At 38.2% G+C, this 72,089-nt stretch overlaps 4 protein-coding genes and 1 long non-coding RNA gene across 8 annotated transcripts in view; all 5 read right to left on the bottom strand.

Moving 5' to 3' along the window:
- LOC115436145 (trafficking kinesin-binding protein 1-like) overlaps positions 1-15,819 on the bottom strand; it is a 23,678-nt gene extending 7,859 nt beyond the window's left edge. The window contains exons 1-9 of one of the 2 annotated variants that reach the window (XM_030158909.1): positions 15,631-15,819; positions 11,856-12,044; positions 3,732-3,808; positions 2,847-2,963; positions 2,322-2,422; positions 1,489-1,597; positions 749-827; positions 212-342; positions 44-118 (exon numbers count right to left, since the gene is read on the bottom strand). In XM_030158909.1, the coding sequence (XP_030014769.1) occupies positions 44-118; positions 212-342; positions 749-827; positions 1,489-1,597; positions 2,322-2,422; positions 2,847-2,963; positions 3,732-3,808; positions 11,856-12,044; positions 15,631-15,634 (882 nt within the window). In that variant the 5' untranslated portion in view covers positions 15,635-15,819. Of the gene's footprint in view, positions 1-43; positions 119-211; positions 343-748; positions 828-1,488; positions 1,598-2,321; positions 2,423-2,846; positions 2,964-3,731; positions 3,809-7,061; positions 7,457-11,855; positions 12,045-15,630 lie in introns of those variants that run through there. The other variant, XM_030158910.1, reaches the window with a different exon arrangement.
- Positions 15,820-19,362: 3,543 nt separating this feature from the next.
- Positions 19,363-30,715, bottom strand: LOC115436149 (riboflavin transporter 2-like). Of its 3 annotated transcripts, none has more exons than XM_030158916.1 (4): positions 30,694-30,715; positions 21,981-23,038; positions 21,657-21,780; positions 19,930-20,142 (listed from the first exon to the last, which is right to left on the bottom strand). In XM_030158916.1, the coding sequence occupies exons 2-4, from the start codon at positions 22,994-22,996 to the stop codon at positions 19,930-19,932; spliced, it is 1,353 nt and encodes a 450-aa protein (XP_030014776.1). In that variant the 5' UTR covers positions 22,997-23,038; positions 30,694-30,715. The 3 variants fall into 3 exon arrangements, with proteins under 3 accessions (XP_030014777.1, XP_030014776.1, XP_030014775.1); XM_030158915.1 differs by lacking the exon at positions 30,694-30,715 and adding an exon at positions 26,349-26,499; XM_030158917.1 differs by lacking the exon at positions 30,694-30,715 and having other exon boundaries at positions 19,363-20,142; positions 21,981-22,996.
- A 6,233-nt stretch (positions 30,716-36,948) lies between these two features.
- On the bottom strand, positions 36,949-40,138 carry LOC115436176 (uncharacterized). The gene is made up of 2 exons (XR_003937788.1): positions 38,787-40,138; positions 36,949-37,333 (listed from the first exon to the last, which is right to left on the bottom strand). It is a non-coding gene; the product is annotated as an uncharacterized LOC115436176 (long non-coding RNA).
- A 1,208-nt stretch (positions 40,139-41,346) lies between these two features.
- Positions 41,347-64,390, bottom strand: LOC115436148 (microtubule-actin cross-linking factor 1-like). Its single transcript, XM_030158914.1, has 16 exons — positions 64,376-64,390; positions 62,553-62,722; positions 61,802-61,961; positions 60,166-60,360; positions 59,177-59,302; positions 56,889-57,032; positions 56,573-56,761; positions 55,190-55,304; positions 53,472-53,638; positions 51,442-51,604; positions 49,955-50,109; positions 49,800-49,874; positions 48,111-48,228; positions 46,769-46,914; positions 45,317-45,437; positions 41,347-41,880 (listed from the first exon to the last, which is right to left on the bottom strand). Exons 2-16 carry the CDS (start codon positions 62,687-62,689, stop codon positions 41,855-41,857), a joined length of 2,037 nt encoding a protein of 678 aa, XP_030014774.1. The 5' UTR covers positions 62,690-62,722; positions 64,376-64,390; the 3' UTR covers positions 41,347-41,854.
- A 7-nt stretch (positions 64,391-64,397) lies between these two features.
- On the bottom strand, positions 64,398-69,744 carry LOC115435287 (microtubule-actin cross-linking factor 1-like). Its single transcript, XM_030157592.1, has 7 exons — positions 69,673-69,744; positions 69,343-69,540; positions 66,964-67,092; positions 66,257-66,427; positions 66,024-66,179; positions 64,573-64,779; positions 64,398-64,496 (listed from the first exon to the last, which is right to left on the bottom strand). The coding sequence occupies exons 2-7, from the start codon at positions 69,520-69,522 to the stop codon at positions 64,398-64,400; spliced, it is 942 nt and encodes a 313-aa protein (XP_030013452.1). The 5' UTR covers positions 69,523-69,540; positions 69,673-69,744.
- Between the last annotated feature and the right edge of the window lie 2,345 nt (positions 69,745-72,089).

Here is a 72,089-nt window from a genome sequence, read left to right as displayed (position 1 = left end):
TATTGTATATATCAGGCTGCTGTGAATGCTGTCCTGGTCCCACCTCGGCCGTCAGCTGGCGCTGGGCGTCTTTAGCTGCTCCCAGATGCTGCGTCAGCTCCTCGTTCTCTACAGCGTACTGAAAAACACAAACACATATCAACTGAAAACCAGCGGAACCTGCAGCTGAGGTTCTTGACAGAACATGGATCAATGAAGCACAGCGTCCTACCAGCTTGGCCTTCTTCTGCAAGTCTACAATCTGTGACAGCAGGTGGGTGATCTCCTCCTGCTGCCGCGACGCGTCTTCAGTTTTTCTGTTCAGTTCATCAGCAAGAGATGAAATCTGCAGGTTGGCATCACCTGGGAGGACATTAGAGACGAGGTGAGAGACGAGTCTGGAGACAAATCTAGAGAGACAAGGTGAGAGACGAGTCTAGAGAGACGAGTCTAGAGACGAGGTGAGAGATGAGTCTAGAGATGAGTCTGGAGACGAGTCTGGAGACAAGTCTAGAGAGACGAGGTGAGAGATGAGTCTAGAGACGTGATGAGAGACAAGTTTAGACACAAGTCTAGAGCCGAGTTTAGAGAGACAAGGTGAGAGACGAGTCTACAGACGAGTCTAGAGACAAGTCTGGAGACAAGTCTAGAGACAAGTTTAGAGAGACGAGGTGAGAGAGACGAGGTGAGAGACGAGTCTAGAGATGAGTTCAGAGACAAGTTCAGAGACGAGGCCGATGGTATTGATGGGACTGTGGTTGATACTCACGTAACTCCTTGACGCAGTCGTTGACCAGCTGCTGCTCCTTCTCCTCATACGACATGGTTTCTGTCTCCAGATGACTAGCCTGGAAAATGGAAAAAACATCCAACACAAGGGTAAAAAACAACTAAGAACTAACCCACTAACCTGAACTAACCCACTAACCTAAACTAACCCCTAAACTAACCCACTAACCTGAACTAACCCTAAACTAACCCACTAACCTGAACTAACCCTAAACTAACCCACTAACCTGAACTAACCCACTAACCTGAACTAACCCTAAACTAACCCACTGACCTGAACTAACCCTAAACTAACCCACTAACCTGAATTAACCCTAAACTAACCCACTAACCTGAACTAACCCTAAACTAACCCACTAACCTGAACTAACCCCTAAACTAATCCACTAACCTGAACTAACCCTAAACTAACCCACTGATCTGAACTAACCCTAAACTAACCCACTGACCTGAACTAACCCTAAACTAACCCACTAACCTGAACTAACTCTAAACTAACCCACTAACCTGAACTAACCCTAAACTAACCCCCGAACCTGAACTAACTCTAAACTAACCCACTAACCTGAACTAACCCACTAACCTGAACTAACTCTAAACTAACCCACTAACCAGAACTAACCCTAAACTAACCCACTAACCTGGACAGTGCAGTTAAAACCACATAATTCACACTAATTAACCAAAGTAAAAACCTGACTATGACCAGAATGGTTTTACCTCGGATCGCAGGGATTTGTTTTCCTCCTCCAGATCTTTGAGTTTCTTTTGCAAAGAATCCAGAGGGAAAAACGTTGGAGCGGAGACATTTGGTTCAGTTGGTCGAACGCTGCAAACGACCATGAAGAAAAGCTTCAGTGAATGAAACCACAGCAACTTTATTTTATTTATCAACTTCACTGCGTGCTTTCATTTATTCAACATTATGTTTTCATCTGTCTGTGTCTGTCTGTACACACACACACAGACACACACACACACTGACACACAAACACACACACAGAGTTGGATTTGGTCAGTAAGCCCAGAACTAATTCACTACAAAAGTGGGTTTTATTCAGGTCCATGACACCAAAAAGGCTGAAGGACTCACCTCATTTACATGGAGTTAAAACAACACTAAACTCTAGGGTCAACCATATGTGACAGTTGGACTAACTGGATGTATTAACTGTAAATACCAGTTAACACATCCAATTAGTTTTTACTGCGTTTATTTTGACTGTATTTATTTTTACTCAATTTAATTTTACTGTATTTATTTTTATTGTATTTAATTTTACTGCATTTATTTTTACTGTATTTATTTTTGCTGTAATTTTACTGCATTTATTTTTACTGTATTTATTTTTTTACTGTATTTATTGTCAATGATGGATCAGTTTTTGATGTTTTTTTAACTGGGACCAAGGAAGACTAGAAACCACGATGGTGGACGCTAATGGGGATCCCCAATAAACAATAAACACACTCGACACATTCCACTACTGACAACAAGTGTGTTTGATCTAGAAGGGGGTCTCGACGTTATGAAAGTGGAGGAAGAGACTCACGGTGTGGGCGTGGCCGACTCCCCCTCGCTTTCCTCAGCGGCGTTGGTGTAAAACTGCAGCAGCTCATCCTTCATTGACAGGTCATGACGCAGCTGAGACACCTGAGGATGGAGGACAAGAGGACGATAAAGATGGAGGACAGGAGGACGATGACGAGAAAGGACAGGAGGACGATACGGCTAGAGGACAGGAGGACAATGACAAGAAAGGACAGGTGGACAGTACAGCTGGAGGACAGGTGGACAATGACAAGAAAGGACAGGAGGACGATGAAGAAAAGGGACAGGGGGATGATACAGCTGGAGGACAGGAGGACAATGAAGAAAAAGGACAGGAGAACAATACGGCTGGAGGACAGGAGGACAATACAGCTGGAGGACAGGAGGACGATGAAGAGAAAGGACAGAAGGACGATAAAGACGAAGGACTAAAGGATGATGAACAGTGGACCATTCACAGTGAATAGTCCACAGCGGACAGTGGACAGGCTACTGTCCACGGTGGATGTAGTGTCCCTCCACTCACCTCCTCACGGACATGCTCCACCTGCTCCTCCAGAAGCTCGTTCCTGTCGCTCAGGGCTTTGTTCTTCTTCAGCAGCGATTGGCCAATGCGAGCCGCCAACTCCAGGTCTCGCTCTTTCTGCACAGAGAAAAGTCTTTGAAAATCATTACAGAGGTTTAAGTGGAGCAGGACTGGAACTAAAGACCAACCAACACTGAACTGGAACTAAAGACCAACCAACACTGAACTGGAACTAAAGACCAACCAACGCTGAACTGGAACTAAAGACCAACCGACGCCGAACTGGAACTAAAGACTAACCAACGCTAAACTGGAACTAAAGACCAACCAACACTGAACTGGAACTAAAGACCAACCGACGCCGAACTGAAACTAAAGACCAACCAACGCCGAACTGGAACTAAAGATCAACCAATGCTGAACTGGAACTGAAGACCAACCAACGCTAAACTGGAACTAAAGACCAATCAACGCTAAACTGGAACTAAAGGCCAACCAAAGCTGAACTGGAACTGAAGACCGATCAACGCTGAACTGGAACTAAAGACTGACCAACGCTGAACTAGAACTACAGACCAACCAACGCTGAACTGGAGCCAAAGATCAACCAACGCCAAACTGGAACTGAAGACCAACCAACGCTGAACTGGAACTAAGGACCGACCAACGCAGAACTAGAACTAAAGCCCGACCAACGCCGAACTGGAACTGAAGACCAACCAATGCTGAACTGGAACTCTTGTGAATATACATTTGTCTGAGCTCCAGGTTCTGGGAATAAAGCTGATCTTGTGTTATTAACATCTTAGCTGATGATGGATGAGGCAGATCTGAACATGAGACACTGGAAACAGGAAAAACAGGTGAAAGTGGGTGTGGTCGTACCTCCTCCAGCAGTCGAGTGACGGCGTCAATGTCGTTGTAGGTCTTGGTCATCTGTCCGACTCTGTCTGCACACAGCACTGGAAAAGAAACAAACCATGAGGGTTTGGGTATAAAACAGGGTCAGGGTTAGGAACAGGGTCAGGGTAAGGAACAGGGTTAAGGTTTGGAACAGGGTTAGGTTTAGGGACAGGGACATGGGGTTAGGGTTTTAGATGGAGCTCCTGTCCTGAAAGGGGGTTAGGGTTAGGGTTTTAGATGGAGCTCCTGTCCTAAAAGGGGATTAGGGTTGGGTTCAGGGGTTAGGGTTAGGGGTTTCGATGGAGTTGTGACAGTGACAGCCACTGTATCTGTGGAGTCATGTGACACCTCTGAAACCACAGTGTTTTCACTACACGCTGCTGAAACCTGAAGGAACAGGACCGTGGATCTGAGGATTATCCAACTAGAAGAACCTCTTTGTTTCTGACCCACATAATCTGAGCTGGAGGTCACCGTCAATGAGCCGTGATTGACACATAAATAAGACCCTCCTCCGTACTATCTGGTTTCGTTTCCACCTTTATGTTCCTCCAACATTCACACCCACAGACTTTTCAACCACATCCTCAGTGATGCAGAAAAGACCCCACCCCCAGACCACTGTGACCCCAGGCAGGTGAAGGAGAACACCTGAGCTTCTACAAAACATTCCAGCCAGTTGGATCACAAACACCAGTCAAACACAGACACAGTCCTTTATGTCCTCGTCCACGTCCACTCAGGGTCAAAATGCAAAAGTGTCGGTCTATGCAAAGTGCACATTTTCATAGATGAACAGACAAACTGACTGTTTGACTGCAGACGCTTCACTAATGACGCTGCTCCGGTAAAGGGGGTTGTTAAGGGACACACTGTTACCATGGAAACCAACAGTGTCAGGTTCAACAGGACGCATTCATGTGGACATGAACAGTGGAAACATCCATGTACAGCTCATCGTTCTGATAAGAGGAGGAGCCTGTTGACCTGAACATGATGAGCGCCAAATCTAAACCCAAACCCGGACCTGAACATGATGAGCGCCAAATGTCTTCTGTTTTGTCCCTCTGTCCTGTCCCGTCCTGTCTCTGTCCACCTCTGTTTCTATAACCCCTCCCTCTATGTATATGTAAATAAACTAGGAATGGATGAACATGTGAATATGAAGTTGGAGATTGTTACTTAAACAGGAGCTATAACTAAAAATAAAGTTGTCCTCTGAAGGTGTGTGTGGGGGGGGGGGGTTGGAAAAAGAATAAAAGAAATACCAAGTATTGTCTTTGGTCCACGACACAGTCGAGCTAAAAATCCTACTCAACCAAACCAGATAAAAAGGTAAAGGTTTAGGGTGTTAGTGTCAGAAACACACTGTCATGAACAGATTCAGATTGGTGTTAAAATGAGTACAAGTATCACTGATGTTAAATGTTCTACCTATCTAACATCTGCTGTTCTACCTATTTAACACCTACTGTTCTACCTATCTAACATCTGCTGTTCTACCTATTTAACACCTACTGTTCTACCTATCTAACACCTGATGTTCTACCTATTTAACACCTAATGTTCTACCTATCTAACACCTGATGTTCTGTGTTGTGTCTGTAGATTATTGTTCAATTATTTGGGTTTCTGCACCAAAGTCTGAACTTATAGTTACAAAAGTTCCAAATAGTTCAGTTCTACATTCTCTGGTTGGTTCTACTGTTCAACTGTGGACTGAATATGTTCTAGTCTCAGATGACTGAAGGTTATTCACAGGTTTTCCCCCAGTTTGTTATTATTTATTCACAACATTATTTACACCCAGTATCTACAGCTGTCACTAATTCAACTGGATCTAATTCTGATGTTCATCACTTCGGTACCAGAACCTCAGCTCTAGGTCCAGTCACATGAGCACACCCAAAAACTAATTCAATGAAAAGTACTGTTGGATTTAGACTGATTTCTGTACGGAACACTGTTCCTTTAAATATTAGAACCATTTCAAGGAAGAAAACATTCAAAAAACATTTCAAGTCACTATTGAGGTTCAAAAGTTACTAATATTTTTATGTTCCTAATTTGGGAATAGTTTTTTATTTCTTTCTCCTTCTCCTTTTTTACTGGAACTGGATCTGTGGATTGTGATTTTGTATCCAGAACTTTTTTTCTTTTCCTCTTCTTTTTTTTCGGCCAATGAGGATCCTCTTTAAAGAATAAACACAAACATTAAACCAGTTCACAAACAGGGATTTTTCTACAACCTGTTATTGTAATTAACAATATGGAACCAACCCAGTTTTATTTTTCAGATGATGTTTTACACCCAAAGCCAATTTAAATGTAAAGATCAAACTTATTTAGACACAGAGGATCAGAGTTCCTCATTTGTTGAAATCCAACCATAGCAGGTGTTTTCCTCCATATTAGTCACTGATAAAACTACAGTTCCGTGTTCAGGATCTGATCCTGCCCTCATGGAACGAATCATTTCAGCTGATAAAAGGTGTTAAACACCAAAGTTTGAGACACAGGTAGAATGGCTGGAACCGCACCTACGTCAAAGAACACGTAACTGGAGATCGGAAACTGATCGGAGGCTTTTGATGCTGTTTTATACTGAGCAAGTCATTTAAGACGACCAGGAAGAAAACAGGACAGAACCGGTCATTAGAACAACAGGTTCTGACAGTAGAACAACAGGTTCTGACTCTAGAACAATAGGTTCTGACTCTAGAACAACATGTTATGACAGTAGAACAACAGGTTCTGACTCTAGAAATATAGGTTCTGACTCTAGAACAACAGGTTCTGATAGTAGAACAACAGGTTTTGACTCTAGAACAATAGGTTCTGACTCTAAAACAACAGGTTCTGACTCTAGAACAACAGGTTCCGACTCTAGAACAACAGGTTCTGACAGTAGAACAGGCTCTGATTCTAGAACAGTGGGTTCTGACTGTAGAACAACAGGTTCTGATGGTAGAACAAGAGGTTCTGGTGGGTTTTGCTTTATTAACTGGGTCTTTTCATCCACACTGACAGCAGAACCAATAACCAAAGCCCAACAGAACCAGTATTCACATCCACATCCGAATGGACAAAACAGTTAATGTTCCGCCCTGAATACCGGGTCATCTGTTTACAGTCGGACAGAACCAACCAAGGTCCAAACATCATCTGCTGAGGTTTTAGGAACCAAACCTTGACAACATCTGATTCACATCAACACTAACTGGATCTTCTATAGTCCCATCCAGACCTGGACCCAGACCCTACAGGACTGGGACCAGGACCGGGACCAGGTGACATATAATGGACCTCTACCTTCCAGTAGAACCTGCTCCTCCTCCTTGTCTTCGTCTTCGGTGTCTCCATGACTTGGTAGACGTACATATTCTTCTTCCTCCTCCTCCTCATTTCCAGGACTGCTGAACCGGGTCAGTTCCCCGTCCTCCTCTGATTGGTTGCAGACCCGGTCCTCCACTGTGGGCAGCGCCATCCTTCGCCCTGACACTAAGGCCTGAGGTGCAGGTGCAACGCCGTGGCTCCTACCTGGACTGTGTGCATTAGTGGGTGTGGCCAGGTCTCACCTGTCAATCCACACCTCCTTTCTGTGTAAAGACCATGTCCAAACAGGACCAGGCCTCCAGAACCCGTCCATGTGTACGTCTCATTGGTCCAGTCGTCTGCTGTGTCAGTGAGAATCATTTGTCCCCGTATCAGTTGCACACCTGACTCCGCCCCCTCTCTTCTGACTGCTCCGTCAATGGCCTAGTCCACTTCAAAGGGGTGAACACACACATATCACCGACCAATGACAGGAGGCTCTTTAAGGTCAAAGGTCAAACACAGTACAAACAGACTAAATGCAACAGATGAGAGTGTTTGTAATAATCTGTGATATTTACATTCATCCTGATGATGGCCCCACGCCCCACACAACCCCCCCCCATGGCAGAGTCAGATGGTACAGTCCAGACCAACACAAACACTAACACACCTGCACTTGTTTCCAGGGCGGGGCCAGTGAAAGCCTCATAGGTGGAGACAACGTAGATACGAAGAAAGAAACAACAAACAGAGGAAACACATTCCCTCTGAAAGACGAGTTTTGGACCAAGACGAAAACAGTCACAAACCCACATGTTCAGAAAGTGCATGTGCTGAAAACGGCTCCAGTCTCAGGAATACACCCTAACCCCCTACCCCTAACCCCCTAACCCCCTAACCTTAACCCCCTAACCCCTTAAACCCCTAACCCCCTAGCCTAAACCCCTAACGCTAACCCTACCCCCTAACACTAATCCCCTACCCCTAACCCCCTAGCCCCTAACACTAACCCTAACCCCTAACACTAACCCCCTACCCCTAACCCCTTAGCCCTAACCCCCTAACCATAACCCCCTAGCCCTAACCCTAACCCCTAACACTAACTGCCTAACCCTAAATTCCTAACCCTCACCCCCTAGTTGAGGTGGGGTAGGATAGGATTAGGATGGGTAACTACATCACTTTCTTCTGACACAGGTATGAAAACACATCATTAACTGGTCTTTAACTCTGGTCAGTGGTCTTTAACCCTGGTCAGTGGTCTTTAACTCTGGTCAGTGGTCTGTAACTCTGGTCAGGGGTCCTTAATTCTGGTCAGTGGTCCTTAACTCTGGTCAGTGGTCTTTAACCCAGGTCAGTGGTCTTTAACTCTGGTCAGTGGTCTTTAACTCTGGTCAGTGGTCTGTAACTCTGGTCAGTGGTCTTTAACTCTGGTCAGTGGTCCTTAACTCTGGTCAGTGGTCTTTAACCCAGGTCTGTGGTCCTTAACTCTGGTCAGTGGTCTTTAACTCTGGTCAGTGGTCTTTAACTCTGGTCAGGGGTCCTTAATTCTGGTCAGTGGTCCTTAACCCTGGTCAGTGGTCTTTAACTTTGGCCAGTGGTCTTTAACTTTGGTCAGTAGTCTTTAACTTTGGTCAGTGGTCTTTAACTCTGGTCAGTGGTCCTGAACTCTGGTCTGTGGCCCTTAACTCTGGTCAGTGGTCCTTAACCCTGGTCAGTGGTCCTTAACCCTGGTCAGTGGTCCTTAACTCTGGTCACTGGTCTTTAACTCTGGTCAGTGGTCCTTAACTTTGGTCAGTGGTCCTTAACCCTGGTCAGTGGTTTTTAACTCTGGTCAGTGGTCTTTAACCCTGGTCACTGTTCTTTAACTCTGGTCAGTGGTCGTTAACTCTGGTCTGTGGCCCTTAACTCTGGTCAGTGGTCGTTAACTCTGGTCAGTGGTCCTTAACCCTGGCTAATGGTCCTTAACTCTGGTCAGTGGTCCTTAACCCTGGTCAGTGGTTTTTAACTCTGGTCAGTGGTCCTTAACCCTGGTCACTGGTCTTTAACTCTGGTCAGTGGTCTTAAACTTTGGTCAGTGGTCCTTAACTTTGGTCAGTGGTCCTTAACCCTGGTCAGTGGTTTTTAACTCTGGTCAGTGGTCTTTAACCCTGGTCACTGGTCTTTAACTCTGGTCAGTGGTCTTTAACTTTGGTCAGTGGTCCTTAATTCTGGTCAGTGGTCCTGAACTCTGGTCAGTGGTACTTAACTCTGGTCAGTGGTCTTTAGCTTTGGTCATTGGTCCTTAACTCTGGCCAATGGTCTTTAACTTTGGTCAGTGGTCCTTAAACCTGGTCAGTGGTCTTTAACTCTGGTCAGTGGTCCTTAACTCTGGTCAGTGGTCCTTAACTCTGGTCAGTGGTTTTTAACTCTGGTCAGTGGTCCTTAATTCTGGTCAGTGGTCTTTAACTCTGGTCAGTGGTCTTTAACTCTGGTCAGTGGTCTTTAACTCTGGTCAGTGGTGGATCCACAGTTACCGTGTGTCTGCTCATGCTCATGCTCAGTGGTGTTAGTGTCAGTGTTGTTGGTCTTCTTCCCCTCCGTACATCCTGCACATGCTCAGTGTTGTCATTGTCAGTGTTGTTGGTCTTCTTCCCCTCCGTACATTCTGCACATGCTCAGTGTTGTCAGTGTCAGTGTTGTTGGTCTTCTTCCCCTCCGTACATTCTGCACATGCTCAGTGTTGTCAGTGTCAGTGTTGTTGGTCTTCTTACCGTCCGTACATTCTTCGTAGTACCAGTCCAGTTCGTAGTAGTCGGCCTTCACAAACCTCTGGCCTCGTCTCTTCATCCTCAGCCACTCAGACACTCAGCTGCACCATCTACAACTTCCCAGCATCCTCAGCTGCAGCATGTCCCAGTACATCCCAGTACGTTCCTGTTTGGTGAAGTCCACCGTCTGCCTCTGTTAGTGTTTGTTATGAAGTCAATCAGTCACCGTCTGCTCCTCGTATCCCAGCATGCTTAGCAGTTCCCGTCTGTCCTCCGGTGTCTTCAGACGTTCTCACAGTGCTGTTAATTGCGTCATGATCTGTGTGGTTCTTATTGAGTCCTTTCATCCATCTCTGCCCACCCCCAACTGCCCCCCTCAGTGAATGTGTCCTTATTCAGTCACTCCACCGGCCCTACTGTGTCCTCATGTCCAGTGTCTCTTCAGTTCCTCCTTTGCTCATAAAATGTCATCATCCGTCATTGTAGCATCCTGTCAGATCACCGTCCTGTCCTGCTGTGGGTCTGTCTGTCCTCCATCTGTCTGTCTTCTGCCTGTCTTCCGCCTGTCTGTCCTCTGTCTCTCCTGTCTGTCCTCTGTCTGTCCTCTGTCTGTCCTCCGTCGTCGTCCGTCTTTTATCGGTGTGTTCTCGTCCTCTTCTGTAACAGCTCAGTGATGCCGTTCACTCCACACATGCAGGCGGCGGTGCTCAGAGCAGCAGTCACGGGTTTTGCAGCAGAAATGATGACAGTCATGACACACTGGGTGGGCGGGGCTAGATGAAGCCAATAAAAGGAGGCAGTGGTCAGGCCCCGCCCTCCTCTGAGCGTTCAGCATCTCTCCTCTCCTCCTCCTCCTCTCCTCTCCTCTCCTCTCCTCTTCTCTTCTCATCCCTCTCAGTGGTTGCTATGGTAACAGACTCAGCCTTGAGATTGAAGCTGAGGATGACGACAGAGATGAGACACCAGAAATATGGAGCGAAAGAGGGATGGAGGCGGACTTTATTCTAGAGAAGGATGATACTCAGAAAACCCAACCAATGCAAGGTTCACAACAGAACCTGTTTAGGCCACACACCCCGAAATCACTCTACGTCAGACCACTGAACTGATCTGGGATCAGTAACTACAGCTGTCAATCAGAGTCACCCCTCCTACATGCTTGAAAAGGTCTGTGATTGGACAAACACATTCATCACATGGTAAATACTGGACGGTGTGAGGCAGCAGAGGAAGCTCAGCTCCTCAGTTTGGGATCAATAACAGACGTCTCTGTCTCCATCTGTCTCTTAGTTATGTCTGTTTTCTTGCTTATTTTTCTCTTTTCCGTTTTTTTTTCTTGATAATTTTGTATCTTCACACATTTTGATGCTTAAGTTTGTCCATTTTTTCCCTTATTTCTATTAATTTTCTAGCTGTCTATCTGTCTGTCTGTGTATGAAGCAGAGGGAAAACCTGAGACTATCTTTATTGGACGCTGTTCTATCCAAACAAACAAACCCATGAATATTGAAGAACCAAACAAACCCATGAATACTGAAGAACCCCCCAAAAAAACATGAATACTGAAGAACCAAACAAACCCATGAATACTGAAGAACCAAACAAACCCATGAATACTGAAGAACCAAACAAACCCATGAATATTGAAGAACCAAACAAACCCATGAATACTGCAGAACCCTCTGCTGTTGATTCCACCATTCAGATGAAGACCGGCCTTCATCATCACACCAGCGGCCTCTTAGGTCATGTGACCGTTTCATTGGCTGTCCGTTCATAAAAGTCAAGGTGAACATGTGACACGAGGGGGCGGGGTTTCTGACTACAGACTATTTACAGACACTTCAACTATTTTTTGACACACTTTACACTGAGTCACCATTGAACCCACGTCACCTCAGTTCTTGACTCCTGTTTCAATGGATGTGCATGAGCAGCATGTGCACGTTTATGGGACTCTGGTTTTATTTCAATGTAACACCAGTGCAGACACAAACAGCCAATCAGCTGGTCATAACAGTGGTGGGCGGGGACTTACAGAAGTACTTGAGGGTCTCCTCTATCTGTTCGGCAGTCAGGTCAAGGGCGGAGTCTGGCTGAAGGACAGGCGTGTGCAGCCAATCATCTTGCTCGTAGCCAAAGATGGTGTCCGCCCTCAGCCGGTAGACGGGCAGCTGCTCGTCCAATGAACTGATGATCTCCAGCTGATCAGGACCGTTACACACATCTGAGGAGTCAAACACACACTGACTGTTTCCAACCCTGTCAATCAATTATATGGGGGTGGGACCATGGGAAATACTGCATTCTGTTTGGACAAAAAGCTGAAATACAATCATAACAACAAACCTCTGTGTAACGCAAGACCTTCTTTACTGTTGGAAAAGCAGGTGCATGCCGCCCTCTAGTGTCTACTTTCAGACATAACCCTCATGCAGCAGCTTTAAACTGGTTTAACATCAGTGGGCTATGAATAAAACACTATAATAACAGTAATACACCTGCAGTATTTGAACTGGTTTAATATCAGTGGACTATGAATAAAAACACTATAATAACAGTAATAAACCTGCATTATTTGAACTGGTTTAATATCAGTGGACTATGAATAAAAACACTATAATAACAGCAATAAACCTGCAGTATTTAAACTGGTTTAACAGACATACAGACACACACCCAAACCGTAGAACCACAGAAGTGTAAAAGCGTAGAACCACAAAACCATAGAACTGTACAACCATACAACCACCGAAGTGTAAAACTGTAGAACCGTAGAACCATAGAACTGCAGAAGTGTAAAACCGTAGAATCGTAGAACCATAGAACCATATAACTGCAGAAGTGTAAAACCCTAGAACCACAGAACCATAGAACCATAAAACCACAGAAGTGTAAAACCGTAGAGCCATAGAACCATATAACTGCAAAAGTGTAAAACCGTAGAACCACAGAACCATAGAACCATACAACCACAGAAGTATAAAACCGTAGAACCATAGAACCATACAACTGCAGAAGTGTAAAACTGTAGAACCACAGAACCATAGAACCATACAACCACAGAAGTGTAAAATCGTAGAACCATAAAACCATACAACCACAGAAGTGTAAAACTGTAGAACCATAGAACTGTACAACTGTACAGTTCTACAGATGGAAATTAGCTTGTCTGCTAAATCTGGTGCATGCATCTTATTCTTTGTAACCAATGCCATTACACACTGTTCTGTAACTAAATAAATAAATAAAAAAAATAGAACCATAAAACTGCAAAAGTGGAAAACTGTAGACCTGGAGAACCACAGAACCATATGACCACAGAAGTGTAAAACCATAGAACTGCAGAACTGTAGAGCCATAAAACCATACAACTGCAGAAGTTTAAAACCATAAAACCATACAACCTCAGAAGTGTAAAACTGTAGAGCCATAGACCCATAGAACCGTAGAACCATACAACCGCATAAGTGTAAAACTGTAGAACCATAGACCCATAGACCCACACAACCGCAGAAGTGTAAAACCATAGAACTATAGAACCTCAGAAGTGTAAAACTGTAGAACCATAGAACCTCAGAAGTGTAAAACTGCAGAACAATAGAACCATAGAATGGTAGAACCATACAACATACAACCGCAGAAGTTGTAAAACTGTAGAACTGTAGAAACATACAACTCCAGAAGTGTAAAACTGTAGAACCACAGAACCGTAGAACCATAGACCCATAGAACCGTAGAACTGTAGAACCATAGAACTGTACAACTGTAGAATCATACAACCATAGAAGTATAAATCCGTAGAACCATAGAACCATAAACCCATACAACTGGAGAACCATACAACCATACAACCACAGAAGTGTAAAACCACAGAACCGCAGAAGTGTAAAACTTAAAACGACAGAACCATAGAACCATACAACCACACAACTGTAGAAATGTTGAACCGTAGAACTGTAAAACCATAGAACCGTAGAACCACAGAATTGTTGAACTGTAGAACCACAGACCCATAGATCCATAGAACTGTAGAGCCATTGAACTGTAGAACCGTAGAACCACAGAATCACAGAACTGTAGAACCGTAGAACCACAGACCCACAGAACTGTAGAACCATAGAATTGTAGAACCATAGAACCATACAACCACAGAACTGTAGAACTGTAGAACCATAGAACTGCAGAACCCTATCGAGAACACAGACCTGCCAACTCCAAAATATGATCAAACCCAAAACCAACCAAAAATGATGACATGTGGTTTGTTCCTCATATGTTCCTGCTTTTCAGTCACGGCCTCATTCCTTTTACTGTTGCTGTGGGAACCAAGGTCCATTTAGTCGGACGTGTTCCGTATCCGCGTACATCTCAACCTGATTTCAGGAGATTCTATTACACTGTTCCTGTGAAAGGAACCGCAGTTAGACTATCCTTCCAAAGATGCATCTCAAACCAAGAACCCTGAGATGAACCTAGTTCAACTGCCTGTATGGATCTGCTGACAGTTCTAAGCCCAACCCTTCCACCACATTTCAGGAACAACCGTGCAGAGGTTCTGGTACCATTAATCCCATGAAGTCCACGGTGGAAGGGGACACTCATCCCTTTAGATCCGCTAAATCAATCAACTGGAGAACACAGATAAACATCGACTATCTGACGCTTCAGTAGAACGTGCGGAACATTCTTTTGAACATAAATAAGAACCAAACTAAAATGACATTCAGGAGACCAGAATGACATGAGTCCTTCTGTGTTGAGTTCTGATTAAAGGTCATTGAAGACACTGAGTGTGTAGACATGGACCGTTGTCCTCCAGTTCAGAACATGTTCTACCAGTGTGTGGTTCTGTGGGAGCAGGTTCTACATTCATTCTGCTGATCATGTTTGTTGACACTGAACAGGGTTAGGGTTTCTCTGCTACTGTTCTATGACTTCACATCAACAGGGACATGAACCAATCAGACGCTAACGTCAGACCCATGAGCCACCGGCACTATGACCATGAGGATGTTCCCCAGGAACGTCTCAAATGTAAATATAGACTGAAAGCATGAGGAGCAGAGTCCAGTCAAGAAGGCTGACGATGATGTCAGAACAGTCCAACGTCCCACTGTGGACATGGGCAGTGAACGCACCAACAGCATAACGACAGGATGTTCCCATTAAACTCAGAGTATGTGGTTAAAGTGTGAACGTGGTGCAGTATCTGCCCTCCGACTGAAAAGGAAGTCACACATGTGTAAACCATCCCACAGACTGGACTGGGTCCGACCCCACAGAGCATTAGTGTCAGTTCCACAGATTGGACTGGGTCCGACCCCACAGAGTATTAGTGTCAGTCCCACAGACTGGACTGGGTCCGACCCCACAGAGCATTAGTGTCAGTCCCACAGACTGGACTGGGTCCGACCCCACAGGGCATTAGTGCCAGTCCCACAGACTAGACTGGGTCCGACCCCACAGAGTATTAGTGTCAGTCCCACAGACTGGACTGGGTCCGACCCCACAGAGTATTTGTGTCAGTGGGATCATGAGGAACTGACTTAAAGAAACAGAACCAGCTAAAACCCACCATGACTCCATCCGGCGAACACAACACAGAACTGAAACTGTCCAACACTAAGGAGTGAAATTTATTCTGTAACGTTAAAACTAAACCAATGCGTGGAATGACATCAGTGAATGCTCCAAACTAAAGAAAAGGGAGGAAACAGCTGACGGAGGCACCGACTAAAAAACACAAACAGTGACACAAAGTCAATCAGGACATTCACGCGTTAGCAGAAGCAGAAGCAGAGTTTACTCACTCATGGTGTCTGAAGCCGACAGAGAACACTCCTGCTCCCCCCACCCCACCCCAGTCACATTTTCCACTGGTCGAGGACAGAAGGAGGGCAGAAGAAAAGAGACGGACACAAGAGGGACAGAGGAGAGGAGGAGACAGAGGAGGAGACAAAGACAGAGGAGAGGAGGAGACAGAGGAGGAGACAAGGACAGAGGAGAGGAAGAGACAGAGGAGGAGACAAGGACAGAGGAGAGGAGGAGAAAGAGGAGGAGACAAGGACAGAGGACTGGAGGAAACAAGGACAGGAGGAAACAGAAGAGGAAACAAGGAGGAGAAGAGGAGACAGAGGAGGAAACAGAGGACAGGGAGAGGAGGAACAAGAGGAAGAGGAAAAACTCCACTCAAAGTTTGTGAGGACAGAATGAGAAGGAGACTGGGGGGGGGGGGGGGTTCTGGTTCACCATGCCTCACATACCAATGACTCTATCCACAGGGTCCGCCTACTCTAAACCCTCCCCCTCCTCCACTCTCCCTGACAACCAACAAACCCAGCAGGATTCCTCCAACAGAGAAGCCCCCCACCCCCAATTGCATTGAAATAGAACTTTTTTAGGTGGTGCTTGAATTGCTAAACATACTGTGCCCTTCTTTGCAGTTGAAGTTTCAAGATTATTTATGCCCTCGAACACCAGGGGAAGGTGAACAAAATGTACAACTACTAGCAGTACTAGCACTGTGTCATATACACATTTTGTTGCCTTGCCAATAAAGAATCTACGATGGTTCCTCAACAGGTGGAAAAGGACAGTATCCAAAGAGCAGGGTTGGGTGAAAACCAAATTTACTTTAAAGGTATATTGTTTGATTGTTATGTCATCACTGTTGAAAGACTTCAGGTTTAATTGTCTAGTTTTCCTAAGTTCAAATATACATATCAGTTCACAGAATAGACTGTTCTTTTTCTAGTGGATCTTTATTCTCTCAAGTGTAAAAGTGAGGGGTACGTGACTTTTGGGTGAAATCTGTTAAATGTAAAAAAGTTGCCAAAACAGTGATGTTATATCATGACAGGACATTTTAGTAGAAACATGCAGTCTTAATTCCTTCATCTCAAACAGCTAACAATTGTGGTGGGTAAATCACTACTAAACAAGTCAGTGTAACTTGTCATGTGTCCCAGAGCATCAGTTATAGCTTGACAACAATGTCCCTGTTGTCCACAAGACTTACTGTCACTGAACCAGAACATTTAGTGGTGGATTTGTGGGTCAGACACTGGTTGGGATGTTTAAGATTCATCACTTTGTCAGAGAACAACATATTATGGAATACGTACAAGTAACATTGAACAGGTGGACATGTGTATTCAAAAGTTCAGAGACAGAATAAGTTCACTTGGAAGGGTTATAAAGACTTTTTGGTGAATTCAAAAATGTCATCCCGAATTCCACTATACCTAACCTCAGTCAGTAATGTATATTTTTATCTTAGTGATCACTGTAATGACTTTTTTTTTTTTTTTTTAATAAACTAAAACTCTTTCTCAGGTGACTTAAATGGCCCAGGAGACCTCACAGAGACAGTAATTTCAAATTTCCCCAGGTTACGGGATGCAGGGGGATTTGAGTTTTTGAAGGCCACAGGCAACACAAGGAGTCAGCAGCTGGCAGTTCTCCCTTCTCACACAGTGAACTACCTGAAAGAACCCAGGCTGTTAATAGCTCATTCTACCATTTATATTTGACACCTTAAAATTACTCTGTGCATGGATCTGGTAACTCCTTATTTCTGAAATAATTCAGTCATATTAGTATTTTTAGATGCTAGTGACCCTTTGCACCAACGTCACAGTTATCACGTGACTAGAGGTGCAGTTCCATTGTGGACGGTAAAAGCAACACAACAAACAAACGAATGAGAGACAGATTATGTCTACCAGCACTGAAAATAAAGTTTTGGAGTTGTCCTGCGAAGTAACTCACCTTACTAAAATACAAAGAATGCTATTTGGAGAAGCTAGCGATAGCAGGGCTAGCTACCGACCCATACCTTATCCCTCCTGATGTGTTTATGGATCTATCAAAGTCCTCCAGTCTACCGGAGTTTAATGCACATGGTCTGTCCCATTCTGTTCTAAATGGAGTATCCCCACACACAGGTGCTGATCTAAAAGCAGACTAAAGTCTGGATGATACCAGTTCTTAGCCTCAGGTTAGATTACCCCGTCGCTGTACTGTGGTCTCGGCAGAGGAATGGATCTCGTAATGGTAAAGGAAAGATACAGCTAACATTAGCTAGCTAGCTGTGTATGTTTTTAACATGTTTCCCCCAGCATGCCATCCAAACTCAAATAGACTGTAACCAAAAGCAGCTCTAATTAATTAACACTGTGTAATAATGTTAGTGTCTGTCATCAGTGTCCTACAGTATTAGCTCTGTTGTTGAAGTGTCTGCCTTTCTACTATCTACACACGGTAATATGTACAGTTCCACCACTAGAACATATGGAACAGCATCATGACAACAATACTTCATATAACATAGTGTAGCTGGTTTAAAAAAAAAAAAAAAAAAAAAAAAAAAGGCAACCACTACAACACAGCTAACATTGTAGGCTACTTATGACAGCCACTGGAACAGAGTGGCTTATAGTAGTTAACCCACTCTACCACCTAGCTAGCATTTGGTGGAGCTAATATGCTATGGACACAAACAGAGCCTGTTCTATCTGTAATATCAGGTCCATCATATCCAGGCTCTGTCTGGAACCCAGCTGAAACCATGGATGGAACTGGTGTGTGCGACTGCTGGACGTGTAAAGCAGGGTTAAAAAATGAACAAAAACAAGAACGTTCAGGTCAAATTCTATATTAGACGGTTTGCCGTCCAGTGTGCAGTCCGGTACTTCCGCCGTCCATCATGGCGCTCGTTTGCGGCGCGAACAGAGCGTGACGTATCATGCAAAGGGTCAAAATATTAGCTACATGCTAACAGGTTCAGCTCACCTGGTTCCACCTGGTCCTGGTCCCACCGGGCTTCTGGTCCTGGCCCGGGTCTGAGGGCGGGGCTGGTGAACAGATGTTCTGGTTTTCCTGGGTGCTGGTCCGGTTCTCAGTTAAACTCAGTCAAGTTTACTGATTCCTCTTTCTTCGGACTGGTTTCTGTCAGCATTAGCCGAACTTTAGCCGAATTTTGGATAAATTAAAACTCCAGGTAAAGTCCATATATTTTATTTTATTATTTTTAAGTTCATTTTCTCTGCTTCCTTGTACTTCTTCCATTTGTCCCTGTTCTTCTCTGCTGCTCCACCGTTTATTCCAGTGTATTTTACTGGTAACTTTAACGTCCTTTCTGTAAAGGTTTAACATCAAACAAATCTCCCTCCACTCTGCTTACGTCCTGTTCGTTGTTTCGTCAGTCATGCGTAATGAGGACGCAAAAGGATGCAAAATTAAGTAAATAAAATAATAAATAAACAAGAATAAAACAAAACGAAAAAAGGATGCGATTTTTTTTGTGATTGAAAACAATAAAATAAAAGGAAAGTGTAAGATGCTGAAAGTAGTTTGTGTTAAAATGTATGAAGTAAAAAGGAAAAGTCAGCAAAATAAAATTACATGGGTCAAGTAGTGCAAGATACAAAAATCAGACATTAAACTTAAGAATAAATTGTCTTCATATTAAAAACATGATGGATCATGTCACCTTGTGCTTCTGCTTCTTACACATTATGGGCATATTTCATAGAATTTGTTTTTAAGGCAGCAAAAACACATTTTATTTAGTGCTGAACAGTTTTTCCACTGTAGTAACAGTTACAGAGCAGTTTAATGTTAACATGTTGACCACAAAAAGCACAAATCTTTCACACAAAGGCACCTGTAAAAGCCAAAAGTACCATGTATTCTTTAAAAAAAAAAAAAAAAAAAAAAAAGCAAACTAAATTTAACTTCCAGTAAAAACAGTTCAAGTAAAACGTGTTTCACATCTGAATTGAGAATGGAATTAACAATAGTTATAATCTCAGCAACAAAATGGATGTACTGATGATTGTGACAGGTCAAACTTCAGCACAGTTTAACTGGACTGTAGAAGTTAAGAAAACCAGATACATTTATTAAAACAGAAATATACATCTGACATGATCAAAACTGTAAAACATCACAGAGTAACAGATAAACGATGGGCACTTTGGTCTATTGAAACAAGTACTGTAGGAATATGTAAAGCTCCAGTTCAGTTAAATTCAGTGTTACTAAACAAGTGCAATTTATCTTTGACTTTCTGACAGCAGTGTGTTACAGTTAGAGGTATTCTGTCACTAAAGTGGACACTTAGTGTTACAAGCGTCACCTGATCTAAAGAGTCCATAGACACTGACCAGAGGGAACATGGATATGGCACCAACCATAGAACCCAGCTGTACCACTGCGCCACACCACACGAGGGCACTGTGACCCTCGTCTCGCAGAATGACTCCAATGATGACCTTTACGTAGGACAACGACAGGACGAACAGGATCCAGGCCAGAACCTGCACCAGAGAATAAGGGGGTGGATTAAAACCAAAATCAGCAAGGTCCAGATCTGTCCACAGTCTGTTAGGGACAATTTCACCCCAAACAGTCACTTTAAATGATTATTTCCATTTTTAGTTAACATCACTAGATGCAATGATTCACAAACAAGAATTTTAACCAAAACTGTTCTTTATGCATGTTTATGGTTTTTACTGTAATAAACAATATCTTTTTTAAATTGTGATTTAATCATTTTTATGTATTTTGGGCTCAATATGTGAATAAAGTAGGTTAAAGTAAAAAAAAATAATAATAATCAGTTCATACAGGTGAAGGTTTGCTGACAAACATAGTTATGATTAACACAAAACTAGTCAAAAATGGCAAAAATAGGCTCAAACGGTTAATGGGCAAAATATCATAGAAAACAGTTGAACTACAATGAAAACTCCACTGCCACATTTCTTTATATCTTATTTCTATATTTACCTAAATTCTTTGCTCTTTATTTTCTGTTATACTTCACCTTTCATTGTCATTCACTATTCTAATCTCTAAGACTTTGCTTCACATTAATTTTTTGCAAACTGTTTGTTGCCAAGAACTTATCCAGTCCCATTTGGCCAAGACAAGTTAATTATGTAAAATAAATGACTGATTGTGTCCTGTGTGAGATCTAATTTAAGAGTACGCAAAGTTAAGTGTTTACAGCTTGACCCTGGAAAGTACAAGTTTTGGCTTTTTTTTTTTTTCTTAAACAGTTGCCTACATTAGAAACATCAACAGTTTTTTCAGATGCATTTTTTAAACATTTTTATTGATGTCTTTTGTGGTGGACACTTGCTTTTTTTTGTATAAAGCTGTGAAACTCTTGTCCTCAAGCGTGGACAGAAAACCCATAGCATGGATCTGAAGAGGATAATATAATAATATAGCATGTGCTTAATTAATTTATTTTTTTTAAATAAATCTTTGATATTTAAAGTCAAAATGCTAAATTAATTGTAATATGTAGTGATTTTATCAGAAGAGTCAATAATGCACCATTTATTTAACATGATTGGATGCACTGGAAAATATATCCTTAAAAAAAAAATCTAATATGGAAATTTGGAAAAAAAAAAAAATTAAGATAGATAGATAGATAGATAGATAGATAGATAGATAGATAGATAGATAGATAGATAGATAGATAGATAGATAGATAGATAGATAGATAGATAGCTTTTGTTTCAAACATAAGTAGGCAAAAGAATTTATGAATTTAAACAGGACACTTCAACATACTGAAGGAAATAAATCAACCAAAAAAGAAAAACAAATGTCATGCAATGTATATCTATGTCACTGTGGCTCTTTAACAATAGTTTGTGTCCAAAAAAAAAAGGAAGAAGCTGAGCTTATATTGTCCAGCCCCAGTTTTACTGGACTTGATTAATCAGCTAATGTATACAGTCCATATAAAGAACAGGTCAGTCATTAAATTACAGAAAAACAGATCTTTATTCGTTGGTAAAACGAGTCTTACTATGAGTAGAGTTCCAGATGGACTGTGGACCAGCAGAGGACATGGACTCAGAGCAGCCATGGCCATGATATAGGCACCAAATCCGGTCCCAAACATGGTCAGAAATGCCATAAAAATGAGAGACCTGCAAAGAAAAATGCAGTTCATCATCATAACATTGTCCAAGTTTCATTAATAACCACATCAACTAAATAAGACAAAACAAAATCTGACTCCTGAGCATTAACCTGCAGGATTTGAGACTGTACATATCTGCTGAAACACAGTTAAAGTCTCCTTAATTAGTGTTTTATCTAAAAACAGGCATGACGCTTCGTTTTGTACCTTATTGGTATAAACATGGCGATAAAGCAGGCTACGGGGTTGGCCACGGCGGCCATGGTGGCGGCTAAATGGTAGGCCTGGTTCCCGTAGGGCAGACAGGAGTACGACTGCACCGACGGCAGCACGGCGTTGGTCAGAGCATTGACCCAGGCCAGAACCACGAAGATAAACACCACCTCGAAGTTGGAGAACGTCCCCATCCCAAAGGAACTGCGAGGTTCCCTCTTGACGGCATCCAACGGGTTAATCATGGGCTTCTGTTCCGGAGACTGGGCGTGCAAAGACAAACCTTGCTCTCTCTTCTGTTGGGCCAGGTCACTGTCGTAGTAAAGGTCGTTCTTCCTCTCCCGGGCCACGGCGGGATGATGGTTGAGCAAGACGAAAGCTACCAAGCACACGACCATCATAGCACTGAGGAACAGGAAGAACATCTGGGCCGAGAACTTGGCCGGCTGGTAGACGGCCTGAAGTTCTCCGGTTCCGGCGGCGGTGGTGTTACCAGAGACGGTGACGTTCTGGCAGTGAACAACACCAACCCCTTGGATCAGAGCCACCAAAGCAGGTACCAGACCACTGAGGCCTTCACCGGCGAAGTACGTGGTCAGGTACTGAGGTCGTAGACGCATCATGAACGGCAAAAATGTCACAGACGAGGTGCAGTCGACGACCGAAAGCAGGAAGCTCAACACCAGCAGGGGGACACTGTGTGAAGACCCTGCTAGCGCCACCGTGTGCTTCCAAAAAAAAGCTAGCAGGAATGTGGCGATGACCCCCAACACCACGATGCCGTAGATGACGGGTCGCTCGTCCAACACCCCGGGGCGAAAACGGTGCATGAGGGTGATGAAGAGAGGTCCAATGTTGGCCATTTGGATGAGGACCGTCAGGTAGGACGGCAGGTACCAGCCCTCGGGGATCTCCGGGACGACCAGGGGAAGCTCCACCCACATCCCATTGATGGCCACCCACGAGCCCATCCCGAAGAGGCAGGCGAGGACATGAGTCAGCAGTGACATGACGAAGGCCAACAAGGTCGGTCAGGGATCAATGAAGCCGATCTGAAACACAGGAACAAAATGGTCCAGCAGTCACAACAGGATGGTACATTTAAATACCAGCGGTCGACACGTGGTTGTGTTTTTTATATCCGTCCTCCTTCCGAGGACACATGACCTTTCACACACTAACCCACTGCTCCCAGAACAAAACACCATGTGGTTCTGACACAAACAGACTCACACAGTAAAATAAATCTAAACCAGGGGAGAGCTCCAACAGGAAACACAACAACAGTAACAGTCGAACACTCTGATCTTTCACTACATTATTATATATGTATGGGTTGTTGTTTGCTGGTTAAGCTCCTCCTAAGACCCAGCAATGAGTTTTCACAGCTTTATTTAACCCATAAAGACCCAAACATTCACAACCATCTACTGATCTAAACTGTTTAATACCTGTTCAACCACAAATTCTATCAATCCATGTCAATAATTGGTGTAAAATACAGTTCTTCATCTTTTCATGGTCATTGGATATGACCATATTTGGACATTCAGAGGCTCCGTAGTTACCGTGGAAACACTGTCATCTTCTACAACATTGATTCACCTGTAACACCCATGGAGTTGGATCAATGACAGTGGAGGAAATGAAGAAAAAAGAAGAAAAAACCTACAAAACAATGAATAATGTAAAAAAAAACCCAAAAAAACAAGTAAGCAAAAAATTACTAAAATATAGTCAAAACAGAATAAAATAAGCCAAATGAGGCAAATTGATTAATAAAATGAACAGAAAATTAATAAGAAATCAACAAAATAATAGGTAACATTAACAAAATGAGCCACAAACTGAACAAAATTGAACACCGTCATCTTCTACAACACTGATTCACCAGTAAAACCCATGGAGTCGGATCAATGACAGTGGATGGAAATTAACAAAAATGAAGAAAAAACTTACAAAATGATAAATAATGTTAAAAAAGAAAAGCAAAAAATTACTCAGTTCTTCATCTTTTCATGGTCATCAGGTATGACCCATTTGGACATTCAGAGGCTCCACAGTTACCATGGAAACACCGTCATCTTCTACAACATTGATTCACCAGTAAAACCCATGGCGTTGGATCAATGACAGTGGATAAAATGAACAAAAATTATTATTATTATTATTATTATTATTATTATTTTGTTTTGTTTTTTTATGTACAAAATAATAAATCGTGTGAAAAAAATAAACCAGAAAATTTACTAGAATTAAGTTTAAAAAAATAAAAAAATAAAACAAGCAACAAAATTAACAAAAACAGTTCAAGTTAAAGTGCAAGTTATGGAAAAATTGCAAAAAGCAGAGGATAATTTTATAATAAATGGTAATAAATCATGTAGGAAAGGTTCAATGTAGAGAAAAATTCATTTGAAAGTCGTCACAGAAATAATTCAGACCAATCTCATTAAATCGTGTTGTATGTCACGCCAGTTCGAATTGCATTTGGCGTGCTATATGTACGCATTTTCATCCGTTCGTGTGTTATTCAGTGCCATTTGATCACGTGTCAATGTACACTAAGATTTCCGCTAAACACATTCGTAACCGCTAACCCTAAACCCAAATCTAACCGCTAATTGTGTGGTATTTTACGCGCCGTGAACATACACGCGGAAAGCTTATAATGCGTACAGATAACACCCCAATTAAAAGTGGCCTGTTATCTGTACGCAATTCATGATATCACGCTGAATAATTATAGATCTTTAAAGATTAATTATCCCAGAAACTGCTTCTGCAAAATTAACCCTAATGCAGAAGATAATATTATAATAAATGTGATAAGTCACTTGGGACAGACCAATAAAAAAATGACTTGGAAGTTGAGACAAAAATAGCTGTGGCTCTTTAAGAGTTCAAACAAAGCTGTCCACTGCAAAGGACATTCAATTAAAAAATAAGAATAAATAATAATAATTAATAAATAATAAAAATGTACTTGAAAATGTGTTTTCACTCAAGACAATTTTTTTCATGCAAAAAAAATCATAAACTAGAAGCACTCGGAGAGCGCAGACCTCCGCCAAGGCTGATCAGTGGCACCCCCCCACCCCCGATCACCACCAAAATTTAATAATTTCTTCCTTATCCCATTTCCAACAAACCCTGAAAATTTCATCCAAATCTGTCCATAACTTTTTGAGTTATGTTGTACACTAATGGACAGACAAACAAACAAACAAACAAACAAACAAACAAACAAACAAACAAACAGACAAACAAACCCTGGCAAAAACATAACCTCCTTGGTGGAGGTAATCATGCAAAAAATCATAAACCTGTACTGTTCTGGGTCTCAGGAGGTTATAGACACATTTCTTTTCTTTAAATCTATCTGTGCTAATGTAGATAATTAGATATTGGTAATATTGATACTTGAATTGATAGTTAAATTAAACATGCTTTCTCTTCTGTTGTATATTTAGCAATGATTACATTGAAAATGTTTTTGTTTGTTTGTTTGTTTGTTTTCATATGTAAACATTGTGTTAATTGTAAATAGGGTTCTGCAAAATAAGTCTGAACTTCAGCCTAAACCCTTTGGGTCACATTATATATGGAACAAGGGATATGATGGTTTGGTTTGGTGTTTAAAATAATTAACGACTGAATAAACTACTACTACTATTAGTACTACTATTAGTACTACTATTACTACTACTATTACTACTACTACTACTACTATTACTACTATTACTACTACCACTACTACTACTACTACTACTACTACTACTACTACTACTATTAGTACTACTATTACTACTACTACTACTATTAGTACTACTATTACTATTACTATTACTATTACTACTACGACTATTACTACTACTATTACTTCTATAAATGTATCAAATGCAGGTTAGAAGGACATGAACCCAGTCTGGTGCTGATATAATCATCTCATCCTCCTGTAAATGTAATCATAACACATCTGTAAAGTCCAAACACATACATATATGGAGCAGCTTCTTCTTCTGTTTGTTGTTTTTCTGATTTGTATCATCTTAAGGGTTCATATTTGGGTTTTGGATGTTGGTTCAGACCAAACAAACCAACTGAAGGAGTCACCTTGGACTGTGTGACCCCTGAACTCCTGCGTTAGTTCTGGATGTCAGATGAGGTGAACGTGATGACACTTCCTGTTCCTCTGGTTCTGAACTGATGTCCAGCAGAACTTCCTCATTCCTAAAGGTCCAATCAGCTGTTTTTCATTCATTGGAGCAGGTGGACGGACAGGCAGATGGACAGACTGGAGGAAAAACCCAACAGTGAACTAACACTCACATCCCTCAGCTTCAGTTTCCTTCTTCTTACCTGGATCTGTTCTTCTGTTCTCCGTCTTCAGAACCAGAACCTTCAGTCCATTGTGCTCACTCTGGTGTTTTAAAACTGTTACATCAGCCACATGTCAGTGTGTGTTCATTCCCTCCCCTTCAGCTCACACTTCCTTCTTCTACCTTCCGAGTCTGGGCTGGACTCATGAGGGGAGGGGCCACACATGCGCACATGCCCCCCCTGCCTCCAGGAAGCTCTGAGGCCGGTGTGTCAACGTCAGGACGTCATGTGGAGGTTTGGAGCTCAGTGATAGGAGGAAGGAGGGTCAAAGGGGGCGGGGTCAGTGACAGAAGCACCTCCTCTTCCCCTTCCCTCCCCCAACCAGCTGACAGTAGTATCTTTAAACACACAGGCTGCAGGAAGAGGATTAGAACACCCCCACCCCACTGCCTGGTCTCAGTTCACTGCTGTTGTTTCCTCAGTCATGCTCCTGTGTGTTCGTATAATTTAAATAATCTAAAGTGGAGACAGACTCTAAACTGAAAATACCTGTTTGTCCAGTTAAACAGAACACAGATGAATGTTTATGTGGACTCTACATGTGTCTGTTAACTGTCCAGTATCTGTGTGGACGTGTTTTATTCTCCATTTGACATTTTAATTTCTACATATTGTAATTACTCTTTTATTTATTTGTTTACTTCTTTGTATTTTATGCATTGTCTGTTTTATCCTGGTGTACAGTGTCCTTGGGTGTCCTGAAAGGCACTTATTAATAATAAAAAAAGTATTATTATTATTATTATTATTATTATTATTATTATTATTATGCACACTTTGCACTTCATGTTATTAAAGGCCATGTTATTTCACACAATTTGTTTTAGGTCAGAATTCAAAAGTTGTTCATTTTCCCATGATTTTTTAAATTCTGATCCATCCACTAAAACCATCCCATAATAAACAGTGTTAAATTCCTACACTAACATCCTTCTACCAAGTGAGTACAAAATGCACTAATTTTAGCATTTAATATTTGACCTACCACAAAAAATAATAATGCATATTAACCAATGTTGGTGTTAGTCACTGACATATACCAGGATGAAAAATAAAGTACTCCAATTTTTATGTAATATATTGGAAAAAATAAATAAATAAATAAAATATATATATGTGTGTGTGTGTGTATATATATATATATATATATATATATATATATATATATATATATATATATATATATATATATATATACATATACATATATTTATTTATTTATTTATTTATTTATTTATTTATTTGTGGTTATTGCATCAAAAAATATGGTTTGTTTACATCACAAACGTGGCATTTCAAGGGTTAAAAAATAAAACAATTATTTGGTGTTTTTGTTTAAGAAAAAAAAAAAACATTACTGCGGCACTGTGCAAATTATACACCTTCAGTGGTTAGGCAGGAGCTCTGTGGGTGGAATACCAGAGGGTTAAAACCTTCTGGTATCAGGTTAAGCATATTATGCACACTTGGTACTTCGTGTTATAAAAGGTCATGGTATTTTTCATAATTTGTATTTGGTCAAAATTCAAAAGTTTAACAACTTTTGAATTTTTGCAAGATTTTTTAAAATTCTGACCCATCCACTAAAACCATCCCATAATAAACAGTGTTAAATTCCTACACTAACACCCTTCTACCAAGTGAGTACAAAATACACACTGACACATTTAGCATTTGACCTAGCATAGATAGCATCTACTGATCTAAAACGTTTAACTTTAGAATCGCTAATCTAAAAACTTTGCTGAAAATTTCACTTCACGTTTCTCTTTATATATATATATATATATATATATATATATATATATATATATATATATATATATATATATATACATATTATTTATTTATATATTTTTTCAGATTTATACATCCTCATGATCCATAAATTAAATGTAGGAAAATACTTCCACTGAAAAATACAAAATGCAGAGTGTAATATTAGAATGAATGGTCCTAAATCACTTGGTCACCACAGAAACAGTTCGAGGTCTTAAACAGTTAAACCACTAGAGGGAATTTTTGTTTCCAACTGTTTCTAACTGTTTATCTGATCCTTTTTTTTAATTAATCATCAGCCAAAACACAGCGTCTGCAGGAGTTTAATTGAAAAAACCCGTTCTGCACAAATGTAACGGCTCCCAGAAAAGCTGTAATAAGACTTCTTCTGGACTCCTTCATGTGGAATAAATGGTGTTAATTGCTCTGACTGAACAGGCTGATCTAAAGCAGCGTCTTGGAATGAACCAGCGTGTCCTTCTGCAGGTTCACATCAGACTGAAAACATGTTCCAGACATAGCAAAAGAGCTTCTGTCAAGGCTGGGACATGTGAGGAGGAGGACGAAGAAGTGCAGAAACAGGAGCATTTAGTTTATATGTGTGAATTTAGATATAGTCTATATTCTATGAACAGTTGCAACAGTGTGCAAAATATAAATAATACATTTATACTGTTTTCAAGAACAGCTAATTCTACACAGTGGGACTTTTTGACACATGCTGAGATCAAATTAAAAACTACTTACTTTTTTCTCTTAAAATGGTTCATTTGCTTTGTGAGAACCTTTGATTTATTGTTAGTTTTTTCTATGTTGTGTATTGAGACATTTAGATTTTATGTAGCATCCCAACTTTTTACAATAAGGTTATATTTAATCAAACTCTTCCTAATATTCAGACCTTTCTGTATTTCTAAAGAGAATAAAATTCCTGACTTTATGTGTCACAGAGATTAATTTATATTTTAACCACTTTTTTTTCTCTTTAACAATAGAATAGAATAGAATAGAATGTTCTAATTCTGTCTTCATACGGTGTTTTAATATTTTTTCTTTTTTTTTTTTGTATTGATAAAATCTTTCCTTCTACTTTTTTTTTTTTTTTTTTTTTTTTTTTTAATTCTTCAATAGAGCATCTGTAACACACAATTATTTCCCCTGGGATTAATAAAGTATTCTGATTCTGAAAATAGAAATCTAATGCACCTTTTTTTCCTGAGTCTTACCTTGTACATATCCTATAATCCATGCATATATTATTATTTGTTGTACATATTTACCATCTGTAGTATAGAGTTAGCTTTTTGTATATATTAGTAGTTTTTGTGTTAATTTAATAGTGTATGCATATACAGGGTGGGGAAGCAAAATTTACAATGAACATTTAGTTGTTTTTTCTCAGCAGGCACTAAGTCAGTTGTTTTGAAACCAAACATATATTGATGTCATAATCATACCTAACACTATTATCCATACCTTTTCAGAAACTTTTGCCCATATGAGTAATCAGGAAAGCAAACGTCAGAGTGTGTGATTTGCTGAATGCACTCGTCACACCAAAGGAGATTTCAAAAATAGTTGGAGTGTCCATAAAGACTGTTTATAATGGAAAGAAGAGAATGACTATGAGCAAAACTATTACGAGAAAGTCTGGAAGATACTATTAAAGAAGAATGGGAGAAGTTGTCACCCGAATATTTGAGGAACACTTGCGCAAGTTTCAGGAAGCGTGTGAAGGCAGTTATTGAGAAAGAAGGAGGACACATAGAATAAAAACATTTTCTATTATGTCAATTTTCTTGTGGCAAATAAATTCTTATGACTTTCAATAAATTAATTGGTCATACACTGTCTTTCAATCCCTGCCTCAAACTATTGTACATTTTGCTTCCCCACCCTGTATGTATATATATATATATATATTTATCTTGTGTGATATCTTTCATTCAGTCCTTTTTTTGACTGTTTCTGCTGCCAAACAAATTTCCATTGTTGCTGTGACAATAAACATCTATTCTATTCTATTCTATTCTATTCTATTCTATTCTATTCTATTCTATTCTATTCTATTCTATTCTATTCTATTCTCAGAATCTCTTTGTCATTGTACAAGTACAACGAAATTAAACTAGAGCTCTCCAGTTTAGTGCAAGAAATTACAAGGCACAACAAATGACAGTAAGAAGGGACACTTATTTACATTAGAAAAAATACAAAATACAAAATAGAAGTATTGCAACTACGAAAGTTTGTAAAAAAAAAAAAAAAAAAAAAAAAAAAAATATATATATATATATATATATATATAGTATATATAGTATGAGAGTAGTGCAAATGACATGAGAAAATAAATATTGTAGGATAAATAGTGTGAAAAGAAAAAATAATATGGAAGAATGTAAACATTAGACAGATATTGCACATGTTATAAGGTATGGTGAGGTCTATTCTATTCTATTCTATTCTATTCTATTCTATTAGGATAACAGTAGATTAGAGGTAAAACATGTTGAATATAAACTGTAAATCCTTGTGGACCTCCTACCTGCCGCTGGGACCTGAACTGCAGGATCAGACGTTCCACAGACGTTCCACAGTGAAGACAGAACCAAACAGAACTGGTGTTTGGTTCCTGGTTCCTCCGAGGTCTGGGGAGACGAGGCACTGCCCTCAGATTCTGTCTGATTGTGACGACTGCTTTGTACTTTACGAGTGTGGATGGTCAACATGTGACCGGCGAGGGCTGAGCCAGGGGTCCGGTCTGGGGTCCGGCCTGGGAACCTCAGCCTGGGGGGGGTAGGGGGATGGAAAAGGAGGCAGAACAGAGGACACAAACAGGAGGAATGTTCAGGGTACAAAACAGACAGTAGGTGATCTGTTTTTCATTTTTCAGAGCACGTAACCTTATACTCAACCACTGGGGGGCGCTGACCACACCCTGAAAAATGTTACGAAACACCCTTAAATACGTCACAAACCATGGATTAATGCTTCAGGAATTAACCAGAAATGATTTTGAGAGAATAAGAAATAATGACCAAACCTTTATGTTTCGGAGCACATACTATAGCCTTACACTTGACCACCGGGGGGCACTGCAAAACCCCCTAAAAAAATCGTATGAAACACTGTTATATCACAAATCGATGCTTCGGGGAATATCTCAAACTATTTTTAAGTGAAACAAAATCTAATTTTTCAGAGCACGTACTAAAGCTTCATGTTCATCCACTGGGGGGCACTGACCACACCCTGAAAAATGGAATAAAACACCCTGAAATACCTCACAAATCAATAATGTATGCTTCAGATGTTATCTAGAACTGTTTTTGAGTGAATAAAAAATTATCAAAATAAAATTTTTTCAGGTACATACTATAGCCTTATGTTCGGCCACTGAGGGGCGCTGACGACTCCCTGAAATATTTTGTGAAACACCCTTAAATACCTCACAAATCAATAATGTATGCTTCAGATGCTATCTAGGACTGTTTTTGAGCGAATGAAAAATTGTGATCAAAATTAAATTTTTCGGAGCACATACTATAGTCTTATATTCATCCACTGGGGGGACGCTGACGACCCCCTGAAAAATGTTATGAAACACCCTTAAATGCGTCACAAACCATGGATTAATGCTTCAGGAATGATCCAGAATTGCTTTTGTGTGAATAAAAAATAATGACCAAACTTTTATTTTTCGGAGCACATACTATAGCCTTATACCACCGGGGGTCGTTGACCACACCCTGAAAAATGATATAAAACACTGTTAAATACTTCAAAAATCACAAATCATGCTTCAGTGATTATCTAGAACTGTCTTAGAGTAAATAAAAACGAAGAATTAAATTTTATTTTTTGGAGCCATTACTATAGCCTTATATTCAACCACCGGGGGGCGCTGATGACCCCCTGAAAAATTATATTACACACTGAAATATCTCACAAATCACTCATGTATGCTTCAGGGATGATCTTGAGCTGTTTTTAAGTGACTTTAAAATAGTGAAAATAGTGACTTTATGGGATCATGTACTCTAGCCAGCGGTGGACTTTGTGGTCCTGTTCTGTGGGTCATGTGACTCCCGGTCCGCCTGTGGACTGTGAACCTCTAACCTCTGAGGGGGCGTTGGCTCAGGGGTCAGTCTGGCTTTTGTTCAGATGAAATTCCATCTGAAATGAACGACCCCTGTTGAGCCTGTGCACCTTTAACGGCCTGTCACAACATGTTCCTGCGATCATAAAACACAGACCTGGAGGCGTTTTACAGAAAAGGACGACACTTGTGTGATTAATAAACTTTAACGGTGAAACTTTGAGGCCCTTGTGTTCAATGTTAAGTCACAGTTTCCACTTTCCTCTCCAGTCTTTGTTCAACATAATTCAATTTAACCAGTGTTTTTACTCACTTTACTCAGACTCTCAGATATTTTCTGACATGTAACCCTTAAAAAACAGCATTTTTATTAAGGGTACATTCACTGTCTGCATTAAAGTCACCACATGGTTTAATAAACTCACATAAACATGAATACTGCATGTGAATACACACCAATACGTGAAGAAACTGTGTATAAAACTCAGGCAAATGTTCTGTTTATTGTATTGGATAAAGAAAAGAGGCCTTACATTGACAATACTTGTAAAAAAAAATAGATAGATAGATAGATAGATAGATAGATAGATAGATAGATAGATAGATAGATAGATAGATAGATAGATAGATAGATAGATAGATAGATAGATAGATAGATAGATAGATAGATACATACATACATACATACATACATACATACATACATACATACATACATTTCCTGCTTGTAATTCTTATTGTCAAAACTTTTTCATTCCTATTCTGACGATGAAATACATATGATTGAACTCATTCAAGAGTTTACAAATATTTATTTTTTGCACAACTATATTTATTTTTTGCACTACTATATTTTTTGGACAACTTTTTTTTTTTTGCACTACTATATTTTTTGCACTACTATATTTATTTTTTACACTACTTTATTTTTTGCACTTCTATATTTTTTGCACAACTACATGCTAATATACGCACATATCTGTCTTATGCACATGAATATTCTTCCTTACCTCATAGTTTTGTAGATGATCTGAATCTTCGCTGGTGGGGTTTCACTGTGACATACGCTACTGTTTTCCTGCAGATCTCAGGGCTGTGGTTGGGGACGATGTATGTTTTGGAGTTGTAGAAGGACAGGGCACAGGGACAGGGGACAGGGGACAGGGGATAGGGGATAGGGGACAGGGGACAGGGGACAGGGACAGGGGACAAGGGACAGGGGACAAGGGACAGGGGACAGGGGATAGGGGATAGGGGACAGGGACAGGGGACAGGGGACAGGGACAAGGGACAGGGGACAGGGGACAGGGGACAGGGGACAGGGGACAGGGGATAGGGGACAGGGACAGGCCTCTCTAGCTTGGACGCTGACCCTCAGTTTTCTCCGTTAAACCAAATACACAAATATTGTTGCGTCCTGATCCGTTTTCAACTTGAGAACTTTCCTTTGGACTGAGCTGAACTGGTGGGTTCTACACAGGCCGCTCTGGTCTTTGTATCGTTGGCTGATGCTTCTATGTCTTGGATTGTTCAGTCGTGTCTCGTTGGGCTGACAGTTTTGCTATGATGCGGTTTTCCATTGGTTTGAGAAACGTGTCCATGTGTGCCAGTGTTAGCTAACAGCTGCTGCTGCTGTTACTGTTGGTAGCTGCGTGTTTAGCATTTTGGCTAGCTGGTGCAGTGTCCTGCTGTTCTTCTTTTATAAGTTGCTCCTCTGAGCGTTGGTTTTACTTTCTATTGTGTTTTATCATGTTGCTGATAGTTTGCAGAAGTTTGTACTGTTTGCTGTAAACAAAGGCCTTTAATACTTGAACTTAAAGCAGCTCTTTTACTTCCTGTCTTTCATTATTGGACACACCAGGTGTTTCTGCTCCTTCTTGTTGTGACCAAGGTTCTAATAGTTTTGGATTTTTCATTATAGTTTAGTTTTATTTAGTTTTGACTTTTTTTTTTTTTCCTCTAATTCAGTTAGTTTTAATTTGTTTTTAGAGCAGGTTTGCTAGTTTTTATTAGTTTTTGTTATTTTCTAAATGCTTAGTTTTAGTTTAGTTTTAGTTTCTTTATATCTTTTCTCTTCTTCTTCGTCGTACTCAAATAAATCCCAGACAGGACTCTGCTGCTTTCTCCCAACTTTAGTCTCCATGTTTCCAGGTAGAGTGGGGACCAGAAGACGACTGGAAACCACGAGTGACGGACCGTGAAGTGTCATATGGTGTCACTAGCTAAAATTGCTTCATTGAAATAAATCGATTTCATATCAGTCCGACATTGACAAAGACGAAAGCAAAGGGAATTTTATCTGCAGTTTTTATCCGTTTTAGTTAGTTTTGTAAATGCACAATACAGTTTGTTAGTTATCTTTTTTTTTTTTCTTTCAATTATAGTCTTTATTTATTTCAGTTAACGAAAATGCTTTTACAATTCTAGTTTTCGTCATTTCGTTAGTTTTCGTTAACGATAATAACCTTGGTTGTGACACCGCCCCCCAAATCACCACCAAAATGTAATCATTTGTTCCTTGTGCATGTAGTAACATTTCCTGAAAATTTCATCCAAATCCATCCATAACTTTTTGAGTTATCTTGCTAACAGACAAACAAACCCTGATGAAAACATAACCTCCTTGGTGAAGGTAATAACTTCACATAATAACATTTTAAATCAGGGGTGTCAAACATGCGGCCCATGGGCCAAAATCAGCCCGCGAGATGAAGTTTCAAAGTACACAAATTACACTGAAGATATGAACAACCAGTTATGTTGAACTGGTTTTAGTTCAGGGGCCACATACTGACCAACGTGATCTCAAATAAAATAATAGGAAAATAACCCATGACTTCAAATATCCATCTTGGTTTAATGTGAAAAACACAAATATTACATTATGCCTATAAATATTATGCCAAATATTTCTGTTTGTTTTAGTAGAAAAAAAAACATTAAATCATGAAAATATTTACTTTTACAAACTACGTAATCAAAAAAAAGATGAGAATAACCTGAACAAAATGAAATTTCTTAAGAAAATTAAGTGCAATTTTAACAATATTCTGGCTTTTACTAAATGTTTTGTGCCTTTGTAGATGTATAAATGATACAAAGAGGCATAAAATTGTTAAAATTGTACTTATTTTTCTAAAGAAATTTCAGTTTTTTCAGGTTATTCTTGTCTTTTTTTGGTTGGGTAGTTTGTAAAAGTGCATATTCTCATAATTCAATGTTATTTTTTTAGCACTAAAACAAAGAAAATAGTTTGGAGTTGTCATTATTTATAGGTTATTATGCTTTTAGTTTACTGGTCTGGCCCAATGGAGATCAAACGGGCAGAAGAACTAATTTGAATTTGACACCCCTGTTTTAAATCCTCACTCCTGTCCTTAGACTTCAGGACAGAACAATAAACAAAATATGCCGATACCGAATTAGAATCAACTCATTCGACAGTATTTACATTATAGAACCAAAATGTGTGTGAAAAATGGAAACAATGTCCACCACCAGTCCAAAGTTTGGACTCACCTTCTCATTTAAATGACATGAGATTGATCACAGAAGAATGTGCAAAGCAGTAATAAAAGCAAAATGTGTCTATTTTGTAGAATCTAAAATATAAAACATGCTCTGAGTTAGGTCACTTTTTTTTAACTCCATAATTCCATCTGTGTTCATTCATAGTTTTGATGCCTTCAGTGAGAAACTACAAGTCATGAAAAGAAAGAAAACCCACGAGTCCAAACTTTGGACTGATAGTGTACATTTCCTGGCGGTGTTACCATGGTAACAGTTAACCGTCAACTTACATTATAATAACTACAAACCAACAATGGTAAGAATAAAACTACAGTAAAACTAATGGATAAGAACAGCACAGACCAAAAATGGTACGGTTATTTATTCTATTAACTCCCTATGTTTATACTTTTTATTCAGGTTTTATTTCTTCTTCTGCAAAGCACTGTTTTCTTTTTTGTACAGTTTCTATGTCTTTAAATCTATTCTGTATTTTATTCTTTTATTTGGGTTTATTTACTCTTCTGTGCAGCACTTTGGTTCACTGCAGTTGTTTTAAAGTGCTTTACAAATAAAGTTGGATTGGACTGGATATACTTATTTATTCTTTTTCTAATTTTTGTTTTCTTATTCTTTTTCTTCATTCATTACTCACACATTTCCTAACTTTATCGTAACTTATAAAACCCATTCAATCATTGTCTCCAGTTCAGTGAAAACCTGTTGATTTCGTGACCTATTTCCCCACTTTCTTTTATAACAGATTATTTTTGACTCACATACGTTGAATCCAGTCATAAGACATTGTTATTTAACAGAAGTTCAGGTCTCTACGAGGCCTCCGACAGCCCAGAGTCATGGAGAATGTTTGTGTAGAAGCTCAATCCTCTGCTTTTCTTTGTCCAAACAGCTGGATCCTGTTTGAACAGATCCGTCTGTGTTTTCAGTTCAGTACGAATGAACCCAGCGAGTCTGAAAGATCCGTTTGTTGGACGTCGACGGGAGGGAAAACGGACACAATGGGGAACTGGGCTTCGGTTTCTGACTGAAAGAACTTCACCTTAAAATGAATCTGAAACACGTAAAACACAAGACAATGACCTTTATCCTGATTGTGTTACAGTTGTGAACACATTTGATCATTTTGGGATTGATTTGCAGTTGAACACACACACGGATGCAAACACAGAATCAGGTTTATTACAAAAGGTTTTATTTTTAAGTGGACGTAAACATATTAGTCACATTCTTCTACAGTTTCCCTAAAAGAACGAGTGCTGGGAATAGAAACATTTATGGTACAGAAAGTTTCAGGGTGCATAGCAGTAGTGAAATCTGGACGTTACATTTTTTATAGAACAGGAAATCGTCAACTTTTCCCAACGCTGACACGTTGAGCCCAAAAGGAAACGGTACTTTACACTGTAAAAACATGTAAAAAACATTTGCACAACTGCATAGACCAAATGCATTTAAGTCGATCAGCCGTTTTCTCGTGTTTATATCGACCTTGTATAAACTGACAAATACAAACAGTAACATTTACAGCCTCGGTAATGTATTTACTCAGTAGTCACTTTTCCATTGACCCTCAAATTGCGCGAATATAACTTGCGCGTAAAAATTTACCTGATGGAAAAAACAACTCTCGTTTTTTGATGAAAAGTTTTTGCGCTGGCAAGAGGTGGTTTTTCAGGTGTGGCGAAATTGGTAAATCACGCAAAACTGTAATGGAAAGACCTTTTTGTGCAACTAGAGTCATGTGAATAAAAAAATTGGATGTTGACGGACATTACAACAAGAGAAGAAGAAGAGTTTTAAAACAAATATGTCACAGTATGTGTGGACACACCGGGAAACCCAATAAAAGGTCTTTCCATTACAGTTTTGTGCGATATACCAATTTAACTACGTCCGAAAAACTACCTCTTGCAAGCGCAAAAACTTTTCATAAAAAAATCGTCACTTTTCTATTGACCCTCAATTTGCGCGAATATAATGTGCACATAAACATTTACCTAATGGAAAAAACATCTCTCGTTTATTTCATGAAAAGTTTTTGCGCTGGCAAGAGGTGGTTTTTTGGGCGTAGCAAAACTGGTAAATCACACGAAACTCTGATGGAAAGACCTTTCTGCACAACTAGAGTCACATGAACAAAAAAAAAAAAAAACGGATGTTGATGGATGTTACGGCAAGTGAAGAAGAAAAGTTTTAAAAGAAATGTGGTCCGGTTTGTGTGGACACATCAGGAAACCCAATAAAGGGTCTTTCCATTACAGTTTTGTGCAATATACCAATTTTGCTACGTCCAAAAAACCACCTGTTACAAGCGCAAAAACTTTTCATTAAAAAAAGTCATTTTTCCATTGACCATCAATTTGCGCGAATATAACTTGCGCACAAAAATTTACCTAATGTAAAAACAACAATTTCGCCCAAACTCTTGTCTTTTGATGAAAAGTTTTTGTGTTGGCAAGAGGTGGTTTTTCGGGTGTACAAAATTGGTAAATCACTCAAAACTGCAATGGAATTCACACATGTACACGATCTCACTTCTAAACACAGACAATTCTTAAGCATTTTATTTCATAAATCACTGGATTTATCTTTAACAAAAAAAGCACTAACACTGGCAATTTATAAAAAATTCTATAAATGGACTGAACTTACTCTGATGTATTTATTTATTTATTTTTCTTCGATCTGTGTATTTTAAGTTTTTATTATTGTTATTTCTCTATTCTGCTTTGTGTCTCTAAATCTTTGCATTATTTTAATTTATTTGTTCAGATGCTTTTTCCTTTTGACAAATTGATGTTTGTTCAAAATTTATATGTCGTGTAGAAAAGAAAAAAGCATTTTATTTTAGGGCTGTATTACAAATAAATGCCCACAAACACAGAACCGCCCTCTCCTCCTCCCTCAACCAATGGGATTTAATGGAAGAACCGACATTAAGCACTTGCTTTTTCGACATTTAGTAAATATCGGTAAAGTTCTGCACAGATGTCCGTTGGAAAAGCGACTAATGATGATGAAGTAATGAAGAGTGATGGTAAAACTGCAGCTGCTTCGTCTATTTTTCTGAAACCTGTCGTACCTCTGAAGACCGTGAAGGAATGACTTAAATGAGTCCAGAAACAAAAAAATGGGAAAACTGTGAGAATTTCCACATAGACCAGAGGCTTTTACAGGCAGAAAGAGAAGGAAAAACAGTTGGTTTTGGTGAAACTGTGTGGAAACATCAGAATGAAATATTCCAAAGTCCAGTCCAGTGCATTAGATGAACAGAAAACTCAATTACTGCAACTGAAGAACCTACTCTACAGCAGATGGATACAGAAAAGTGCGTTTTTTTTATTTTAAAAAAATGTGCTAAACAAAACATTCCTAGGAAGTCCAGTGTTATCAAGAAAATAAAACACCTACATTTTCACAGTAATGTTCCATAGAAATACATCAAACCGATCCTGAGAAAATAATCTCTACATAATCCACACTGTTTTATGTCAGTGCATTGATCAGAAAATAATCTCCAGTGTTTAAAACTTCAGTACAGACAAAAGATACAAATACATAATTAATCAATAACATGGCGTCAAAAAGGTAAAGACGAACCTGTGTGGCCCTGCCAACAATGTCACCTCTGTGGAATCAACTCAAAAATAATACTAACTCTACACAGATGAAGAACGGAACTGAACGCAATCTTTTGGTTTGGTTGATTTTTGGAAGCTCTGGGCAGTTGGACACAACTCACATGTTCTGACTGTGTTCAAAGTCAGTTTTTAATCACATTAACGTCACGATGGTGCTGAGAATATGTTTGGATGATGTGTTTAACCCATAAAGACCCAGTGCTACAGTGGTTCCAAAGGATTTTTGACATTTTCTAAGCGATTTAACACCATTTATTACAAAATAATCCTCCATATTTTATATTTTTCCAGTAAAAATCCTGTATTTTCCAGTATTTAATTCACTGATCATACAGACGTTCACAAAAGCTCAGATTAAAGTTGTTGTTTCTGACCTACTTCCACAACTCAAAAACCCTGTGACAGCTCATTCTTTCATTTATTGTATCATGTGGGGCTGTAAAGGCATTAAATCAATGGTCCTTGTTGTTCTTTTCTTTTTGGGGGGTTTTCCTTCCTTTTTTTTTTTTTTTTCTTTTCTTTTATCTTGTTTTGTTTTGGTTGTTGGGAGTTTGATGTTTGTTTCCTGTATTGAAAAACGTTGTCTTTAATTGAACCAGAGCTGAAACAGTTAATCAATTAGGTGCTTGAAGCGAATGCAAAAATTGAGGATTCGATTAATCGACTCGAATTAATTGAAGGGAAACATTCTATTGCAGTTTTCCTGAATTGAAGCTTCTTTGTGCATCACAATAAGTGTCCGTGTGAAACACAACAGTGGAACCAATGTTTAACAGCAGAGAAATGAAGGAAACAAAGCTTTGATTCAGGAGAATTGTGGTTGAATGATTTTTTTTTTTTTTTATCACTTTGAGTGGATTAATCGTTTCAGCTCTAAATTGAACAAGTATTGTATATTTTCCTTCACACCAGAAAAATCCATAAATATATTTGATTTAAAAAGTTGATGTTTATTGTATGAAAAATAGAGGAAACTGAAGAAAAAGTGACTTTTTCAGTTAAATATATCCTTAACCAAGCCTAAAACAAGTATCCCCATCCACTGTAATTGATCCAACTCCATCGGTTTTACTGGTGAATCAATGTTGTAGAAGATGACAGATGACACCCTGCAGATAGTCCAATAGGATCTGCACAGAGGCTTTAATATTGACTTTAAGGGGCAAGTAGATTAGCACATCACCTGCAAAAATATAAAATTGGATGTTTTTTCTAAAAATGGAACTCAGGGGCAGCATATCCAAAGAAAACAGAACCCAGAATTGAACTCTGAGGCACCCCAAAGCCTTCAAATTCAACTGTTATATCAGAACAGTGAAAACTGAAGAAAAAGTGACTTTTTCAGCAAAGTCTATCATTAACGGGGCATAAATTTGCACATTATCCACAAAATAATGAAATTAGATGTTACAGTTTCTAAAAATGGAACGCAGGGGCAGCATATACAAAGAAAACAGGATCCAGGATAGAACCCTGAGGCATCCCAAAGCCTTCAAATTCAACTGTTATTATGTCAGAACAAAGAAAACTGAAGAAAAATGTATCATTAATTGAACATAAACCCAACATTTTCTTGCTTATTTCATTATTATTATTATTTTTCCAATTTTGTTCCTTTTTTGTTCCTTCTATTCATTACTTTGGCAGTTTTTGTTTATTTTGTGGCTTATTTTATTCTTTTTTACTTTATTTTAGCACATTTCTATCTTATTTTTTCCCCTTACTTATTATTTTGTGGATTTTTTTTTCTTCATTTTTGTTCATTTCCTCCACTGTCTATGGGTTTTACTGGTGAATCAATCTTGTAGAAGATGACGGTGTTTCCACGGTAACTATGGAGCCTCTGAATGTCCGAATGGGTCATATCTGATGACCATGAAAAGATGAAGAACTGTATTTTACACCAATTATTTACATGGATTGATAGGATTAGTGGATCAGCAGGTATTAAACAGATTAGATCAGTACCAGTAGATGGTTCTGGTCGGTGGTGGATGTTTGGGTCTTTATGGGTTAATGGCAGTCGGTCTCAGTCTCACCACTCTCATCATTACAACCACAGTGGAATAAAAAATCTGTTCAGGGTTAAAATCTTGGGATCATGCAAAAGGAAACCATGCAGCGTCTTAGCTCCTACACCTACAGCCGTATGACACGGAACAGGAGATAAAAACGTGTTTGTCTTGCATCTGAACTGACCTCCTTACAGAAGAATCACATTCACACAGTTTGTCAAAGCTAAACGTCCTTGGGCGTCTGGTCCCGTGGCCTCGGCTGGAGGTCAGGCCAGTCCGCCGCCTGCCGTTCAGATGCAGCCCATGCCTCGCTTTCAGCCGTTCTATCTGTTCACGTCGGCTCTTATCTCTGCTTCAGGGCCCTCCAGGCTGTGTTTGGGTTCAGGACGGCAGCGTACGTGGCGTCCAGGGCGGAGGTCGTCATGTGGGCAAGCGTTCAGCTTCATCTACACGACAGAAACAGAAACACGGTTTAAGCCAGTGTTTTTCAACCTTGGGGTTGGGACCCCACGTGGGGTCACCTGGAATTCAAATGGGGTAGCCTGAAATTTCTAGTAATTGAAAAAAATAAAATAAGAACTTACTAATGAAAAATATATGGTGAGTTGAGAGAGACAATCACAATACATAAACAAATGTTCAGAGAACACAAACCTCCGCCAAGCACCTGAACAGTGTGCGTGTGTGGATCGACTATTTCTTTTTAAATTAAACAGTTTCAAGGTTGTTCCATACAGCAGAAAAAGTTGAAGCTTGGTACCAGTCATGTGTATGTCAACTTATATTAAATTCCAATCAATATTTGTTGAGTTATAACGAAAAATGTGTCGTAAATGGGACTTGCAATGTTAAATTGAAATGTCCACAGAGTCCACATTCCACAGTGGATGTGGACAATTTTGTGCCAGATACAAGATATTGTTATAAGCTACGGGTGGATCAAATTGGAGGCTAACTGGAGTCGTTTTTAATTTTTTATGAATTTTCGAAAATTGCTCAATGATGAGAGATAGGAAAATTGTAGATTTTGTGACCTTGCTCTGACCTTGAACTTTGGCCTACTTGGCCCAAAATTTAATGGGTTGGTCCAAGGGTCGAGGCCTATCTGTGGGTACAATTTGGTAAAGATGTTTGGTAAAGTTGCTAACAAACAAACACACACAAAGCAAAGTGATCATAATACCTCCTGGCGGAGGTAAAGACATGACAAACTCTGAAACTGAAACACTGTGGTACTGCTTCTTTCAAATGTTCATTGTGGCCGGTTTCAGATGCTGCAACTCTTTCATAATTCATAGTTTGAGTTATTGTTTGTTCAGTATTAATTTACAGCCTTTGGACTGACTGTACAAAATTCTCCCTTTGTACAGTAATCTACACCTGGCTTTACTGCCTCCGTCCACAATTATATGCATTATATAGACTAAATGTCCTCTAAAATTAACGTTTATTTGCAACATATATAGCAAACTATTACATGATCAAAAACAAATAAATTTTAGCAAAAATTTAAAAAAAAGTCTCCGTTTTGAATGTCTGGGGTCACCAGAAATTAGTGATGTTAAAATGGGGTCACAAGCCAAAAAGGGTTGGGAACCACTGGTTTAAAAACCCTTTAACCCTTAGGGGTCCAACATCACGGCCCTGTGACTCAATCACATGACATTTTCAACACATCGTAGCGTCGGAAGTCGGTCATATAGACCACCGGGGACAATTGCATTTGAAAGTGTGGACTTGAAACACTCTCCCACTTTTTATTTGATGTTGATCAGAACTAAACATGGAGAATCAGCGTTCGGTTTCTATGCTCCGTATATCTGGAACAAACTACCAGAAAATATCAGGTCTGATGAGAGTCTGAGCTCTTTTAAGTCAAGGTTAAAGACTCACCTGTTCACTGCTGCATTTGACTAAAAGGCTTTTGACTTTTTAAATTTTATATTCTCCTTCGAAACTCTGCACTGCAACTCTTACTTTAATATGTGTGTTTTTATATTTTTGGGTTTTATGTGTTGTTTTCTTGCTGTTTTTAATCACCTTTTACATGTTTCTTTCATAATGTTTTGAATGTGTTTCTTTTTCCCTGTTGTTGTATTTCAATGTCATGTGTGAAGCACCTTGAATTGCCTTGTTGCTGAAATGTGCTATACAAATAAACTTGCCTTGCCTTGATGGAGCAAATACAACCAGAGATATGACCATTTGAAACCAGAGCAAACAAACATGAGTAAAACTATGAAAATGAGGTGGAGGGGGGGTTGTTAGATTTCTTACTATAACCTACTGACACCCAGTAAGTAAACATTTTCACCATTTTACATTAAATAATTGCCTTAATTGGAAACGGCATGATGCAACAGTTTTTTCATATATATATATATATATATATATTTTTTTTTTTTTTTATTTTTTTTTTAATATAATGTCCTTTTCAGTGGACATTATGTTATTTTTTTTATCTTAAAGTAAAGCTGTGAAACTCTTGTCCACTACAGAGGACAAAAATGCATGCCTGGGTCTCAGGAGGATATCTTCGTCATTTTTCGTCCTTTTTCAAACTGGAAAAAATTGACTGAATCTGCGGATTCTAATCCACAGAATGCATTAGCTCTGTTTTATTCACCTAGTCTTTTATTCCTGATACAGTTTTCTGTCTTCTCTCTGTAGCACTTTGAGATTCAGCTGAATGAAAAGTGCTTTATAAATGTAATTTATTGTTATTATTATTATTATTATTATTATTATTATTATTATTATTATTATTATTATTATTATTATTTTTAGGGGTGTTAGAAAATATCAGTTCTGCAATATATCGTGATATTTCATTTCACAATACTGTATTGATAGTAAAAAGTACTGTATTGATATTTTTACATATTTATTCAAATGCAGACATGGCGGAGGTTTATTTTTGTTTTTCTTTATTGTTTCTATCTTCTTTATTATTATTCAACACTCTTTTATTAAGTAATGGCTATCTGAAGCATCCTAAAAGCACTTTGTACTCTGAGAGGCAGATGGTAGTTTCTTTGGAAACTAGAAGAATTAGAAAAATGTTGTGATAGAGCATTAGATCCTGTTCTGACATAAAAATATGTTTAGTATTTGTACATATTTCTGGTGTAATTCAATTCTTCCAGGAAATAATCTTTAAAAAAAAAAAAATTGCCTTTTAACAGTATCATGATATATCGTGATATATCGTATCGTGATCCTAGTATTGTGATTTGTATCGTACTGCCAGATTCTTGCAGATACACACCCCTAATTATTATTATTATTATTATTATTATTATTATTATTATTATTATTATTTTTATTATTATTACTACAGGTAAGGGTGAGAATGACCCCCACCTGAACCAGATGCCGAAACCAAGAGGACGGGGGTGTGAGGGGGTGGGGGAGAGGGGGGAGAAAACAGGAGAAAACACTTATGTAAAGATCTGCTTTTATATCAAATATTTGAGTTTAGTTTTAATTTATTACAATTTGAAATTTATATACCTAATATTTGGAACCAATATTCATTTTTAAAGTCTTTGAAAAAGTTCGTTAAGCATCTTTGTGTTATTTATGCAATAAATTCTATACATTTTTCAAATCGGATTTTATATTTTTTGTGTGTTTTTTTGTCCTTTTGTGTTGATATAGTAGGTTAAAGTGAAAAAATAATAGACAGATGAGATAGATGAAGTTGTGCTGAAAAAAAGATACCAAACATGGGTATAGTAAACATTTCTATATATAGTATATAAAGGCAGAATCCAAAGTACTGAACAACGGCCACAATAGAGTCAGACCACTAAGGGTTAACCTGCAGATTCTACTCATGTTCGTTCATTGTCGTGCATCATCATGGCGGTGGTTTCAGACCTGATGGCGATGGGGAGTTGTCGTCTCCTGTTGTGACGAACTGGAGATCCGAACCCAAAGCAGCGATGGAGCTTCTGGGGCGGAGGCAGCGATCACCTGAGTAACTCCGTCTGAGTAACGCCTGCAGCAGGACAGATGAACCAGACCAGGTCAAATCAGACCAGGTAGATACAGTATGTCACAAAAATGAGTCAAATATGACAGAACTGAACCCACAGCAGCAAATTTAACAACTGGAGTCCATGAGAAAGAAATGTGTGTGGTCCAGTAAAGAAGGAAAAAACAGCACAGGCATTTTGATGATGATTATTGTTATAGTTAGCTAATTCTGCCCAGCTCTGCCCAAGGGATGAATAAAGTTCTATCTAATGTAAACTAATTTATTCAAAACTCATTTAATTTAATCTTATTTCATCCAATTTAATTTAATCTGATCTGATCTAGTTTAATTTAATCTGATATAATTTAATATAATCCGATCTAATTTAATTTAATCGAATATGATCTAATTTAATCTAATCCAATTTAATTTAATCTGATCTAATTTAATCTAACCTAATCTGATCTGACCTAATTTAATCTCATCTCATCTAATCTAATTTAATTTAATCTGATCTAATTTAATCTAATCTGATCTGATCTAATTTAATACGATCTGATCTGAAGTAATATAATGTAATCTGATCTGAGCTAATCTAACCTAATTTATTCCAAACTCATTTCATTTAATCTCATTCATGGAATTTAATTTAATCTGATTGGATCTAATTTAATGCAATCAGGTCTGATCTAATTTAATTTAATTTAATTTAATCTAATCTGATCTAAAGTAATCTAATGTAATATAATCTGTTCTAATCCAATCTAATTTATTCCAAACTCATTTCATTTAATCTCATTACTGGAATTTTATTTAATCTGATCTAATCTAATTTAATTTAATCTAATCTAACCTAATTTAATCTGATCTAATCTAATTTAATCTAATTTAATCTGATCTAATCTAATTTAATGTCATCTAATTTAATCTGATCTAATCTAATTTTAATCTAATCATGTTTTAACCAAAAACACAGATTTTTCATGGAGCTTGGAGGTATTTTCCAGAATCGTTTGTCTTTACAGGGACTGTGTTGACAGTTTGATGTGACATTTTGTGGTTAATGTTTAGAGTTTTGAAAAAACAGTCCCTGAGTTCAAAAGTTATCCTTAAATATACAGAGAAAACTGTAAAAGTGTGACGTTCGGAGGAGACATCCATCCAAACATAAAGTGTTCACTGATAAAATTGATATAATAAATGTAAACGGTGGGCTGATGTTAGTGAGTGATACTGTAGATAATAGAAGACAAGTGGAACCTGCTGTAGATAAAGATGGGTCTAATTTAATGTGACGTAACTGTATGTGCAGACGTTAGTGTGTGGATGCTGCGGCTGGAGGCGGGACTTGCCTTGCGGGTCATGGGGCTGGTGGGGGCTGAGGCGCTGCTGTACAGGCTCAGACTGGAGTTGGACCTGCTCACCGTCAAACCCTTAGATGAACTTCCTGATGGAGATAAGTACTTCTCCTTGATCTTCAGGTTGGTCCGACCTTTTACTGTTGGGGAAACAGCAGGAAGATTTACCGAGATGAAGTAAAAAAGTGTTACTTACAGGAGGAATGGAACACGGAAACAGAAAACAGAACATATTTAACAATTAGAAACAGGCTGGAGGGAGATGGAGATGTGGAGAAACAGTTAAGAGTTAAAGTTAAGAGAAGTTAAGTTAATATAAGATAAGAGAAGGTAAAATAAGATAAGTTAAGATAAGTTAAATTAAGTTAAGTTAAATTAGTTAAAGTTAAGAGAAGATAAGATGCGTTAAGAGAAGATAAGTTAAAATTAGAGAAGATAAGTTAAGATAAATCCAAATAAGATAAGAAAAGTTAAGGTAAGGTAAGTTAAAATACGATCAATTATGATAAGAGAAGTTAAGAGAAGATAAGACAAGTTAAGAGAAGATAAGTTAAAATAAGAACAGAGAAGATGAGATAAGTTAAGAGAAAAGAAGTTAAGAGAAGAAAGGACAAGTTAAAATAAGACAAGAGAAGATAAGGTAAGTTAAAATAAGGTAAGTTAAATTAAGAGAAGATAAGATAAGGTAAAATAAGAGAAGATAAGTTAAGATAAGTTAAAAAAAGATAAGCTAAAATAAGTAAAGAGAAGATAAGTTAAATAAGAGAAGTTAAAATAAGATAAGTTAAAATAAGATGAGTTAAGTTAAGATAAGTTAATCCTTTATTAGTCCCATGACAGGAAAATTTGCAGTGTTACAGCAGCATAAGGATACAAAAACATATAAAAAAATATAAATAATATATAGTAAGTAGGACTTTATATAACAGTAGTTATATTAAGTACAGAAAATATATATAAAAGAGCCAAGTATGTAATATTACGGTTGTATCAAGAACTTAGTAATAATCAGTTATCTTCCCTGAGAGTTTTATTCATTTAATTGTATTTATTTATTCATTTATCAGAGAAAATGCAGTGAAACATAATAGATACACAGAACATATGATGTTCTGTATAAAGTGTATATAGTATTTAAGTCATTTGTGACTCCTGTTCCTTGGTTTTCAATAAAGAAACTACATTTACAGTTTAAATAATGGATCTGAGTGGTGAGTTTGTGCTCTTTAAACCACACCAGGACCCACATGTTGAATAAACCTCTGAACCCTCACCTTAACCTGCTCATATGGCTCCTTAAACTCTACTTTTCTGGGGTCAGTGGTGTCGTACTGACCTCTGCAGGGATCGTTCTTCACCAGAAACTCGTCTAGAGCCGTCCAACCTCCTCCAACTCTGACCATCAACGTACTGCGAAGGATTCGAACCATCCGGAGCTGCTGGGAATCTCCAAACTGCACGAACATGGCACAGAGTCAGAGGATTTACACCACTACCACTAAAATATACAGAAATACAAGTATATGGACAAAAGGATGTGGACAAAAGTATGTGGACATGGTGAGTTCAGGTGTTTCTTTTCTAACAGGAATCTGGGATCCAAAACAATAATGACTAATGTCAGAATATAGTTTTATTTTACGGGATAAATATCATTGCATTAGTTAGTTTGGTTTAAATTGTTATCTTTAAAAAAATCTATAATATATAAAATCTATTTTTTAAAAATAGTTTTCTTTGTTTTCAAAATGACTTGGAGATGGTTTTGACTTCATTTCTCTCAACATTGATTTTATTTTTTTTAATCCATGACTATGATTTTTAATGTTCTTCCTCTAAATTTCTAAAATATTTTTCTTGCTCTGACTGTAAATAATAATTTTCTACCACAACTAACCATCTACTCTATTTTTTTGTGTGTATTTTGTTCATTATGATGCTCTTTTCTCCATTTTTTAAAAATTAATTTTGTTACTTATTTTGTTCATTTTACTGATTTTTTTAGTAACCATCTACTTTCTTCACATCTCAGGAAGAAAAATCTCCCATTAAACTTTAAGGAAATATTGATGTTTTTTATCTCAGATCAGCTCAAATTTCTCTCATCACTGATTTATTTCATTTTATTTCTTTTTTTATCTATAACTATGATTTTAGATGTTAAATATTTTTCAGGCTCTGACTGTAAATAATAATTTTCTACCACAACTAACCATCTACTTTCTTCACATCTCACTGAGGAAGAAAAATCTACCATTAAACTTAAAGGAAATATTGATGCTTTTCTCTTAAATCCTTATGAACAGGACATCTGACAGCTGTAGACATGATGTGTCCAAATATTTATGTCCATATAGTTTAAAAACATCAATAATTCCTCAAAGTTTAACGTTAGACTTCTTTTCCTCAGTGAAAAAAAAAATTATAAAAATAAACACAAGCATCAAAATACACCCAAAAATGAACAAATGCAACAAAATGAGCAGAATACATGACAAAATAAACGGTGAGCAAAAAAAAAAAATATATATATATATCAGAGAAATGAACAAATTAAGCAACAAAATGACTAAAAATGAACACCACAGGCACAAAAAAGAATACAAAAGCCTCAAAATGAACAAAAATAGAGAAAAGAGCATCAAAACACAAACAAAATACACACAAAAAAAGAAGGCAGATGGTTAGTTGTGGAAGAAAATTATTATTTCCAGTCAGAGCATTAAAATGTTTTAGAAATTTAGAAGAACATTTAAAATAATAGTCATGGATAAAAAAAACCCCAAAAACTAAATCAGTATTGATCTAAATTCATTTCAAACCCACTCTGAATCATTTGGAAACAAAGGTGATAATTTAACCCAAACTAACCAATGCACTGATATTTATCCCATAATATGAAACTATATTCTGACATTAGTCATTATTGTTTTGGATCCCACCCCCCTGTTAGAAAAGAAACACTTGAATCCAATGTGTCCACAGCCTTTTGTCCATATCTAAATATCTGGCAGTAGAAGGTCACCCTGTATCTGTTGGCGCTGATCTGCTCCACCTGGAACCTCTTTGGACAGTTACACTGGGACACCTGTCGACTCACCTGGAGAACACAGCGTCCACAGTCAAATGGTCGAACGTCACTTAAATACAGATGATGTTTCGCCCTGAACACGTCTTTACCTCCTCGTTGATCTGATCTGCGTCCAGGGTCTTCCTGTAGGGGTCTCGGCTCGGATGGAGCGCGCTCACAAACTCATAGTAGTCGATGAATCCGTCGCTGTTCATGTCGAAGATGTTGGCGACAGCGTTCATCTCCAGGGAGTTGGTTGGAAACTCTACGACAGGAGAAGAACAGGATACCGATGGAAGATGTGTTTATCAGCCACAGTTTACTGACCTAAGATTAAACAGGTTTTATTACTGTTTATTTACTGAATATGAAGCGCATTTTATTGAACTAGGTCTTTTATTGGATTTATTTCTAGTATCATTTTTACGGTGACTGCTGAGGAAGATGCTGATAAATAGTTTTTCACTGTAGTATAATAAATAAAACAAACAAATAAATTAAATCAAAATAAAGTTCTATTCTTTTGTTTTCTATTCTATTATAAGATACGATCATCCACTCTGTTCCACTCCATTGTCCTGATTAATGAATAAATAAATTAAATTAAATTAATAAAACTCTGAGAGAACATAACATTATTCTTGATACAATTATAATACTTCCTACTTTGAACTTTTTCATATATTTTCTGTACTTTTGTATAATTACTGTTTCTAATGAGTCCTCATTTATATATATATATATATATATATATTTTTTTTTTTTATATTTTTGTATATTCTTTTTATATGTCTTAGTATCATTATGCTGCTGTAAAACTGCAGATTTTCCGTCATGGGACCAATAACAAATTAACCTATTGCATACATATCATAACATATTGTAATGTATTGTATCACATCGTACCATATCACTTTATCATATCGTATCACATCACATCTTATTGTATCGCAACGTATCTTATACTGTATCATATCACATCTTATTGTATCGTATCGCCATGTATCGTACCAAATCGCATCGTATCACATCTTATTGCATCGTATCGTATCATATCACCTCTTATCGTACTGTATCATATTACATCCCATCGTATCGTAACGTATCTTTTCGTATCATATTGTTACGTATTTTATCGTATCTTATCGTAACGTATCTTATCTTATCGTAATGTATCGTATCTTATCGTAACGTAGCTTATCTTATCATATCGTAATGTATCGTATCTTATCGTAACATAGCTTATCTTATCATATCATAACGTATCGTATCATAACGTATCGTAGCTTATCTTATCGTATTGTAACATATCTTATCATAACGTATCATATCTTACCTTATTGTATCTTATCGTAATGTAGCTTAACATATCGTAACGTATCATGTCTTATCTTGTTGTATCTTATCGTAACGTAGCTCATCTTATCATATCATAACGTATCTTATCGTATCGTAACATATCTTACCTTATCGTAACATGTCTTATCATAATGTATCTTATCTTACTGTATCGTAACATATCTTATTAAATCATATCTTATCTTAACGTATCTTATCGTATCGTATCTAATCTTTTATCTTATCTTCCTGGTCTTACTGGAGGCGAGGACATAATCGATGAACTCCTTCCTGCTGATGCGTCCGTCCTGGTCGCGGTCGATGCTGCGGAAAACGTCTAAGATCCGAGACTTGAGGTGACTGATCCACAGCATGTAACGCTTCCTCCAGATGTTGAAGTCGAAGTTGGCGAACTCCTCCATCTGTTCAGAAGAGAAAACATTTCAACAGGAGCTGCATCAGTATTTATATACAAATACAGCAGTGGAAAAAAGTGTCTGGACGCAGTTCAAATCTGACACAACCTCGAATATTATCATGAAATATTTCCAGAAACATCTTTGTGGTGTTTCTAAAGGTGTGGCTGCGTCAGACACAAAAAAAAAGCAGGTTAGTTTTTGTTTGCTTATTGTTAAGAAGAAAAAATAACCAAATGAAATTGTTGACAGTTTCAACATGTCATGTCCTGGATGAAACGATGGAACTGAGCATGTGCAAAAGGAGCATGTGAATTTGGACAATGGAATACCAGGCATTGTTGTCCAAAAACTTACATCCATCTCTGTATTTTCAGTCAGTAGCATTGATTATCATGAACATTTTTTCTCTTCAGCATTTATTTGCGTCACAGTGTCAAATAAAATCCAAAATATTTCAGTCTTTTAATGTTTAGAAGAGTTTAAAACCACAAACAACATCATCATTTTCATTTTGTTGAAGAAAATCTCAGACTAAACTCATTTTCTTCATTAAAATTTAGACAAAATCAGCGACGACACATGTTCTATAAATGATGTGTTATTTTTGACACATTTTTCTTTTGTTTTCATCACATACAAATAATAGAACTGTCTGGTTTCTTAATTCTTCATAATATAAATAAGTAATAAGTAAAAATATACAAAAGAAGCATATGGGTTTAATGGAACAACACTGGGCACTGTTCAATGACTTTACACTGAGCCCGTTTACATGACCATAAAAAAAAAAAACATAACTGGGACTAATCCGATAATTGCACCTTATACTACCTGTATATATCCTTTTGGTTGTACATATCTCTCATCTGTAGTAAAGAGTTATCTTTAGTATATTCTTCCTGTATATTTTGTTTATTTCAGGAGTTGTAGCATTACTTTAGTAGCACATGTGTATTAATATTTTATTCTGGAGCCTTTGCACAGTCCTACTTTTTCTTAATACTCTTATATTTTCATTTTATTTAATTTTTCTCCTACAGTCCCTTTTGCACTAAGTGTTTTGCTGCTAAATTGAACTGAGCTGCTAAACTGATTTTCATTGTTCCTGTGACAGTGACAATAAAGATCTATTCTATGCTATTCTATTCAATAATTTCCATAATCAGATGCGATGCGTTTACAGTCACTTCAGAAATGTGATAATCGAAAAACACTGGTTTACATGTTTCAGTCCATTATTTGATTTCTTTTGGAGTTCATACGTATGTTATGATGTCACATGTACACTTCCTGTCATTTTCAAAATATCCGGTCTTGTCTTGTTACCATGACAACACCTATGGTGTCGGCATTAGCTGTCCTAATGCGGGAGGAGCTAATAAGACAACAAAATAGGTCACATGTTGCTGCTATCCTTCATTTTATTTCATTGTTTACCTTTTTCTTTACATTCATGTTGTCGCTGCACAACATCAGTTTAAATAGATTTTGTTTTTGTTTTTTTACACACATGGATGTAAAAAAAAAAACAACGAAATAAAATCAGATTAATCTGTTTACATGTGTGAAGAGATCTGAGTATTGGGGTCAAATCTAGGTGTGTTAATCTGATTTCTCATAATCAGATTACTGCTGTTATTGGATAAAACTGATCAGATTATCCTGTTTACATGATCAATAATAATCTGATAACTGCAGACATTGGATAATAATCAGAGTATTGGTGTGGATGTAAACAGGGTCACTGATTCTTGCCGTGTCCACTACTGTTCTCCCACCCCTCTGTGGTTCTAGATCCTGGTCTGGAGCCCTCTAGTAGCCATAATGACCCACTGACATCTGAATAGTGCTGTTAAACCAGTCCAATCACCTCTCTGAGCATCTTGTGGTGTTGGTCCAGGCGGGTTTGTCTTGCGACCGTCAGGAGCCACAGTTTCTGCCACTGACTGATCAGCTGACTGAGCTGGGGGGTCTGGGGGTCCAGGTGGTCCAGGGGAACCGGGGCGGGGGGCTGCAGCTTCATCGCACTCCTTCGCTCTGGATGCAGAAAAACCAATATGAATCAACTGGATCATCTAATATCTGAACAGTAGTTTAACCCTCAGGGCACCAAAGGGTACTTCTGTCTTAAATTCACCTTTTTAAGGTGCCTGCAAATAACACAAAACCCAAGTGTTTTATATCAAAATGACAAAAGGACCATCTCAGATTTATGTAACTGAGGTCTGTGTTTGTTCTTGTTCACTGTAGAAAGAGATAATTCAGACCAATACTAAGAGTTTGAAGTCAGATTTATGACTAAGGTTTTACTGTTGTGTCTATTTACTGTATATTTACTGTATTTTATTGGACTATGTCTTTTATTGGATTTATTTCTATTATCATTTTTACTGCGACTGCTGAGGAAGAAGCTGATAAATTGTTTGTCATTGTACAATAATAAATAAAACAATAAAGTTTTATTATAAGATAAGATCATCCACTATGTTCCACTCTATTGTCCTGATAAATAAATTAAATTAATAAAACTCAGAGGGAACATAACATTATTCTTGATACAATTGTCATATTTCTTACTTTACTCTTTTACATATACTTTTCATACTTTTAAATAATGACTGTTTCTAATGAGTCCTGCTTTATATATATTTTTGTACATATTTTTTTATATGTCTTAGTTTCTTTATGCTGCTGTAAAACTGCAGATTTTCCAGTCATGGGACCAATAAAGGATTATTTTATCTTATCTGATCTGATCTTTTGAAAATGTGAAAACACACCTTCACTCATGTGTATGAAGTGTTTTGGTTGAAACAGGTTTAACAAAGTCTGAGCTTCACAAAAGTAGTGGAATCTATGAATAAAATAAGGTAAGTGTAAAAAACATGTCTAATTGGCTTAATTTTTGTTCATTTTCTTAATAATTTTGTTCATTTTTGCTCATTTTATAAACTAATTTGCTCATTGTCTTGAATTTTTTTAGTTTTTGTTGTTGTTTTTTTGTAAAAAGTTAATAAATAAATAAAAATGTTTGTTTCTTTCCCAAATTACATTACCTTACATTGCATTTAGCAGATGCCTTAAATCAAAAGCGATTTACAAAAGAGAGGATCAAATCCAGCATCAGAGGTAAAGTACAATAAGCAAAACATTATCATGTGCTAGAAAAAAAACTGGGTGAAGCACAATTGTACAGACAGAACAAAAAAAAGTTATTGTTTAAGGAGGGAAGAAAAACGAGTGTGATAGTTGGTTAAGAAATGTTTTCATTCATTTTCTAGTACAGGTTCTCTGCTTATCGAAGTATTTGAACCACTTTTCTACAGCTGTAAATGACAAAAATATTAATAAAACATGGTGACACTGTGGTGAAAACCGTTCTTAGAGGGTTTTTAAAATGATCATATCTCCAGTTTTGAAGATGATTTTGCAAAAACCTAAGATGTGACCTACAAACCCACCCCCAGGAAGTCCATATAAGGAGATGTATATCATTCCCACTGCAGTTTACCCATAGTGCACCTGTTCCACCGATCTGTGACTCATGAGTGGTGACAGTGAAGGTGTTTTACAGGATTCGTGTCTTACTTGTGACAGGCCTTTTACTTGGAGACACTTGCTGCTTTGAAATGCTCTTGTGTTTGCAGGATTTCGTAGCTTGTTCAACCTCTGGGAACTTTTTATTCAACTCCTCGGTGAAAACCTGCAGAGAAAAGATGTTCTGTAAGTGTTCAGGTTCTGGTGAAGACAGTAAAGATCATCCTGAGATAAAACTACACTCATTTTTCCTAATTAATTCCAGGTTGTACTTGGTTGTTCAGGTTGTTCACATTTTACTGTTTTTTTTTTTTTTTTTTTACCTTTATTGAACACATAAATCTCCTTGTCACATTTGGTGAAGGACAGTTTGAAAATGGAAACATTTTCATTCAATTTAGTTTTTTTTTAACATGAAAACAAAGAGAAAAATTTGGAGTTGTCATCATTTATAGGTGATTATTCTGTTATTTTACTGATCCAAACCACTTCAGATCATACTGGTCTGTGTATGATCCCTGATCTAAACTGATTTTAATATCCTTGATGGTTAATATAAATGTAAATGTTTTTGCATTTCACTATTCCCTCTGATTGGACCCTTTCACAGGCCAGTTTTGACCCATGGACCGTATGGTGGACACCCCTACGCAGACCATAGTCTTATTAAGACCATCTAATAAGTGTTCTGGTCCTTCTGCCAATGATTCCATTGTTAGTAAGATTTTAGGCTGAATACAACTTATACACTAACAACTTATACATATACAAAAACTCTATCCATATTTTGTATTTGACATCTATGAAAAAAAAAAAAAAGATCCTGAGACGGTGAATCGATGAGAATCAGAATCAAAATACTTTATTAGTCCCAGGGGGAAATTGTATGTTACAGTTGCTCCATTCAGGCATAATAAAAAGTAGAAGGAAAAGAACAGTAAATACTGGACAATATATTATCAATATGGTGATTAAAAGAAATACACATAAATAAATATGCAAAAATGGTTGTGTTATTAAAATTATGTGGTTATAATGTGTAATTAAATAAAATCATGTGGTTATAATGTTGAATTACATAAAAATTATGTGTTTATAATGTGTAATTAAATAAAATTATGTGGTTATAATGTGTAATTAAATAAAATTCTGTGGTTATAATGTGGAATTAATTAAAATTATGCGGTTATAATGTGGAATTAAATAAAATTATGTGGTTATAATGTGGAATTACATAAAAATTGTGTGGTTATAATGTGTAATTAAATAAAATTATGTGGTTATAGTGTGGAATTAATTAAAATTATGTGGTTATAATGTGTAATTAAATAAAATTATGTGGTTATAGTGCGGAATTAATTAAAATTACATGGTTATAACGTGTAATGAAATAAAATTCTGTGGTTATAATGTGGAATCAAACCAGGGTCCTACTTGGTGCTGGTCGATGAGTTCCTGGTTCTGCTCGGTGTTGTCGGGCAGAGGTTCTTGTTCTCTCAGGTTCAGAGCCTCCTCTGCTGATCCGATCCAGTCCAGGAGCCTCTGGACCTCCTCCTTCTCAGCCTCCAGAGCTGCCAAGCTGGACTGGATCTTCTGGCCCTGCTGCTGGGCCCACGTCTGGACCTGGACCAGGACCAGGACCAAGACCAGGACCAGGACCAGGGGAAGAGACAGAAATGACTGAGTTACATCAGTATAATAATATAACTGACTGAGTTGTAGTTTAGGACACAGGGACAGTATCAATCACCTCCTCGTAGCGGGTCTTGGTGACGCTGATCCAAGACTTCAGGGTGATGATGGAGTCGGGGTGACACGACGCCAGGATCTCCTCCCCCAGACAGTGGATGTTCTGGAGCTCCATCGCATGAGCCTCCAGGGCGTCCATCGACTCCTGCACACAAAGGATTTATGTAACCGCTAAGACACAAATTATTATTAGGAATTAATCCAAGAACTCACCCTGGAACCGAACGAAAATATAATTAGTATAAACGACCAGCGTCTGTCATAACTTAAAACTGAAGTCTGAACAACGCAGAAAGACCTCGAGCAACACCCAGAGGCAGAAATACCTACTGTTGGAAAATGTTTCAAAAGTTTATAAACCACTCATTTTACTGACATGCTTTGAAATTTAAAAACAAAATTTAAAAAAGAGTTTTATAAGTAATAATAATAATAATAGGTATGTATAGAAAACATGTCTAATTGTCTTAATTTTTGTTCATTTTCCTGATAATTCTGTTCATTTTTGCTCATTCTGTCTTGAATATTCTATTTGTATTTATCTGTGATTTCTTTGTTCATTTTTATTCATTTCCAAAATGTTTTCATTCATTTTCGAGTTGAGATTCCCTGTTCACCAAAGTCTTTCAACCACTTCTCTATGAAACAAAATATTAACAAAAAAGTGAAACAGTGGTAAAAACAGTTTTATAGGTAATAATGATAATAGGCAAGTGTACAAACATGTCTAATTGTCTTCATTTTTGCTCATTTTATTGATATGCTCCTGAAGTAAAGACATAAAAAAGATAGACAGTTTTATTGCACTGGTTCACTTACAGTACAAGTGCACTGGAATTTCTCTACTCTTTAGTTCCAGGGGAAAGAATAAAAGAAATAAATGTGTCACTTTTAATCATTAAAAAGAAATGCAGTTAAATACACATACTTAAAGTTTTAAAAACATAAATAAATATACACATACAGAAGTCATTTAGAATTTTGAACAATGTAAAAAGTAACTCAATACAGAAATTTTGCATCTCAAACATGAATTACACCCTGAGGATTTGTTCATTAAACAAACAAATATAAAATCTGATCTAAAGTGGAGATTTCCAACATTTCCAGTGAAATCAAACATCTTGTTTTTGACAGTTTGGGGCTCTGAAGTGAATGTTATTAACCCATAAAGACCCAAACATCCATCACCAACCTAAACCATCTACTGATCTAAACTGTTTAATACCTGTTGATCCACTAATCCTATCAATACATGGAAATAATTGATGTAAAATACAGTTCTTCATCTTTTCATGGTCATCAGATATGACCCATTTGGACGTTCAGAGGCTCTGTAGCTACGGTTTCAAATGCAAATTAGCATCGTTAACACCAATCAATAGCGTTATTAACATGCTAATATACAGTGCTAATACATAGCTACATTACACACTTAAGCTAGCGAATGCCATAGGCTAACAAGCTAGCATTACACATCTACAGAAAAGCACGTGTTAAGGTGCTTATTAAACTTACAGGAGTAACAGAATATGATTGAATTAGCCTGTAAACACACATTAAACTCACAGCCATTGCTTTTGGAGGTGTAGGTCAGATGTAAGACACAGGAACAGATTGGACATCAGTGTGCAGACTTTCTGAATATAGGTTTTTACCAAATGAGCTTGTGTTACCCAAGATGCATTTCACCTACTAACCCTAACCCTTCAAATAAGATACAGATAAACCATTACTGACTGTATAATAACCATATTTTATCTTGGATATTTTATCATGTGTATTTATTTTTTAACATTAATTATGGCAGATGAATTAGCACTTACATTTATGACTAAATTATTATGGAAAATTTGAAGACTTTTTTTTTTTTTTTTAACCAAACAGATTATTCCATTTTACTGAGGATACAATGTTTTTGGTCAATAAAAACAGGAAAAACAAGCCGTCACTAGGAAGTGGCTAAAAAGGATGCACCAAAAATGGAGGACTGGATAGAGGTTATACATGATCCCCATTCTTAGAAAAAGTGCATTTGTATTTTAACATGTGAAACTCTCCTCATTATGCTGATGATGTTGAAAAAACAAAAGCCTCTGGGTTTTGTTTGTTGTTTTTGTTTTTTTTATTAGCCTCTGGGTTTTTAAGGGTTCAAGTGAGTCTTTGAGTCACAGTGAATCAACAGCAGGTTTTTGTTCTGTAACAGACCATGACCTTTGACCCCCTGGAGGCAGAGTAGATATGGACAAAAGCACCCACACAGACATGACAGTTGTGTAACATCCTGACCTTGTGTTGTTTGCTGAAGGCTCTCAGCCCGTCCTCGTCCTCGGGTACGATTCCATATTTCAGGATCCTCTCGGCCTCCGTCAGTCGTTCCATGAAGGCGTGGACGAGGCCGTCAAACTTCTCTGCCTGCGAGGAAACGAAGATGAAAACAGTTCTAGTGTTTCTGTACGTCAGTGTCTGTTCTATGTGGATCAGAACCAGTTGAATGTGTGAGGTTGTCAGTTTCTGTTCTATGTTCCAGTCCTGTGGTCTGGATGCACATCAATCTAACTATAAAAGTGGGCGGGACTTTCACTGGAGGAGAACTGAACTCATCCAATCATAGTCCATATATGACTTCTATCACTGATCAATAGGAACTAGACTGATATCTGGAACCATTTACATGTAATAAACCATCAAAATATGGACAGTAGAAGGAAAGGACCATTTGTAATATTAGAAAATAAATAAATAAAATCAAAATTTCTCCAAATTGTGAATAAACTTTGTAGACATTGTCCCAAGAAGATGCATATAAAAATGTAAATGAATCCGACCATTAGTGTCAGAGAAAAAGACTGCTGAAATCTAGACATTAGTGACCTTGAGTTCAGCCCTTTGAGGTCACTCAAGGTCAAAGGTCATGGACCCAAATGAAAGTCCATATTTGAGAGGGACTAAACTGATATATGGTCCGTTAGAAGGAAATTCTTAATATTTCAAAAAATTTGTCAGAAATTCAAAAATCACAATTTCCCAAAACTGTGAACAAACTTTGTAGACAATGTCCCAAGGAAGATACATTTAATATATGACAAAGATGATGCACCTTCACACTATCTCAAGACCTATCGTCCGCTTAGCTAATAACATGGTGACACGTCAGCTTTGATTTATCACATAATCATGATGTTTATGAGTCTCATAGTCATGTCTAGTTCTACTCAGACACTTTCAGTCTAAACCCATCAGTCTGACGCCGTTGGCCCTTCAGTCAGGTTCTATACCTGCTGAAGCGCCGCCTCCAGCCGGTCCTGTTTGCTGACGGACAGTTTGCACACGGCCTCCCATCGTCCCTCCAGTTCGTCCATCTGCTCCTGCAGCCAATGAGCGTCAGCCGTGCTGCTCCGGGTCAGATCCCGAACCGAGCGTTTCAGGGTCCGGATGCACCCAGCTCGCTTCCCCAGCTCCTTCTGGAACGCCTGACGGAGAGAAAACACACTTTTAAAGAAACAGTAAAACATAAAAAACAGACAGAACATGTAGAGATTTACCTTCAAAGACCAAAACCATCTACTATTATAAACTGTTTAATACCTGTTGATCCACTAATCCTATCAATACATGTAATGATTGGTGTAAAATACAGTTATTCATCTTTTCATGGTTATCAGATATGACCATTTGGACGTTCAGAGGCTCTGTAAGTTACCATGGAAACACTGTCATCTTCCACAACACTGATTCACCAGTAAAACCCATGGAGTTGGATCAATGACCGTGGATGGTGACACTTGTTTATACGTTCAGTTATTGATATCTTTGTTGAAAAAGTCACTTTTTCTTCAGTTTAGTAATACCAGTTGAATTTGAAGGCTTTGGGGTGCCTCAGGGTTGTATTCAGGATCCTGTTTTCTTTGTATATGCTGCCCCTGGGTTCAATTTTTACAAAGCACAACATCCAGTTACATTGTTTTGTGGATGATGTGCTAATCTACTTGTCCCTTAAAGTCAAGATTAAAGTCTCTGTGCTGGTTCTATTGAACTATCTGCAGGATGTCATCTGTCATCTTCTACAACATTGATTCAACAGTAAAACCCATGGAGTTGGATCAATGACAGTGGATGGACACACTGGGTTTATGATCAGTTAATGATATATTTTATTGAAAAAGAATTTTTCTTCAGTTTTGTCTGTTCTGATCTAATAACCTTTGAATTAATCCTGACTTTCAGTGAACATCTACATGATCAGTGAAATAAATATAGGAAAATATATGATTTACACAGAGACTAAAATTACAAAAAATGGTGATAAATGACTGAATAAGGATTAAATGTAGAGCGAAATTAATTTAGAAGTCACCACAAAAATAGTCTTGATGTTGTGAAAATGCACAATAATGCAAAACAAAAATAATGGATAATTCACCTGAAATACATTAAATACGTGACAAATACAAAAAGAAATGAACACAAATAACTGCTAATGTAATGTAATGTAGGTGACAGTATTATCTGCGTAAAAGGGTAGTTTTATTAACTAATTAAAGAATTAACATATTTTGCTGAAAAGTCACAGAATTTTTTCTGTTTTGATATAATAACATTTGAATTTACTCTGAGCTTTAATGAACATCTACATGATCAGTGAATTAAATATAAGAAAATACAGGATTTACACAGAAAAAAGCGGAGAATAATATTATAATAAATGGTGATAAATCATAAAGGAAATCCATTTGGAAGTTGCTTCAAAAATAGGTCCTAGGATTAATGAACCCTTTTTACGTCACAGATGAAGAAGAGTAAAAGGTCTACACACAGTTTTTAAAATTATTTCTGCAGATGTGAGTTTTATAAAGTGTACTATTTTTCTAAACCTCTCTCATCAATATTAAATATAACTCATGTCTACTCCACCTTGTGTTTATCAATCAGGTTGTTGACCATGTCTTTGTCTCCGCCCACTGGGACGTCCTCTGCGAGCTGAGGCTCCGCCCTGTACAACCAGTCGTTCAGGGCTTGGAGGGCGTCCGTGAATCTGCCGGAAAACAGCAGCGCTTCCTCCAACTTATGCTGCCTGGAAAAACCAAACGCAGGTGAGACCAAACCCAGGTGAGACCAAACCCAGATGAGACCAAACCCAGATGAAACCTCCGTGGTCGTTGACTTAGACTTCATTCAAACTGCAGACAAATGTGGCCCAAATTCGACTTTTTTCACCCATATGTGACCTTTGTTCGATCTGTTAATGACAGTTTGAACAGCACTAATCCGACCCAGACCACTTTCATATGTGGTCCTAAATCCGATACGTATCTGATATTTTACAATGTGACTTCAGTCTGAATGGCCAGGTCGTATTTATCCGACCTTTACATCATTGAAATGCGACAAACGTCACAATTCAAAAGCATTTCCTTTTAAACACTGTGTGTGTCTGCATGGTCACGTATTCCATCAGGACCTCTTTTATGCATGTGGGTCACTTCAGGGTCACATTCAGTTCAGACTCAAAACTGATTGAAGTTGCATTTAATGTGGAATATGAATGAGCACACAAAAAATTGTATTTCACCCAAAAATCTGAATTGTGCATTTAGACCTGCCGTGTGAACGTAACCTGAATGACCATCTGTTTGCTGTATTTTCATGGCGTCGGACTCTTTACCTCTCCATGGACTTCCCACTGATCGTATCCCATGTGTCTTTGAGCTCCGCCAGCAGGTTTTCCAGATGCTGCCGGTCGTGGACACTCGCTGCTCTTTCGTGGAGGCTACGACCGTTCTTCAACGTGGCCTCGTACATCGGCCTCTTCGTCCTCAGCAGTTTCTGGAACTCCTGATGAAGATAAGGTCAGTCAGTTAAAGCCTTAACCCTTTAAGGACTACCATTAGAACAGATCCAGATTTAATTATGATGTTTTTGCAATAAAAGTGTCAGAAAATGTATTTTTTAAATAATTTTTTTGCACCTTCTTTCAGGAAGAACTTAACTTTTAATATCTGTTCATTAATTACTGTTATTACTTGTAATAAATGCTTAAAACTGTGTTATGGCAAAAAAAAGGACTTTTTATCATATTATGAAAAAATGTCCGAATGTGGGACATAACGTCATTATGCAAAACCTTGGAGACAGACAAAGAATCAGGAGTTAGAGCAGGGGTCTGCAACCTATGGCTCCTGGGCCAAATGTGGCTCTTTAGCCTCTCTCTATGGCTCCACTTGTCAAAAAACATAAGGAGCATTTTGAAATAAACTGAACGAACCATTACTCTTTCACACTGTTATAGGCCTAAATCAATTCTAACATTATCCATCTGTAAAAATGTGCAGGCTATACACTGAATAAAATAATTTTTTGAAAACATATAAACCAAAATGTGTGTCACACTGCATTATTTTCTTGCTGAATTAAATACAAGATACTCAGTTTGCATTTGTTAGTATTTTGGCTGTTTAAAAGTCAGCCTATATACATGAAAGCTGAGCTTTTTATCTATTACACAATACAATTTTGTTTGGAAATAGTGTACATCATTAGAAAATTGTACAAAACTTGAATGTTTTATTTAATGTAGTTGTATAATTTCATAAATGCACCAAACATTTTATTATTGTAGTGGAAATACAAAGTTAAATAGTTAAATAACAAACTAATCACAAATAGGCTACAGAAGAACAGCCCGTTTATGGTAAAATGTAGATGTGTTTAGATATTTTTTGTTTGGCTCCGGTCACATTTTTTCTCCTTTTTCAACTCAAAAATGACTCTTTTGTTTGTAAAGCTTGCAGATCCCTGAGTTAGAGGATTATCATGGACAGAAATGAACCCTTTAAGGACGACTATTAGAACAGGCCAAAACTGATTTATGCTGTTTTTATAATAAAAGAGTAAGAAAATTCTTTTGCACCTTTTTTCAAGAGGAACTTAATGTTAAAAATCTGTCCATTAATTATCATTATTATATGTAATAAATGCTTAAAATAGTGTGTTCTAGCAAAAATTTTTTTTTGCTTAATTCAAGCAAAAAAAATCTGCCAATGGAAAAAGTGAAAATTATTTTGTTCAGATTTCTTGAAATCAGATTTTCCAGATCTACTGTCTATAAATCAGTTCTTATATCTCACTGAAAAGTTCCTCTTTAGGTGACTCTGTCTGATTTTAAGTGTGATGAGATATTTGGACTAGAAATGAGAAAAATACACTTGGTAAGATTTAGATTATTTCCAATGCATTCCTCTCTCACCGACTACACTCTGCTGCTCTAAGCCCCGCCCACTTCCACCCCTCCTCCTCAGCCAATGCAGACCTCTACCCTCATGTGTTCTAGACCAATAAAAAGAGCCCAACCTCAGTCGACAGATTTTGTGTAAATGGTTCAATAAGTACAGTAATTTGAATGGACATAGACATAAATTGTTGCGCCGGAGACCAAATCGTCCTAAAAGGGTTCAATGTTGATCAGATGACAGGAGTCATTGTCTTCACCTTCTGCTCCGTCAGCTGCTGTTTAAATCTCCTCATGAGTCACAGCGATCTCCTTATGAGTGTCCAAGGTTGTTTCCACCTCGGTCATCCAGTCGACCAGTAAACGCCAGGATTCATTAAACTGAAAACAAACACAGGGGTGTGAGTAGGGGCGGTTCCATTTGACATGGACACTGAAGGTCAGGTGTTTCTCCTACCTGTCTGGCGTTCTTCTTCACCTCCTCCAACATCCTGCCTCGCTCTGACGTACGCTGCTGCAGCTTCTTGTACCGATCCTGGACGGTCATGACCAGGTTGTGGATGACATCGCAGTCCTCCTTCCGGCTCAGCTCCGTCAGTCTGCAGCCCGTGTTCTCCACTGTGGTTTTCTTCTCACAGTAACTGTTCACCTCATTCACCAGAGTCTGAACAAACACCAGGACAGCCACCATTATTCACCTCAAAAACACTTCCAGTGTTCCTGTACGTCAGCCTCTGTTCTATGTGAATCATATATGACTTCTATCAGTGATCAGTCGGAACTAGACTGATATCTGGAACCATTTACATGTTAGAAACCATCAAAATATGGACCAGTAGAAGGAAAGGAACATTTAGAATATTTAGAAAATTTACCAAAACTTCTAAAATCAAAATTTCTCAAAACTGTGAACAAACTATGTAGACATTGTCCCAAGGAAGATACATACAAAATTTCAAATGAATGCGACATGTAGTTTTGTTGGAGTAGATATTTGAAGAAATCGCAAAGGAAATAATTGACAAAAATGCATTTTAATGTTTCATAATTCTTAAAAAATCCAAAAATAAAACTTCTTATAAATGTGAACCAATTTTGTAGACATTGTCCAAGGAAGTGACATAATTTATTTTTTTACTGAATCTGACCAGTAGTTTCGGAGAAGAAGATTGTTGGAATCCAGACATTGGTGACCTTTCAAAGTCATTCAAGATCAAAGGTCATGGACCCAAAAGTAAGTCCATATATGACTTCTATCAGTGGTCAAAATGAACTATATCGATATCTGTAACCATTTACATGTTATAAACCATCTAAATATGGACCAGTAGAAGGAAAGGAACATTTTAATATTTCAAAAGTTTGTCAAAAATTAAACAATCTAAACTTCTCCAAACTGTGAATAAACTTTGTAGACACTGTCCCAAGGAAGATACATATAAAATTAGAAATGAATCTGACAAGTAGTTTTGTTGGAGTAGATATTTGAAGAAATTGCTAACGAAGACACCAACAAAGAATGCATTTTAATGTTTCAAAAATTCTTAAAACATCCAAATTAAAAATTTCCCATAAATGTGAACAGATTTTGTAGATATTGTCCAAAGGAAGCTACATAAAAATTAAATGAATCTGACCAGTAGTTTTGGAGAAGAGGGTTTTTAAAATCTAGAAATTGGTGCCTTTCAGAGTCACTCAAGGTCAAAGGTCATTACCCAAATGAAAATATGGACCATATAATATTTTAAAAATTGGTCAGAAACACAAAAATCAAAATTTCTCAAAACTGTGAGCAAACTTTGTAAACAATGTCCCAAGGAAGATACATGAAAAATTAAAAATGAACCCCAAACCCACGTCAGGACTGTGACCATGAACACCAGACCCACGTCTGGACTGTGAACCTACTCTGTGATCCTGCAGCTGAGTGCAGACTGTGTCCAGAACGAAGCTGGGTGCCGGCAGGAGGCCGATGGACTCCTCACACCTGGACATCCGGGTCAGAAGGTCCTGGACGCTGCTGTGGAACTCTTTGGCCAAACCCAGTCCTTCGGTGAGCTTCGCCTGTTGAAGATAAAACCGCCTTCAGTTAGAACCGGGTTCATGAAGGTCCAGCGCTGGGACAGGAGCTGAGGTCTTACCTTTCTGTCCTGGACTTTGTTGTAAACTGATGCCCATTTCTGCTCCAGAATAGACAGACTGTGTTCTGTACTCGACCCGCGGACCACGTCGCTGCTCTCCAGCATCCGGTGGACGGCGTTCTTCACGTCTGTGTAGGTGTGGAGCTTCGACTCCATCTCATTACACAACTCCTGTCATGGAAAAGATGGGATGCATTTCTGATACAGAGTTAACCCGTAGGATTCACTGAACATCCAGATCTCAAACTGATTTAAGATGACGTATCAGCAGACGGAGCCTCAATGAGAATCTATTTACACTGGTGTGAAAGTGTAGATGTCCAAGTAAAACTGAAGTCATTGGTGTTTAAAGGACGAGTAAAACCAGATGCATGATACACGATAAAAACAGAATTTACACCAATATCATCAACATGTTTAGTTCAGGAATAGATGGAAAAAAACGGATTATAAGGAGGAAAATAAAACTACATCAACCAATCAGATGGATGGGATCATGGGACACCAGACTGGTGTTATATATATATATATATTTCCTTTCCTTTTTTTTGTGTGATTTTAGGTTCAGTGTGTTCATACAACATGTCAAATGTAATATCTGTTCAGTCACAGGTGAGTTTGTACTGATGAAAATGAAACCAAACAAGTAAACAGCTGAATAATGACAAACATAAAGGCTAAATGGAAAGTACAGGTGGTAGTTTTACCAGATGTGCGCTGAGCCTCTCGGTGGCTGAGTCGGGCATCCCCCACATGGTTTTACAGGAGGACAGCCTCAGGTCTGTGTTCTCCAACCACTGCAGGAGATCCTGGATCTCCATGGTCACATCCTGGACCTGAAAGAAGAAGGAAACATCGATCAGAGGTTGAGGATTAATAAAAGAATCAGATCAGAAGGTTTGGGAACAACACAAATGGATTCTTTGCTTAAATGTCATTTATTTGTCATTAAATTTCAAATCTATATAAACCTAAATGTTCTTCAACCTCAGGAACATGTGGAAATTGTCTGCAAAATCAAAACTTGTGTCATTTCCAAACCTTTTGACACTGATATTAGAACAATCCTCCTAATTTTTTTTTTCATTTACCCATTTTTTCTTTCACTTTCCTTTGGTTCCTCATATGTTGGAGGAAAACACCTTCAGTACCAAGGTTATAATAGCTTTTGGATTTTTCATTATAGATAAGTTTTATTTAATTTTGACTTTTCTTTCTCTACTTCAGTTAGTTTTAATTCGTTTTTAGAGCAGGTTTGCTAGTTTTACAAACAGTTGCACCTGTTGTTTAATACAAACCCACTGAACAGCTCAGAGGTTCCAGAATGACAGTTATTAAAGCTGCAGTATGTAGGAATTATGTTCTAAGTAACTGTAAAATTGCCTTGACTGTCACCAGACATTAAGGAATCATGTTCATTTCAAATACTGATCTCACTGACAGTAGTAGTCCAGCCAGAATAGGTGCAGTTGAAAAGCTCAGTGTCAGCCCTGAAATGATGTTTATGTTGACATTGTGTGTTTTGGTCTGATGCCCCGCCCATCACCTGTCTGCAAATCACAGAGTCAGAAGCCTTTCAGCTCCAGGTTGCCAGATCCCCGTGGGCTGCAGCTGGAACATTTCTGATCACAAATGTCTGACGTTATTAAACCTAAAAGGACTCTTATTATTCCCAAATACATCGTGACAAAGTGAGAAATAAAACAAGGAGATGTATAGGAGATGATTTAGAAACATGGAGACGGCTGAAAAGAGAAGAAGGATTTGAAGACCGACGCCGGCCCTGCCTTAGTCTGACCACCGGTAAGAGCCACTCAGAGCCGGGGTCGCGGCCTCTTCACCTGGTCCCTTCTTCCGGGGCCGGGCAGCAGTCTCTTCTCCTGGCCCAGGTGAAGAGACTGCCGGTCCGGGACTGGTGAACAGACCAGGTACCGGTGTAGGACTTGTCTCTTGCCATGGTAGCTCCTAGTAGTTCAGTGTTTTCTGTGGAAGTGACCTGTTCATTTAGCGGTGTGTAATCGTGGTCGGTGGGGGGGGGGGGGGGGTCGGTAGCTCGGTGTCCGTGGTTCGGTCGGGGGTTCGGTTGGTAGTTCGGCGTCTGTGGTTCGGTGTGTGTGTGGGGGATCAGTAGTCCGGAAAGTGTGTGTGGGGGGGGTTCGGTAGTTCGGCGTCCGTGGTTCGGTCGGGGGGGGGCTCGGTAGTCCGGTGTCCGTGGTTCGGTGGTGGTGGTGGGGGTTTGGTAGTCGGGTCCGTGGTTCGGTGGGTGGTGGGTGGTGGGGGGGGGAGAGCTGCTGAATCTTCCGCAAATTTTCATTTGACTGTGCAGGACGTTTGTTCTGGCTTGTTATATATTAGACTTATGTAGAGTAAGTCTGGGTGATGATTTTTTATATGAAATTTATGGTGTGGTGGCAAGGATTAGAGGAAACGCTAGTAGTGGATGCTCATGCGGGATCTGGCAACCCCTAGCCTCGGGGGAGGAGGAGCGAATACCACGTTCTACAGTATTTTGAATGTAATTTGCAGTACCAGTTTTGGCCACAATCCTACATACTGCCAGCTTTAAATAAGTACATTTATTTATGTTTCACATTTCACAGACACTGGTCACAAAGTGTTTCACAATAAAACTAGAGCAGTTGAATAAATAATAAAAAATAGAAGCATAATAAAAACAGTTCCATACATAATAAATAATAAAAATACAGAGAATAAAAGACATAAAAACATATCAGGTTGTATAAGCCTTAGTTAATTAAATTAAAAACATCAGCTGTTTTTAGTGGATGGTCTGATTTTGACATTAAACTGCACCAGTTATTTAACATAATCAAACAGTACTATTTATTATTTTGTATTATTTATTTATTCATTATTATTATTATTATTATTATTATTATTATTATTATTAATGACAAATATTCTCAACTCTGGTCATAATTACAGACAATTACAGACACTGACCACCAGAGGGCGCCAACACAGCACTAATAATCAGTTGAATGGCTGATTTAACAGACCTAATGTACACGAACATGAATAATGAATACAGTGTTTTGTGTTTTGTTGTGTTTTGTCGTGGTCACCTGACTCAGTCTGTTCTCCAACTCCAACTGTCTGCGTTCAGTCTCACAGCGAACGAACTCCCAGCTTTCATTGAGCTGCTCCAGACGGGACTGGAGACCATGAGGACTGTCTCCGGACCCGGTCTCCAGCAGGTCCCTGCCAGCCCGGTTCAGGGACTCAATGGTCCGAATGTGGGACATGACATCATTACGCAAAACCTTAGAGACGGAGACAAGAATCAGGAGTTAGAGGACGATCATGGACAGAAATTAAACACAAACACATGCAGGTGCAGCTTTAACCTCAGTTCAGCTCACACCTTCATGTTTTCCATTCCTGACGTCACCAACCTTGTGTTTGGCTAGTTCTATCTCACAGGCCTGCAGGTCGATGCTGATTGGCTGGCCCCCCTGCAGCTGTTCGGCGGTCCGGGACAAGCCACGTGTTCAGCTCATCCAGAGAGTTCTGGAACTGACCCAGACCCAGAAGAGCACACTCCAACTGATGCTGAACACAGAGAGGTGTACAGGTGAAGGCACTGCAGGTGTAGGCGGTACTACACCTAAGAGCTTCAGGTTTGCAGGCCAGGTGTTTAAGGTAAGGGATAGTAAATAAGGAAATGTAAGGTAGGATAAGGTGAGGTAAGGTAAAGTAAAGTAAGGTAAGGTAAGATAAGGTGAGGTAAGGTAAGGTAAAGTAAGGCAAGGTAACAGTATGGTAAGGTAAGGTATGGTATGATAAGATAAGATAAGATAAGATAAGGAAGGTAAAATAAGGTAATGTAAGGTAAGATAAGGTGAGGCAAGGTAAGGTAAAGTAAGGCAAGGTAAGTAAAGTAAGGTAAGGTAAAGTAAGGTGAGATAAAACAAGATAGACAAAATAAGATAAGAAAAGGTAAGGTAAGGTTAAATAAGGTACGGTAAAATAAGGTAAAGTTAAATAAGGTAAAGTAAGATAAGGTACGGTAACATAAGCAAGGTAAAGTAAGATAAGGTAAGGTAAAGGTAAGATAAGGTAAGGTAAAATAAGATAAGGTAAAATAAGGTAAGATAAGACAAGATAAGATAAATAAGATAAGAAAAGGTAAGGTAAGGTAAGGTTAAATAAGGTAAGGTAAGATAACATAAGGTAAGATAAGGTAAGGTAAAATAAGGTATGGTAAGATAAAGTAAGGTAATGTAAGGTCAGGTAAGGTAAAGTTCTTGCGAAGGCCCACTGTCACAGTAAACCAGCTAATCCAGATGATACTGTTCTTTTGGATGTTCTCACCTGTCTGCTGACCGTCTCCGACTCCAACCGTCCCATCTCTGTCTGAAATCACACAACGGAGAAACCGAACCCGGACGTTCAGAACCGGAGAAAGACGACACACGAAGCGGTGGTTCAGACTCTCGATCTCGATTTTCTTCTGGTAAAGTTCTCGCTTAAACTCCTGAAAAAAACATCAGAGGGAAATATTTAAAAACTCAAGGTCCAGTTTATTTCTAGAGCACATTTAAAACTACACTACGGTGGACCAGAGGTGCAACAGCTCAAAAAATTATCCACTATAAGACAAAAAAGAGAACAGCCCAAAAAATTATCCACTAAAAGAAAAAAAACAGAAGAGCCCAAAAAATGATCCACAATAGAACAAAAAGAGAGAGCCCAAAAAATGATCCACGAACCCAAAAAATTATCCAGTGTAGGAAAAAAAAGAGAACAGTCCAAAAATTATGCTCTAAATATATTTGAAATAACTGTATTTTATAGCACACCGACCTCCACTTCCAGTGGGTTACTTCCTTAGCATTAGCCACATTAGCTGAAGACCTTAAAAATTTTCAGCCTATGCCTTTATTTTTTCTGGTGGCCTTGATTTTAAAGCAAAGAGACCTTTTCGGGTGAACAACGCCCCCCCTAATTGGAAGGGTGGATGATGGGTTTTTTTACTTCCGCCAGGAGGTATTGTGAGTTTGCGTGTTTGTTTGCGTGTTTGTTTGTTTGTTTGTTTGTTAGCAAGATAACTCAAAAAGTTATGGACAGATTTTCATGAAATTTTCAGGAAGTGTTGATACTGGCACAAGGAAGAAATGATTAGATTTTGGTGGTGATCAGGGGGGTGGGGCAGATCTGTCTTTGTGGAGGTCTGCGCTCTCTGAGTGCTTTTCTTGTTTCTAATAATGGATAGTTTTTTGGGCTGTTCTCTTTTTTTTTCTTATATGGATAATTTTTTGGGCTGTTGCACCTCTTGGCCACCGCACTACACTGTGATGTACAAAGATATAGATAAAATACAAGATATGATAAAGCTAATAAAAATAAGAATAAATATAAAATATGCTAAATGTATAAAAACAGATGCACAATAATAGTATAAATAACATCTAAAATACCAGAACGTAAATAAATAAAAAGCTACACTTGTATGAATAAACCAGCGAAACAGCCTCATACCTCATATTCAACTCATGCTTGGTTCAACTTAAGGAATAAAACGAAAGCAACCACTGATGCAGTTTGTGTAAAATATGACAAACACATTCATTTATTGTAGTTTAAACTCACCTTCAGATCACACAGCTGCTCTTTGACTGATTCCAGGTCAGATCCAACATGAACTCTTCAGTTGACCTCAGTTCTGCTGATTTGAGCCACTCGAAAAGACCCTAAGAACCACATAGAAGAATAAATAATCAGCTCAGTCTGGGATTCTACCCTCTGTTTTCAGTAACACAGAAATATTCTTTATTTTCAGGTATAAATACTGACTGATAAAGCTGGAGTA

Source organism: Sphaeramia orbicularis, chromosome 16 (assembly GCF_902148855.1).
Source record: "Sphaeramia orbicularis chromosome 16, fSphaOr1.1, whole genome shotgun sequence".
Taxonomy (NCBI): domain Eukaryota; kingdom Metazoa; phylum Chordata; class Actinopteri; order Kurtiformes; family Apogonidae; genus Sphaeramia; species Sphaeramia orbicularis.
This window is presented reverse-complemented; position numbering and strand designations above follow the sequence as displayed.

What these genes read in the sequence shown, in the direction of transcription:
- LOC115436149 (XM_030158916.1), bottom strand. Translation starts at nt 22,996, where the DNA reads ATGTCACTGCTGACTCATGTCCTCGCCTGCCTCTTCGGGATGGGCTCG. An exon ending in GCCATGTTTATACCAATAAG is followed by an intron (nt 21,781 to 21,980) that starts GTACAAAACGAA and finishes TTTTCTTTGCAG; the next exon opens with GTCTCTCATTTTTATGGCAT. An exon ending in CATCTGGAACTCTACTCATA is followed by an intron (nt 20,143 to 21,656) that starts GTAAGACTCGTT and finishes TCTCTGGTGCAG; the next exon opens with GTTCTGGCCTGGATCCTGTT.
- LOC115436148 (XM_030158914.1), bottom strand. Translation starts at nt 62,689, where the DNA reads ATGTACGAGGCCACGTTGAAGAACGGTCGTAGCCTCCACGAAAGAGCA. An exon ending in ACCACAAGATGCTCAGAGAG is followed by an intron (nt 51,605 to 53,471) that starts GTGATTGGACTG and finishes TCTTCTGAACAG; the next exon opens with ATGGAGGAGTTCGCCAACTT. An exon ending in TCAGCGCCAACAGATACAGG is followed by an intron (nt 48,229 to 49,799) that starts GTGACCTTCTAC and finishes ATGTTCGTGCAG; the next exon opens with TTTGGAGATTCCCAGCAGCT.
- LOC115435287 (XM_030157592.1), bottom strand. Translation starts at nt 69,522, where the DNA reads ATGTCCCACATTCGGACCATTGAGTCCCTGAACCGGGCTGGCAGGGAC. An exon ending in ACAAAGTCCAGGACAGAAAG is followed by an intron (nt 66,180 to 66,256) that starts GTAAGACCTCAG and finishes TATCTTCAACAG; the next exon opens with GCGAAGCTCACCGAAGGACT. An exon ending in CTCAGCTGCAGGATCACAGA is followed by an intron (nt 64,780 to 66,023) that starts GTAGGTTCACAG and finishes GTGTTTGTTCAG; the next exon opens with ACTCTGGTGAATGAGGTGAA.